The sequence below is a fragment of the Phascolarctos cinereus genome, unplaced genomic scaffold, assembly GCF_003287225.1.
Source record: "Phascolarctos cinereus isolate Bilbo 61053 unplaced genomic scaffold, phaCin_HiC Scaffold_7;HRSCAF=346, whole genome shotgun sequence".
Classification (NCBI taxonomy): Eukaryota; Metazoa; Chordata; class Mammalia; order Diprotodontia; family Phascolarctidae; genus Phascolarctos; species Phascolarctos cinereus.
Window position 1 is genome coordinate 31,367,535 of NW_027556180.1, and position 53,327 is coordinate 31,420,861.

The following is a 53,327-nucleotide window of genomic DNA, read 5'->3' on the forward strand; positions in this document are numbered from 1 at the left end:
AAACTTGGCTGTTCTCTGAAGAGAAAGTTCTAAGAACACACAAGAATGGAGAGGATAGCCCAGCCTGGGGGAAAGCTTTAACTTTAGGTCTGGTTGGAAGGTGAACAGAAAATTTCTCGGTAAAGTCAGTTCTCTAATATGACCTTTCTCCTTTCTTATCTTCCTCCTCATCTCTCCTCTCTCATTTTGCCTCCCTTCCTCCCTCCCTCCTTCACTTTCCATTTCATAGAAATTGAGGTTAAAACTAACTTTCCTTCCTTACGATCATATCAACTTGAATAACACAATGGGTAGTCTGACATAGAGAACAGGGCTCCTTGTGAGGAACATCTGAGTTCAAATCCTGCCCCAGACTCATTCAGCACATAGCCCAAGTTTTCTCATCTTCAAATAGGGCTAACACCTCCAATACCTAACCCTCATAGTTGTTGTGAAATTCAAAGGACATAACACACACGTAGAAAATGCTTTGATAATCTTAAGGCATTATATAAATGTATGTTATTAGTATGAGATAATGTACAGAAAATGCTTTGGAAACCATGAAGTACTATACAACTGTGAAACATTCTTGTTGCTATTGTCCCATTCAAGGCATTACAAATAGAAGTCTGGCCCCGGGAGAGATGTTTGCATATTACTTCCTCTCTTAGACTGTGTGCTACTTGAGGACAGGGATTTATTTGCCTTTCTTTGTATCCTCAATGCTTAGCACAGTGCCTGGCACACAGCAGGTGCGTAATAAATGTTTGCAGACTTGACCAGAAGTTAATCCATTTGGTAGCTGTGTCTGAAGAATGGATTACCAAGAGAGAGCATCACCTTGCCAAGGAGAACAAATTGCCGGCAGGGTGGGTCAGCTTAACGCTACAACAGCAATGCAACGTACATGGGGGAAAACAGCAAGTCAAAAAAGAGAAAGTAGAGTGAGGAAAAGGTTAAAGATCAGTGAATAAATGGGAGAAAAGAACAAAGTTGAAAGTTACAGGGAAGAGAAAAGCTGGACAGGGACATGGTTATTGGAAATTCTTGGAAGTGGGACTGAAAAACATTTCAATTTCAGCAAACAGCTTTTAAAAACATGTAAGGAAGGAGGTTGACCAGGGGACTTCCCTCTACCCTCCTTTCATCAGTTTGAACATATCTCTCCCTCCTTAGAGCATGGACCTGCAGACATGTGTCTTAAGCACCTTGTTAAGGGGACAATTGGTGCTGGACACCTGATTAGCTATCAGAGCCCAGGGCTGCTCCCAAAGTGACTGGCTGGCTGGAGGCTAGGGGATCAGAGCATTATCTTGCCCTTTGCCCAACCTATAAAAGAGAGTGACAGACTACTCAGATCCTTTCAGTTGGTTTTTGGCTTTTTCAGGATTTTTTTTTCCAGGGTGCAGTGTTGGGTAAGAGGAACATTTCTCCCTTCTTTTTCCCTTATGAGGAGTGGGAGACTCACCAACTTTGAGATTTGATTTTCCCAGACCAAGAGCCTGGCCATGGATGGATTTCTTCTGGAAGCACCTGGCTAAGTTTGATGCATGCTCCTGACCCTCAACCAAGGGTGTACTGGAGCCAACTCTACCAGGCTGTCTTGTTAACTTTTCACAGTGAGCATTTACGTCTTGGAAATCAGCAAATGCTGCTAATCATGGCTTGGTTTATTGTTTTTTTAGTTGTCTAGAGTTAAGAAAGTGTTGGAGACAATATTAACAATGCAGATTAAATTTTAAAGTATATTGTGCAGCATTTTTTGTATGTGTGTGTGTGTGTGTGTGTGTGTGTATGTAGTACTTTTTTCCCCCCAGGAGAGCTTGTTGTCAAACATTTACCAGCCCACCATTGACCCCAATCTCCTTTATAGAGGATTTCAGTAATTTCCATCTCCTAGGAAGCATAATTTTAGGATCTAGCCTTATGGTGAGAGAAGGGAGATTTCCTGGGCAGTGCCAGCCTCACGGCTTGCCTTCGGAGTTATGCCCAAGGAAGGAGAATGGCCTAGAAAGTCCAGTACAGAGTCAGGAGGGCAGCCTAGAGGGCAATGAAGGCTTAGTTGGCCAGGGTCTCCTTTGAAATGGAAGTTCAGGGAGGAACTAGACAACCAGAGGGAGAGGCAGAAGGGATAGAAGGGTCTTTCTTTCTTTTTAAAAATGAACGCATTATTTATTTATTTTAAGCATTCATTTAAAATATTTTTGAGTTCTGAATTGTCTCCCTTCTTCTGGCCCCTCCTCTATCCATTGAGAAGGCAAACAATAAATATCAATTATACATGTGAAATCATGCAAAACGTTTCTATATTAGCCATGCTGCAAAAAGAAAAGCAAGAAAAGTAAAGAAAGAGAAAAAAATTGTGCTTCAATCTGCACTCAGACTTCATCACTTCTCTCTCTGGAGGTGGATAGTATTTTGATAACCCTTTGATAATTGTCTTGGATCCTTGTATTGATCAGAGCAGCTAAGTCTTTCACAGTTGATCATTATACAATGTTGCTGTTTCTGTACACAATGTTCTGCTTTGGCTCACTTCACTTTGTATCAGTTCATGTACATCTTCTGAAATCATCCTGCTCATCATTTCTTATTGCACCTGTAGTATTCCATCACAATCATAATGAAACAACTCGTTTGGCCACTTCCCAATTGAGGGTATCTCCTCATTTTCCAATTCTTTGCCACCACAAAAAGGGCTGCTATAAGTATTTTTGTTCCTACAGGTCCTTTACCTTTTTCTTTAATCTCTTTGGGACACAGACCTAGTAGGGGTACTGCTGGGTCACAGTTTTATAGCCCTTTGGGCATAGTTCCAAATTGTTCTCTAGAATGGTTGGACCAATTCACAACTCCACCAACAGTGCCTGTATCCCAATTTTTCCACATCTTCTCCAGCATTTGTCATTTTCCTTTTCTTTCATGTTAGCCAATCTGATAGGTGTGAGGTGGTCTCAGAGTTGTTTTAATTTGCATTTCTCTAATCAGTAGTGATTTAGAACATTCTTTTCATATGACTACAGAGGTTTGATTTCTTCTTCTGAAAACTGCCTATTCATATCCTTTGACCATTTAACAATTGGGGAATGGCTCTTATTTTTATAAATTTGACTTGATTTCCTACATATTTGAGAAATGATGCTTTTATCAGAGAAATTTTGCTGTAATTTTTTTTTCAATTTCTAACTTTCCTGACAGAAGGTACTTTCAATGTGAGAAGTAGTGTAGGAGTAGAGTGACAGGAGTGCAGTCTGGAGGAGGAGGAGAAGGAGAAGGAGAAGGAGAAGAAGTAGAATGAGAAGAAGAAGAAGAAGAAGAAGAAAAGAAGAAGAAGAAGAAGAAGAAGAAGAAGAAGAAGAAGAAGAAGAAGAGAAGAAGAAGAAGAAGAAGGAGAAGAAGAAGAAGAAGAAGGAGAAGGAGGAGGAGGAGGAGGAGGAGGAGGAGGAGAAGAAGAAGAAGAAGAGAGATCCAGACAGTGTAGGAAAGGGCCAGTGCACCACTGCTGGCTCAGTAGACCCCAAAGAGAATTGCCTTCCATGGGGGAGCTTATGGAATATGAGTATTGTATGAGTTTTCAGTGTCTGCTTGCAAGCTCCTGTAAATATTTGAATGCTTTCGGTATTTTGTGTCTTCTTCATTTTTGGCCCAATTTTCCTAGTGTCAGTTTGACTGCTTCTTTTGGAGCCAGAGACCCTTTTCACCCACATTTGGGTAGACTTGGATATAGGCTAAGCTTATTTGGAGATTTTTCTAGGAAGAGTTCCACATGGGGTCAGAATGAGCCCTTTTGGGTCAATGCCCAGGATTGGACCTGATCCATGTGAACTCAAAGGCTTTGAGGAATCATGGGCCATGAGACACACACACACACACACACACACACACACACACACACACACACACACACACACACCAGACAAAAACTTAAAATGAAAACTTTTCTTACTTTTTCTTTTGTAAAAATAGAAATGAATTTACACAAAGAGCAAAAGCCTACAATGGAAAATGAGGGCAAGGATGGTTTTGTAAGGGCAATACCTTTAACATTTTACATATAGGCAAGGTGGGACTACTTTCGTAAAACAGATCCTGTAGTTTCCTGAAGCAGGGTATTAAGTTAAGTTGGAAGCAGTAATGAAGGGTTTGGGGTACTTATTCCTGAGAGGTAGGTAATAGTAGTAGAAGGAGTTAGCAAGACATAGGTTCAAGTCCCATCTCTGATACTTAGTAATGATCTGACCTTGGGCAAGTGTCTTAGCAAAATCTCAGAGTTTGAAGGGACCCCAGAGGCCCCTTGGAAAAATGAAAGTGAATTCACAAGTTAATTACCTCCAATGAGTTTGGCTTTCTTTGCCTTCCCCACAATTCTAATAAGAATGCATAAAGCTCATTTATTGGCAAGTTGTTTTATGACCTCTTTTTATTATAGCATTCTGGCATATCTATATTACAGAAGAGATTGAAACAGAGTTATAGGGAGAATAACAGAAGCCAGACTGCAAAGGGATGAATAGTGACCAGGAAGTGAAAAAGCAGAGGCCATGGGAGTAGAGAGCTCTTTCCTCAAGTTCAGCTTTGAGAAGAGCTATAGTTTGAGAGCATGTCAAGTGAAGAGTTTTAAAAAATATGTTTCATTAACGTTCTTTTCTTTTTAATCATAATTATTTCTTTTAATAAAACAACAGCTCTGAATTCAGCCCTCTTTCATACCAAAGAAAAAGAATTAGTAAAAAACAAACAAATGCCCTAGAATGAATGTATCTGGTAAAGTATACATCATCCTGACTCAGTAGAGCCTCACTTCTCTTCCACGAGGAGTGAGGCAATTTCATTTTCCATTCTCTAGAACCATCATACAGGTAGTAAAAACAATATCCCAACCCTCTTGCCATTATGCAAATTGGGCATTAGGATTTAGTTGGCTAGGTGGTTCACATGACTTCCTGGTCACCTAAGTAAAAGAGGCCAAGAGACTGGCAAGGGGATTGACCTGAATGCCTTCTTTTTTAGCACTATTTTTATTTACATTCTGGTAATCACTGTATAGATAAGTTTTTTGGGTTTTGCTTCTTTCATTCTGAATCTCATATATTTCAATGGAACTGTGATTTTTATCAAGGTGAGAGTTTCCTCTAAACCTGCAGATCTCAAGCCATCTCTGCATGCTCACCCTGTGTAACTCTCATCTATATTGTTCTAAAAGTTTCCATGGAAGGACCCCCCCCATGCTGGATGCCTTCTTTGATTCATATGCTGGCCATCTATCTGTCATCCCTTGCTCTTGCCTTCTGACAAACTCATCTTTTGCTGTCATACAATTCATTGTTATGTGTGGTAGCCTGCTTACACCCATCACATACCTCTCCACTGCCCTCTCTTGAATTCATCAGAGACAGGGGTATTCTAAGTCTCATTGCCAATAGGCAACACCTGTATGATGTTATTACTGAAAAGAAGAGCCTTTGATATTATAGCAAACTTAGAGGAGAGTGAAAATGCGTTGTAATTTTCTGAAAGCAATCCAGGCTAATTTCCCTTTCCTTTTCAATTCTGAGCCTAGGTCATTGTCTGTTCTCTCTCTATACACACACACACACACACACACACACACACACACACACACACACACACACACACACACACATCTTTAGTATACCCATTGTTAAAATGTGGTAGTTGCTTAAATAGGGTTCTGGTGTTCTTTGTCCCAACTTGCACTAGTAAGTCAAGTCCTAGAGTGGGGTTATACGTCCCCTCAGGTTCTTGAGGTAATATTGAAAGGTTTGGAGTATCTTTCTAATGCTACTGTCTCAAGCCCCCATTTTGGTGTCTTGTCTCCAATATCAATTGTCAGTTACAGTTGGTATCTGTCTTATATTATTTATTGGTCCAGTAATTAGTGCCCCATTATCTATTTAGCCAATTATTGCCTCAATGTCATTGATAACTAACTCACAGAAGATAAAAAACAATCATGGAATACCTACACATGCTCTGAAATGGCAACTGGAGCTTGCCATTCTACATTATCATGCATTTCCAGAAATAGACTCTGAAGCCTCTTCACACGGGTTAGCAGCACATGTTCCTCAGACTGTTGAAGGGGATGGGAAGGGAATAAGCATTTATATAGCTCCTACTACAATCCAGGCACTGAGCTAAGTGCTTTACAAATGTTATCTCTTTTGATCCTCACAACAACCCTGCAAGGTAGATGATGTTATCGTCCCCATTTTATAGTTGAGGAAACTGAGGCAAACAGGTTAAATAACATGCCAAGGGTCACACAGCTATTAAGTGTCAAAGGCCAGATTTGAACTCAGCTATTCCTGATTCCAGGTCCAGTGCTTTAGCCACCTCACCACCTCACCACTGGGCCTTCATAGGCCAGTGCCCCCATTATGTGGACAATAGACATCTTCCATCCATTTGAATCATTTCATAAAAACCTCCCCACATTTCTCTGATTTCCTCATATACATAATTTCTTAAAGTATAGTAACATTCCATTATATTCATCTACCAGGTTTTTATTTTGTTTTGAAGGCATTTGCCAATCAGTGGGTCCCTACTTTGTTTCTAGTTCTATGTTAAGGTTCTTAAAAGACTGGGGAAATATAGATTCATTTGTAGACAGATCTTATCCTTAGATCTTTGGGTCATGACATGTATTATATCTATGCCTTCACCTAAATAATTGATAAAAAGGTTGAATATCATAAACTCAAAGACTAAGGTACCCCAAGAGAGATCTACCCCAAGTGTTGGAAAGATGGAAGGATGTAAGGAAAGAAGAGATAATGTTTAGCTCACGAAAGGGAGACATGGAGGATTTCATGAGGAGGGTGGCATTTGAGGCAGACCTTGAAAGATGGCTAGGATTTGGGGAAAAGTAGGGGCTTGCTCTCTATTCACTATACCATAGTTATCTTAGAGTCAGAAAGACCTGGTTCTGATTCTGACACCTACTGACTGAGTGACCCTGGGCAAATCACTTAACCTCTCAGAGTCCTAGGCATCTCTGACAAATTGCAGAGTTTCCTCATTGGGCATTTTTTATATCAATTAAATCACAAATATAAAAAAAATAGAAAGGGAGGCCATTTTAAGTGGAATGCTGGTAGAGAAGGGGAGAACGGGACCAACACATTCGTAGAAGAAGGAAAGTGGGTGTTTTGTTGGGACAACAACAACAATATGTATATAGTAGTTTAAGGTTTGTAAAACATTTTACATTTGTAGTAAGTATGCTGCGGCTCATTTTCCAGAGCCAGGATGATCATATCTGTCCCTCAAGGTTTCAGCAGTACCCTGAGAGGTGTAGAGATATCTCTTTTCTGCTGCCATTGGCTTGATCTGCCACCTGTTTCATTCCCTGTTAGGTGTCATTGATCAGAGCTCTCATCCCACTTAGCCATTTAATATCAATTAGCTTTTATAAAAAGATTTTTACTTTGAAGACACAGCAAGAATCAAAATACAAACCTGTCCCATCAACACCTCCAGGGCATTATCTTTCCTATTCTCTGTTGGTTTCTGGGGAGGATGGGCTCCTAATGTAACCCAGTTTCCAGATAGCATCGGTACCATCAATGTTGTTCTGTCCTGTCCAACTCTTCATGACCCCATTTGGAGTTTTCTTGGCAAAGATACTGGAGTGGTGGCCATTTCCTTCTCCAGCTCATTTTACAGATGAGGAAACTGAGGCAAACAGGGTAAGTGTCTGAGGCCAGATTTTAGCTCAGGTCTTCCTGACTCCTGGCCCCTCACTTTATTCAGTGTGCCTCCTAGCTGCCCACTATCATATTCATGTCCAGATCAACCAATCAATAAGCATTTATTAAGCACCTACTATGTGCCAAGTACTGTGTTAAGTGCTGGGGATACAAAAAGAGGCAAAAGACAGTCCCTGCCTTCAAGTAGCTCACAATTTAACGGGAGAAAAAACATACAAACAAATCTATACAAAACAAGCAATATACATAAAATAAGAAATACTTAAAAGAAAGAAGGCACTGGAATTAAGAGGGTTTGGGAAAGGCTTCCTGCAGAAGATCGGATTTTAGTTGAGAATTAAAGGAAGCCAGGGAGGTGAGTAGTGGGGGTGCATGAGGGACAGCTTTCTAGGTATAGGGAATAACTAGAGAAAATGCCCAGAGCTGAAAGTAGGAGTGTCTTGTTTGTGGAACAGCCAGGTGGCAAGTGTCACACGGCCAAAGAGCACGCATCTGGGAGCACTGATGTTGTATGAGTCTTTGTCTCAGCCACCAGTGGGCTGGGTCTCAGTCACTCCCAAAGGTCATTCCTTGCTTACTGGGGAATTGACGCTGGGCTGGCCAGCCTCAAACGCTGGATCCTGGGACCTGAGTCATCAAGACACCAGGAAGCCTGGAGGCCCATCTGACCTTTTGAAACTCTCATCTTTTCATCTAAAAGAGAAAAGAACAAACATTGAGGCCACATGCCCTTTTTCCCAGGGTTGTATGTCAGCCTGGGTCAGGAGAAGGTCCAAGGCCTCTCTCATTGTAGCTATGTTTCTCACCAGACACCGCCAGAGGAGTGAAATGAAGATTGAGCAGCCAAAGGGGAATGTGACTGAATAACAAGAGGCCGAGTCTCTGGTTGCCAGTGCCTTTTTGAAGCTGGTCAATGAAAAAGGTGGGTTTTGTTGTTCAGTTGTGTCTGACTCTTTGTGACCCCATTTGGGGTTTTCTTGGCAGAGCTATTGAAGTGGGTTGCCATTTCCTTCTCTAGCTCATTTTACAGATAAGGAAACCGAAGCAAGCAGGGTGAAGTAAATTGCCCAGGGTCACGCAGCGAGAAAGTCCAAGGCTGAATTTGAACTTGGGGATAAGTCTTCCTGATTTCAAGGCCACTGCTCTCTCCACCGCCCCACCTCGATGCCCCAACCAGGTGATTGGCAGAAGTACCTTGGAGAGAGGAAAGCATACACCAGTATTCTGCAACTGGTTACAGTCTGTTTATTCTCCCCAAGGTGCAGAATCCCCTGCATCTCTCCCATGGGGGAGACATTATCAAAGGTTCTCTGCTCATGTTCTAGCTTTTGTTACACATATAATATCTCATTTGTTCTTGGTGAGATAGATGCTATTATTATCCGTGTTTTCCAGAGGAGAAGAACTCAGGCTGAGATGACTTACTTAGTGTCACCCAGCAGGTAAGTGGCTGATTTGAACTCAAGACTCCCTGACTCCAAGTCTAGGGTTCTGTCCACATACCACCTAGCTATCTCTTTCTTTTTTTTTTGATGGTGGGGAATCATTCAGGGCTTTTGAGGCTGGGGATTATGCTGACTCCTGGGGATTAACCTCTACAAAAAGGCAGATAAAATGATGGGCAATTCAAAAGGCCCTTAATGTTGGTTTTGGAAATCAGAACCACACATGTGAAGCCTCCCTATATCAACTCTGTGCTCCATTTTCCTGTTGGCAGCGTAGGACCCAAATGAGCAGCAGAGGTGAGGAGATCATGGATCATGCACTAAATAGATAATCCCTGGTAATTAAGTTACCCTCACATGTATTTGTCTGTGGACATGGACCGTTCTCTTTACCACCTGCTGTGATTATTTTCTCTTTTTCTTTCTATTGTTTGTGTTATGTGGGCCCTTGCACTATGACATCTGGGCTGGAAAAGACAATGACTGCTATTTTTCTTAAGGGTTTCTATGAAACCAATCTTGCAAATACTTCCCAAATATTAGGTAAGGTCTGCAAAAATGTGGCCACAGACGAACCTCCCCAGGATACGCTTGATCTAAGCAAATCTCACTTGCTTAGAAGTCCCAACCTGCAGTGTGGGGCCAGTGGCCTTGGGATCTGAAGGGCAAAATGCAATCTGCCAGGCACTTTCTGCACTTTGTTGGATGATGCAAAAATTCTATTTTCCCCCAGTAAGTTCAAACACTGCCCTCCACATTTAGACTCCCCTAGCTACTTGTTTACTCCCTACCCCCAGGGTGGGGGTGGGGTAGGGTGGTGGTGTGAATAAACAAGTTTTACCCTCCCATCACCAGGGGGTGAATGAATAAGACTTTTCCTGCAGCAGAGAATGTTGACTTCTACCAGAAACACAGATGTTTTTTGGGGAAACAAAATGAATACGGGAAATAAGCAGTGGTAGTTTGATACAGAGATTTTTCTGCCTAAGGCATTTGGGCTTGTAAAAATTATTTTTATGGCTGATAAATGGCCACTAAAGTTGCTGACTAACGGCAGTTTTGAAATAACCTTTCTTTTTCTTTAGTGGGTGTTGGAGGGGTCTTTATGGTTTTCCCAAATCACATCTTCCCACTAGGTTCATGGACCAGGTACAGACAATTGACCAAGGCTCCTGGATGTCCACCCTTCTCACTTCAACCCTTGGGTTAGGTCATCTATGTTTTCAGACTGGTTAAAAAAAAATCTGTCCCTGCAGGCTCACAGATGCTCCTGGTTCCCCCCCTGACTCCACACTGAGCATCATTATCTCTGCAGAGCTTCTGTCTCTATGGTAATAACAGATGGGAAGTGCTACAGAATTATTCATGCTAGGGAAAGGAGACAGTCCAGAAAGGGGGGGGGGGAAAGCAGCCTTCCCTGGGGGAAAGAGAGGGTCAGTAACTGGGGAGGACAATAGTTGGGGGAGATGGGGGTGAAACTTTGGAACAGAAGTGGGAGCTGAGCAAAGAGGAGGGGGAGGAGCTGGAATGGAGGAAAGAGAAGAATCTTTGTCCCTGTTGTGTCTCAGCCATCCGGGAGAACCACTGGCCCTATTTAAATGGAGAGATGTTAGGGAGTGTCTAGTAGAATACACCAAATGATAGAACTCGTAACAATAAAATAAGGGTCCAACAGGGACAGAAAATTCAGGGACCCCTGAACAACACAGATGAAAAGTCTGAACCAAATGAGTACTGGGTGCTTTAGTGCTGGGTGGGGACAGTTTCAATTCCTTATTTTCAGGCTGTGGTGGAGTAAAATGAATCTTGTCTTGGTCCATCAATACTACTCAACAACTTGAGAAGTAATTTTGGCTTTTTTAAAAGTAAGTATTCAATTTTCTTGAAACGTGATTACTCATCCTCCCTTGAACAAGAGAAACGTTTTTAAAATGGGTTTGTTGTTCAGTCTTATCTGACTCTTTGTGACCCATTTGGGGATTGCTTGGCAGAGGTGCTGGAACAGTTTGGTATTTCATTTCCCAGCTCATTTTACAAATGAGGAAACTGAGGCAGACAGGGGTTAAAGAGATTTGCCCAGGGTCACACAGCTAGTAAGTGTCTGAGATCAGATTTGAACTTCCTGGCATTACCCACCTAATTATTTAATAGCTAACATTTACACTCTGGTTCACAATTATTATCTTACTTGATCCCCACACAACAACCCTGGGAAGTAGGTGCTTTTATTATAACCCCTTTTACAGATGAGGAAACTGAAGCAAAGAGATTTGGTGACTTGCCTAGGATCACACTGCTAGTAAGTGTGAGGGGTTGGATTTGAACTCAGGCCTTCCCCACTCGGGATCCAGAGCTCTAATCACTGAGCCACCTAGCGAATATACTTTTCCTGACCTTTATTCTTTCCTCTTTCCCACCCACAGTTTTCTATTTCCAAAGAGACCTTTTAGCCACAATAAAGTAGTTTTATCAAACAAAGTTTATATAAGCCACCTCTCTGCCTCAGGCGCTGGGTTAGGTGCCAGGCTTTGATGAACAAAAACAAAAACAGAACCAGAAATGGTCTCCCCCTTCAGGGAGCTTACATACTACTGGGTGGAGTTGGAGAAGATGATAAACATGGAGTAGTGCAAAGAAACTGGATTTGGAGGCATTTGGAGGAATCCCGGTTAGAATCCTTACTTACTGTGAGCATGGACAAATCACTTTGCTTCTCTGGAACCCAATTTCTCAGCTCCAAAATGAAGACTAGTCATTCATTCAGCCAAGGAGCATTTATTAAATGATTACTGTGTGGTAGGCACTGTGCTAAATTCTGGGGTTAAATAAGAAGCACAAAGAAAAAGTTCCTGCCCTTAAGGAGTTTCCATTTTAATGGGTTTTGTTTGGCTTTTTTGGGGGGGGGGAGCCCTAGTGTTTAGCACAGTTCCTGGCAAACAGTAAGCGCTTAATTAATACTTGTTGATTGACTGAAAAGGAAGATAACACATAAAAAGAAGGTTCCGACTTACAGCTCCAAATCCTATGAAAAATGTGTATGGCTGGCTAAGTAGCTAAGGTAATTTGAGAAGGGAGAACTATAATCATAGCTGATATTTACATAGGAATTTACCAAGTGGCCTCACATGATCCTCACAACACCCCTCTGAGGGCGGTAGGACATGTTCATGGGATCATGGAGTTACTGCTGGTTTTGGTCATCTTTTTGTGGACTGGCAATATTTATCCAGTAACAGGAGGGCACTTAGGTACAGGGCAGTTGCATGACAAGGAGGCAAGCAAGAATTTCTTCAGAGCCCGCCATGGGCCAGACAGACCTTGGTCCAGGCGCGGGGGATACAAGGTCACACGAAGGCCCCGCTTCTTTGGACGCACTCACACCCCTTACACTCTATTTACATCAGAGCTGCTCAGACACCACCACCATGTTGCCAGCGCCTCTCCTAGTCTCTAACGATTCTCTTATTCCTCCAGCTCTTGGGTGCTCAGTCTCCACCGCTTCGCTCCCCTCCCCATGTGAAAGTCAACCAATAAAAAAAAGAACCCTGAAAAAAAAACCTCGCTATTGATGCTCTGGGTGTTTTAAATCGCACGAGGGGAGGGGCCCGGACCAGGGCCAGGGAGGGAGGGTGGCTGGGGCTTTGCTTGGGCTGCAACTTTTTTTTTTTCCAGACGACCGACTCCCCGGCTGCCCGCGGGCCGAGGTCAGTTCAGGCGAGGAGCCTCGGAGCGCGCCCTGTTCCGGGGCAGGAGTCCAGGGGCCTGGGGGTGGGGGGAGGGCCCGGGGCAGCCAGAGGCAAGGTCGGGGCGGGGCTCCCGTCTGCGGGTGCAGAGGTGGTTTTCTGGGGCGGGCTGGAGGCCCCGCGGTCTAGGAAGTACGGGGCGGGGGGGGGGGTGTTCCTGGAAAGAGGGGGAGGGGCGCCGGGAGCTGATGCTGTTCTAGGCTGGGGGAGGGGTGTCCCTGACCTCCCCACTCAGGGGACTCGGAGTAGCGGGGGGGGGAGGCTGGAGGAGGGTTTGGGGGGTGAGAGGGCAGATGCTGCCAGGGCGATGGGTTTGTCCCTGACCTCTCGAGTAGGGGGCTCGGAAGGACGAAAGGGGAGGGGGAGCAGATGCTGTTCTCGGCTGGAGGAAGGGTGTTCCTGACCATCCTGTGTAAGGGACCAGGAAGGGCTCGGAGAGGGGGTGGATGAGTGGGGGAGGATGTCCCGGCTGTCTCCTGGCTTACGGGGGCGCTTGGGGGGGGATGCCGCCCTCGACTTGGGGCGTCCCTGACCTCCCCGATGGAGGACTTGCAGGGGCACCTGGGGGGAGTTAGGAAAAGCTGCCCTTTCTCTGGAGCAAAGGCGCCCCCGACGTCTCCGGGCAGGGGGCTTACAGGGGCGTCTGGGGGGTTGTTAGGAAATGCTGCTCTGGGCCAGGGGTTACCCCCGGCCTCCTCGGACAGGGGGCTTACAGGGACGCCTGGCGGGGGTGGGGCGGGGGGCTCACAGGGGCGCCGGGAGGGGCTTCCCTGTCCCTGGGGCAGGGGCGCCCCGCGGTCTGGCTCTGGGCCCCCGCGGGGCGGGTCGCAGACAGCTGGCTCGGCCCCTCCCCCGCAGCCCCGCCGGGCGGGGAGGGGCGGGAGGGAACATCCTGTCTGCTCCGGGCGCACCGCAGACAGGCTCGCGCGCCAGCCGGCCAGACAGCGCGCGGGGCCGCGAGGCCCAGGGAGCCCTGCGGGCGGGGGAGGGAGGAGGGGAGCCGGGCGCGCGCGGCCCGGCGTCGGCGGCGCGCCGGGCGGGGAGCGCGGGGCGGGGCCAGAGCCACAATAGAACGCTGGGGCCGGGGGGCGCGCGCGGACGGCGGCGCGGCCCGCCCCTCCCCCCTCCCCCGCGGCCCCTCCCCCGGGCTGCCGGAGACGGCGGCGGTGGCGGCGGCGTCTGCGGGAAGCTGTGTCTCCGCAGTGACGTGGGCGGTCTGTGTGCCCGCTGACGTCAGAGGGCTGGCTGTGTGTAGCCATGGGGGGGGCGGGGGGTTCTGAGCGGCGGCGCCGGCGGAGACCGGGGGAGCCTCGGAGCGGCGGCGGCAGAGCCCGGGGGAGCAGCGCAGGTACGGCCCGGCCCGGCGCGGCGGGGCCCGCGGGCAGGGGAGCAGGCGGGGGGCCGGGGGCCGCGGCTGCACTTGACCTCGGCGCCCGCCGGGGATGCCCTCGCCTCGGCCGGGCAGCCGAGCCGCCCGGGTGGGGCGCGGGGGCCAGTCCGGACCAGGCTCTGCGGGCTTGGGCAGGGGGGGGCTTCCGCTCGTGTCGCCACCCCCCCCGCGTCCCCTCCGCCGTCCGCCCAGTTAGGGGGAGGGCGGCGAAGAGGGGCGCTGGGGACCACCGGGCTAGGGAGGGGGAGGGCTCCCACCCCCGTCTGCCCTGTCTTCCCTTCCCGGTCTTCCCTTTCGCCTGAGTCCACCTTCTCGAGTCTACCCCCTCCCCCCTGTCTGCCCCCTCCGGGTCCACCCCTCCCCCCGTGTCTGTCTCTTGATCTCCTCCCCCCCCCGCGTCTTCCCTCCCCCATCTCCGTCTGCCGCTCCCCTCCGGTGTCTTCCTCTCCCCACCCCCACCCCATCTTCCTCCCCCCTCCCCCCGTGCCCCCGCCCCGGCTTGAGTGGCGCCTAGTTCCCGAAGTGGGGGTAGCGACGGAAGGGGATAGAGATGTTGGGGTGGGGTGCGGAATGGCAAAAGGAGACTTCTGCCTCCGCTCACCTACGCTCCCTCCTCTGATGGTCTTTTTCCGTTCCCGGGTAGGGGGGATAGAGGGAGGGGGCTTGGGATGTCCCTCCCAAGGGACCCTCCCTGGAAGAGGCAGAAAGGGACTTTCACTAGTGTCTTCGCTCTGCCCGCACCCCATCTGCTGACCGATCCTTGACCAGCGAGCTCCGTTTAGTTTCAGGGGCCGCAGATAGGGAGAGAGGATGCGAGGGTGGGTGAGGAAAGGAAGGGGATTTCCACCCGTGTGTCCCCTTGTTTCCCCCCACCCCCACCAGCCTCCACCCTGTTAGAGGCTAGACTTGTTCCCCGGGGCGGACTGGCCGGGGGAGGGCTGGGGACGTCCCCGTCGGGTTGTGGAGGAGGAGGACTCCCACCTACCCACCCCAGCTCGATTCCTGGTGTCCTGCCTCCCCCACCCTTCCCTAGGGTTTTGAGATTGCGTGCTTGACTCCGCGTGGGTGTAAAGGACTTTGAGGGTTTGGGGAATCCCCCGTTCTCCAGGTGATTCCTCTTGCGCTTCGCTGTTTGAGTTGTCTCTCTGCGGTGGGGTTGAAGTCAGCGGGTTCCTAGTTCTCCTGCTGTCCTTCCTTTCGCTTGTTGAGATGGATGGAGTGAGTAGTTCGGGCAGCAGCGTCTCCTGTTCTCCACCCCCACTCCAATTTCTTTTCCTGAGAAGGAAGTTGAAGGAGGATTTCCCACCCCCTCTTTTCCTTTCCCCTTCCTCCATTTGCATTCTTTGTGAACAGTGTCTGCAACTGCTTTTTTTTTTTTGTCTCATATTAGCCTTGTTCAAGGTTAGAGGGTCAAAGGATTGGAGCATATAGTTAGTCCCTATTTGCAGCAGGCAAATTTTGTCACCTTGCGGATTTACCTACATTTAAAAAAAAATGAACCTTTGATTTCATGACGATACAAAAAATAATTCAGCTATACCAGGCAATTAATGCAAAAAAAAAATCAATGCGATTTGGATTAGACCATCAATATTTACCCACGAGAGGGTGAGTGCTGATTTGAACACTATTTTCCCCCTTTCCTGTAAGTACTTGGAGTTAATTCTTTCGAATGATATTAGGGAATGCAGTAAGTAAATTATTCTGGTTGTAATGGCAGTTGAAAGAGGCTCCCTAGTGATTAGCTTTGGGTGAGTTGATTCGAGTGAAGCCATTGTGTAGTTCTGTATATTGTGAGTTAGCCCCTGTACTGCCCACCAGATGTATCTCTGCCTCTGATTGCTCTGGACACCCTTTTCAAGCCACCTTCAAGTTTAAATTGAGGGTCTTCCAATGAAATTATTTAAATAAATAGCCACCAAATTAACTGATGTAAATAAATCATTAAAAAATATCACCCCTTGTAAATGAACTTGCTTCACCATTGAGAAGTTGCTTTCAAATGGAACCTTTGGTCCCATTGGAACACATTCAAATATAACTTTTCCTTGTCTCCACCCTCTCTTTTTTACAGATTAATTGAAAGGAGTTGCCCAAGGCGAAAATCCGGCAGATTTTTCTTTAGGTGCTGTTACTTCTGGTTGCAGAAATCCAGCTGGAGATATAGACAGTGGTCATCTCTACTGACATCACTGCAGGGCCAGTTATAGACAGCTTTTTATTTGTCTGCTAATGTAGACTGTCTTTTGGAGGAGTACATTTTTCCAGTATCCTCAGGTGAATTTTAAATTTATCTTCACTGTTAAAAACATTTTGACATGTGTGCTTCTCTTATATATGGCCACAAATACTGGCAAATATCTCTGATATTGTACTTTAGAAGAATGGAGTTGGGTCAGCGTATCTCAAAATGAGATAATTAATGACTTGAATTTTTTTTTAATAAATATACCTGAAGAATCCAGGAAGTAAGGTTTAATTAGACTTTAAAATGTGGTATGTACTTTATTCTTGGAATTTGAGACTAAAAGGTTAAATACTTTTATACTTCACAGTATGAAAGTGACAGCCACATTTTATTGAAGGAACTAAAGTGAAGGTGTAGGATCTCTTGAGTAAATCAAAGCTTTCTTTAAAAAGAGATGCTGTGACCGCGAGTGAAGCTACTTTAAACGTTGTCTTATTTTCTTGCAGAACAAACCAAACTAAGATGCGAATTTCCTACTTAATCATTTGAAGCTTAAACAGTTCAGCCATGGAAACTCTCCAAACTAGCTTCCCTTTGGTTCGGGGCTCCAGTAAAAAACGGAATGGGCTGAGAGATGAGGGCAGCCCTCCCATGAAAAAAATGATGACAGAAATGCATGTAAATGGGAAAGTGCTGATGGATACGTTACCAGCCGTAAAGAAGGAGAACATGGATGACTATGGTGAAGCTCCAATGGAGACAGATGGGGAAAAGGCCAAATCCAGCTGTAATTCAGTGTCTGAACCTTTACATTTAAATCCCAGTTTAAAGCACACACTGGCACAATTCCACTTAAGTAGTCAGAGCTCCCTGGGTGGGCCTGCAGCATTTTCAGCTCGTTATTCCCAAGAAAGCATGTCACCTACTGTATTCTTGCCTCTCCCGTCACCTCAAATTCTTCCTGGACCTTTGCTCATTCCTCCAGATAGTTCCACAGAACTTACTCAGACTGTCTTGGAGGGGGAATCGATTTCTTGTTTCCAGGTTGGAGGAGAAAAGAGACTGTGTTTGCCTCAAGTCTTGAATTCTGTGCTCCGGGATTTTTCACTCCAGCAAATAAATACTGTGTGTGATGACTTGTACATATATTGTTCGAGGTGCACCTCGGAACAGCTTCACATCCTGAAGGTCTTGGGAATCCTTCCGTTTAATGCCCCATCCTGTGGGCTAATCACACTCACTGATGCTCAAAGACTGTGCAATGCCTTGCTCCGTCCACGTACCTGCCCTCAAAATGGTAGCATGCTTCCTGCTAAAAATTCCTTGGCCCAGTTACAAGAAACTGGCAGGGCCTTTGAGGTGGAACATGAGTGCTTGGGCAAATGCCAGGGCTTATTTGCGCCCCAGTTTTATGTTCAGCCCGATGCACCATGTATACAGTGTCTGGAATGCTGTGGAATGTTTGCACCCCAGACGTTTGTGATGCATTCGCATAGATCCCCTGACAAGAGGACCTGCCACTGGGGCTTTGAATCAGCCAAATGGCCTTGCTATCTCCACGTAAACCAAAAATACTTAGGGACACCAGAAGAAAAGAAACTCAACAGTCTTTTAGAGGAAATGAAGGAGAAATTTAGTGTCCGGAGTGGAAAGAGAGCTCAGTCCAAAGTAAGTGCTTTCATTCTAGCATTTAAAAAGGCACCCGTTTGTTCTGATTGGAAGTGGGATACATATTTTTCTAGAAGTGCATTGATTATTTCAGAATCAAAGAGCCTTTTAAGATTGCATTTGGTAGATTTTAGAAATGTAACTTGATGCATCTTAAGAAGCCGTGAAGTGGTTATAAATGTAGCCAAATGAGAGAATATCATTACTTCATGTAGATAAATGGAAGCTAACTGTGCTGTTTCTGTGATTCATGATCATTTACTTTTAAGCATTAGCTCCTTTTGCAAATGGGATAAATGAGCCACAGAGACATCTCGTGGTTTGCCCCAGTTGGCATTTTTGAGTGACACACCAATGATTTTTGGCATCATTTCCCTACTGGACTATTCAGATGTTATGGTCTTTGAAATGTGATGTAGAAAAAAAATTTGTCTGAAGGACTTGTGATTCCAGTATCAGAATAATTGAATGTTTTATAGTAACTGATTTTTTTAAAAAGACTGTATTTACTATGGTATAGGGTAATCTAAATAGGAAAAATGAGCAAAAAAAATAGAAAGGGATAAATTTAGATAAAGCAGTAGGAAAGGGGGGAAAAACCCTTTGTGATAATGATGCTGATAAGGTTAGTTTTCCAGTCCAGCCCCTGCACATTTTAAACAAAGCTATATGTTTCCCTCCCTAAACTAGCTTTCTTAATTCATATATAACCCTCTTTTTTTGAATGTCTTAGTACTTCGTTCTGGTGGGCAAATTGATTGAAATTGATTGAAAGCAGTAAATCATGTTTCACCTGAAAATCTTTGGTCACAATAGTAGCTATTTAGCTCTTAATTCTTCAAAACATCCCTGAGTGTTCCTTTTTTCCAGAAGAAGAAGAAAATGAGACACAGATGAACTGACTGCTTGAAGGTCACAGGGCATGTAAATACTAGTATATAGTAAGGAACGTAACTAGGAATAGACTTTTGATTTCTTGCCCTGAGCATGAAAATATTGCCCTTTAAAGATATGAGAATTATGTTATCTGCTCAGTTCTGGTGATATAAAATGAAAGAGAAGATTTGCTTTTGCCAGGGTGTATTACTGTGGACTGTTTAAATCAGGTAGGTTTGGAAGTGTTGTTTCCTGCCTGGCTCCCAATAGCACAGTACCTGGCATATAGTAGGTGCTAAATAAATGCTTGTTTCCTGCTCCTCTGTAAAGTAAGTCACTCCTGAAGTTGTGGTTCATTGCCATATTCCCGTAGGGGTAGGCTCAGGTTTTTTTTTTCCTTTTTAGCAAAGTGACACTTCACATCTTCAGTTTTTCAGATTTACACACAATTTTGCTTACCTTCGTACGAGTTACCTCACTTATAGAAATTGTATATGTATGTGAAAAGAACCCCTCCTTTTTATATGAATGATGTCCCACCTGTAAACAAATGAGGGTAAAGATTGACCTTTCTGATGACATCCTGGTTCTGCCGTGGAATTTGTGGTGCTTATTGTGTTAAAGGTCTATAGGATAGGAAATGTTAGAACCCTGGGGGAAAGGAAGATATGTTTCCTTGCATATGCTTAGCCCAAACTAAAGGAATAAAATGATGTGGGAATGTCTTTTGGTTTTATTAAGGTTAAAACTCATCTGCAGTCTGTGATGTGGTTCTGTTATAAAGGCCATATACATAGTAAATTGGAATATTGTGCACCCCAGAGGGTTCTAGTTAGATTCGTTAATTACATTTAAGTAACTTGAAAATTTGCAAGATTCTTTAAATACCTGGCCTCATTTGAGCCTGACAGTAACGCTTGGTGGCTAGATACCCTCAGATGAAGAAGCTTGCAACTTGAGAGATCAGGGTGTTGTCCAGGGTCACCCAGTGGCTCAGTGTCAGAGTTAGAATCTGAGCTCAGTCTGGTCCCTGGACCCTAAGCTCAGCACTGTATCTACACTACCTCCCTGCTCTCTTGCTTATATTTGTATTTTTCAACAGTTTTCAGAAAGCAGAAGATATTGTAATAGGAAATCTTAGGAAAAAAAAACAAATTTGAAAAAGCAACTGTGTTAGACCCATTAGTAGCCTTTTAAATTCATCTAAGTATGTTTTTTTTTTAAGCTGTGTATAAGTATGTGTAAAGATTTCACCTGAAGCCAGGAAGACCCTGACACTTTGTAGTCTGGTTAATTTCTTCAATCCTCTGAATGTTCTGAGATACTTTGTAAGTTGTAGAGGAGGTGCTGACTATTTTGGTGGAAGGAATTGTCTCTCATGGGAATTCCTTATACCAGTGAAATCACAGGTCCAGTCCCCTAATCCTATTAGCATGAATGTAAGCCTAAAATATATAGACATCTTAGAATGGGCTAAAAAGGAAGTGCTTGGCTGGCCTAATGCATTTTCTGTTTCTAACAGTATATAGGTACACATTATAGTGAGTTGGCTGCTTCTGAATTCCCAAACTCAACTCAAACTAATCTGTTTAATACACACACACACACACACGTGTGCTTGGGCATGATATGACCAAAAACAAACACCTTTCTGCCTTCATGTTTTAACAATGTCTTTCATGTATTAATATCTATTATATAGATAGAATTATATTTATTTTGTAAGCCAAAACAATTGGTAATTTAATTTGTGTTTATATAGCTGAAGCTTTGTTCTCTAGATTTTATTTAAAAAAAAAAAGGTTTAAAATTAATAGACTGTTGCCCCTTGTTTCATGGAACTGAAGTAATCCTGATGAGGAAAAAGCAAAATGGCACCCTTGTTTCTGATACGCTTTCCTTTACTTGGAAAAATTGTTGATATTTCTAAATAATTTAAAGTAAAATAAGAAATACAAGGAGGTGCATGCAGTGAAGATGAATGTCTAGGGACAGAACTTCCAAGGTCCTGAATATTTTCGTGATTGTAGTGAGTAAAATCCTAGACTTTGGGGATATATTTTTTAAAAATTATTTTCCTGCTACCTTTAAATGACTAAGAGTGTACTTCTAAGTTTGTCAATGAAAAATTATTTGCTGTGAAATCTACTTGGATGGATTTTTTCCCCCTGTTGCTTCCTGTAAATTAAAGCTATTCTCCCCCTCCCTCTTTTAATGGTTTGGTTAGAACTGACCACTGGTTACTTAGAGCACATACAAATAGTAAGCATATATCTTGTTGCCCTTTTAAAATTATATGGTAAATCCTGTTGCTTTAGAGTATTAATTCTTTAATCAGTCAGAGGTTGAAATCAAGTTTGCCTCTGTCTTATCTGAGAGAAAGGTTATAAATAAGCATATTAAACATAGATTTTGTAATGTTGACATTAAGGGACATTTCCTAATTGTGATTTTTCATGAATTTGTTTTGGTTCCCCCCTTACACCCACAGGATTAGTGAGGTTTTTGGGGAAAAAAAAGCAAAGAGGCTAAAATGATGATTAATCTTCTTATTTTGTAACATTTTCTAAAATCTAACTTTTAAAAAAATGTCTACTACAATCTTTGCTTTGCATTTTCTTTATCAATAATCATTACTCCTTCAGGAGATAGTGCAAAATCTACACCTATTTCCCTTCTTGAAACTCTTGACCTTTTTGGTGTGTGAAATAACATCCTTGCCAGTGGAACACAGATTTTCCTCACAAGTTTGCTAGTTGGTAAAAATCGGTTGTCTGGGTAACTCCATACAGTGCTACACTAAAATGTATTTTAACTAGTATTCTTATTAAGTATCATTAGCTAATATTGGCCGTTATTTGCTATATCACTTGTAGTAAGTTTTTACTCTTCCAGAAAATTGTTACTATTTCATAGTAATACTATTTCATAATTCATAGTTTCATACTTGTTAACTATTTCATAGATAAATTGGGGTAATTGAGGATGAGGTATCCAGTAAGTTGATGGCGGTGAGATAGGGAACATGGGCCCACATGAGGGACACATGGGAAAACATTTTTAGAACCTTAAATTGAGCTTATGTGTTGGCATGAGATAATACAGGTGAAAATGAAAGCTCTGTTACTAAAATGTAACTTAGGACTTAGCCAACTGTCCCCATAATGATGAATGGAAACGCAGGGTTTTCAGAGAGTGGAAGGGGGCCTTAAAGGTTCAAATGTAGCATGTCTTCTTTTTGTATAGATAGTAACAGTTAAGTCCTTAAGTAGTTTGACTGAAAGTATGCCAGAAAGCTGTTGACTACAAGTGTGATAGAAGAATTAGAAACTGTTGCCATTTTCTGCTGGACTTCAGTGACTTGGAACTTGCTGGTTAAGAGGTTTGATTATTGGGCTGAAAATTTGGAGTAATCCAGACCTGCTTCGGGGTAAAGTAATGGTTTCAGTCTACCTGGCGAAGGAGAACCTTTTGGCTGAGCATCTTAACAGAGCTGAGGCCAGTTACGATTGTCCCTTTGCTATTGCACCAGTGGTCCGTGCTTCCACTCGTGGCATTTGGAAGAACGGCTGTGGGTCAGATGTTTAGAAGTGGTTTGGGAGTAGTGCCACCTTACGGCTTAAGAAATAAGGCTTTCATCACAAGTTGGCTTCCCCTCCTAAAAAAAAAAAGGATTTTTGAAAGCAGTAGAGGCAAAGTCAAACTATTTATCTGATATATAAATGTTTCACTGGGCGTGGAAATGAGAGGAGAGTAAAAAGAGGGGAAATGTAGAGTATTTGTCTTGGGTAAAAGGCAATCTTTCCTGGGTGGCATCTTAACCTTGTGTAACCAGAGAAAAGTACTTTGTTAGCTGTGTGTGCATTGATTGGTTATGTATCTGGAAAAACTAGGGAAGGTGTAAAGAATTTCAGTGATTTCAGTTCCATTAGAGTCTGTTTGTGGGTCAGGGACGTGAAGTCATTTCTGAGTAAAATGTTAATGAACTGTGATAAACTCCATTTAAGGATCAAAAATAGCTTAAATCTACATTTAATCTTTATTCAGAACATTATTCCATATAGATAAACTCTAGAATAATAATTTGGGCTCAGAATGTTAAAAAAGCAATAAAGACAAAATCATAATGGAAGCTAATAGTGGAGTATTCTTTTTCAGCTTTGACTTATCCACCAGTCAATAAATCTTCATTGTTTGCTTTCTGTAGCACTGGAGGGGATACAAAAGACATCTAACTCTACCTCTAATTTCAGAATTATACTTTGACATAATTTTTCCTTTTGGCATTAAATCACCAATGTGCAAATTTCATGCAAAATAATTTCTGAGGTAGAAGCTCGAACCTTCATGATCAGAAGAACATTTAACAACTTTATAGTGCAGATTTTAGTTTATAAAGTAAGTAGTTTTAGATACATTTTCATCTGACCATTAAAATTTACTGTGAGGCAGGTAAATTAGGTATTGGTAAATCCATATTTTATACACACACACACACACACACACACACACACACACACACACATTTTTTTTGGGGGGCTACGCAATGGGGTTAAGTGACTTGCCCAGGGTCTCACAACTAGTGTCAAGTGTCTGAGCCCAGATTTGAACTCGGGTCCTCCTGACTTCAGGGCTAATGCTCTATCCACTGCCCCACCTAGCTGCCCCTATATATATATTTTAAATGTTGAAGCTTGTTTTTTTAGATATAGCTGTCATTCTCCAAAGATTTTCTCTCCCTTAAATAACCCTATTTATAGATGAGGAAGTGTAGGCTCAGATCCGTGCTTTGCTAGTAGCTAGCAAGGAGGTGGCTAGCAAAGAGGTGACTTACATCCAGAGCTTTTGACTCCATGGCCAATCCTCTTGCCAGTACTTGCCCATGATTATTAGGGAGGAGAGGAATCATAAATATATTTTTATGCAGAGAAAAGTCCTAACAAACCAGAGGTGTCCTGGGGATGAGCACCAGCTGAGTTTGGGTCACTGGGGAGGCCCAAATGGGCTGGCTTTAAGAAGCCCTTCTTTGTGGCACAAGGTTCGAGCAGCCTGCTCACTACCTACTGGAAAAGTGCTGAAACCCACCTGGAGGGAGGTGGTGGTAGTAGTGTGTTCACCATAAAGGCGGAAATAACATCTGCAGGTTCTTAGTGACCTTGAGAGCGGTATACTCTCTTCATGACTTTTTCTTAATGATCCTTGGCATCTTACACTGGCTCTATCATCTCCCTCCTGCCTTTGTTTACCTTCTGATATTTTGTTTGCATCTCCTTATGAGTGATGAGGCTACCTAGACTTTCTGGTTTAATTGCTCTATGGGGAAAAAGAGTGTTTGATTTATAGTCAGAAGGCCAGGGCACAGATCTTGGCTCTCCTTTTCATTACTTGTTCCATTTGGGGGAGAGAGTGAGCTAATTCTTCAGTTTCAGGCTGAGGCTCCATCTAGCTCTGACATTTTGTGTTTCTGAGTAAGTCACTTGACTAGTCTGGGCTTCCATTTTTTTTTCATTTGTAAAATGAAGGGAATGGACTCATATTGTCCCTTCCAGCCTTAAAATCCTGTGATATCCCTGCCATGATTACTGAGATTAATGGAATCCAAATGAGAGAAGTATTTATGGCATCTCCAAAATGCTTTGATCTATCTAAAATAAAGGCTTTATCTATCTAAAAACTTCTGTCAAATGGAGAGTCTAAATGGTATGCTGTGCTTCTCAATCATGATTTTACAGAATTCTAAATGTACATCATTTGGTGACAAACTGTGTAATAATTATCCTAAGTCTGTAACATAGTGAAGTATGGTTATTTGGGGCACATATTATTTTTTTCTTCTTTCCTTGTCTGTCTTGTTTTGCTCTATGAGCTATAATATTTTTGTTTGGAAAAAATGTATTTTTTAGTTGGGATTGTGAATTTAATTTAATTATCATCTCCAGTGTGAAAACAGTGTTCAGCACTAGGGAGATAGCCCCTCTCAAACATTGAAGAGCTCCAATTCTCGTGGGGGATGGCATCTGTGCACGGATGAATACCCTACAAGGTTGGGAGGGATAGGGCAAAGGGTCGAACTGGACCAAGGGGTCTGGGAAAATCTGAGGAGCGAGAGACCCAAAGCTGGGCTGAGGCTTCATGGAGGAGGCACAAGTCAAAGCTTGTCACTGTCACTGAGAATCAGCAGTCTTTTTATGTCATATGTCACAGGTGCTTAATACGTGTTATATCAGTGATAAATTAGCTCTGTGATGAAAGGTTTCCAAGCAGCTGGTGCTTTTGAGGGAGTATTGGATAACAGCATAATGAAGAGAGAGCTGATCTTAAATCCAGGCAGGCCCGGGTTCAAGTCCCACCCCAGACACATTCTGGCTGTCTTCTCAGTGTGCTTTAGGTTACTGACGGTCTAAGACTCACCTTCGTTGGTGGAATTTCTTCATCCACATTCCAGAGGCTGGTCCTTATCTTGATTGAACATGACAGAATTCTAGCCTAAGAAAAGAATTTGACAATTTCCTGGTCTTATAAAAAGGAAAAAAACAAGGTTGTAGTGGGTTTTTTCTAAGAGTTTTGATATACAGGAACATTATCAACTGGCTGTTTTGCACGTTGTTTCTTGTTGATCATTTAAAGCAAGAGTTGCACATTTATTATAACACTTTGTGTCTGCGCCTTTCCAGCCTACACAAGGCTCATTCAGGTATGAGCACCAGGCGTTTAAAGCTAAATCAAAGCCTACCATCATTTTAATTTGCTTCAGGCCTCACAATAAGGTAACAGAAGCAACAGAAGGGCTTGGATCACATTTGTCACTTTTTTTTTTACATTAAAGATGTTAAAACTAATGATTATCATATGATTGTGTGCAAAGCTGAGCTTTTAAAAATTTAATTTTTATTTTCAAAAGATGCTGAAAAGGATATCAGAAGCTCAAGCCCTTCGTTTTATTTATTTAAAAAATATTGTGAATTTAACAAACGCCAAAAAAAAGCATTTCTGTATACAAAGTAGAACATAAAAAGAAGATAAATGAGGAAATATGAATCTGTTATGTACAGCTTGCTTTTTTCTATATAAAATAAATTCAGCATGTTACTTTCAAAGCTAGCCTACTTGTCTGTATCTCCTTTTAACCTTCTGTTCTCTTCTTTGCATTTAAAAAAAATGTTTCAATGACCCACTTTTTTTTTTAGTAATGTTATCATTAGCCTCCCCTCTATGCTTCCATCCCTCTAAGTAAAAAAAAAGAAAAGAAAAGAAAAGAAAAAACACAGTCCTTATAACAAATGAGCATAGTCAAGCAAGACAAACTCACACATAGGCCGTGGCCAACAAGATGTGTGTTTTCTTTTTCACTTTTAGACCATTGCTCCTCTCAGGAGGTGGAGAGCAGGAAAGCTGAGCTATTTTTAAAAATCCTGTCTATAGAATTCATGTAGTATGTTTTCTAGTTACTTTGTAACACTTCTCTTTATTTTAGTTGTTGAATTGCTCATCTATAACATGATGAGAGCTGGAGGAAGTCTAATACACTAAGGTGTTTAGTTTTTTTCTGTATGATTTTTTTAATTTTAGGTCTAGCTGTCTAGTAGTGTGCCTTTTGTATTTTACTATGAAATTATCTTGTATAGAGTACTTGAATTTCTTACTACTACACATAGGAAAAATTGTTAAACAGGTATGTTCACTCTGTGCCTAAAGTTGCAGTAATTAACTAAGTGGGTCAGCACGTCCTTGCATGCTTGGGATCGTTACCAGCCAATATCACATCCGGAGTAAATAGTGAGAATTTAATTTTCTTCATGGTACAGGCATTTAGGAATGCAGACTACTGATTTTACATGTGTGTGAGTGATGCTGATAGATAACTCACTAGGTAGATACATTTATTTGTGAATCTGTTATTCAATGAACATTTTGGATAAAGTAGTGAGTACCGTTCTCTATATATCTATCTCTCCACTCTTAGTGGTTGGTTGTGAGTCTTGTGGACATGGCAATTGAGGGTTTAATTATAGTCCTTCCTCAGCGTTATCTTGTATGATTTTGATATTAAATACATTTTCTGACATTTATCTACTGTAGCACTAATTTTCTAATTCCTGATATTAAAACTATTAAGGAAAGTCTTCAGTAAGTGTTTGATTCTGGATAGATCTTTGTAACATACTAACACTCTTGAAGTCCACTGTCTCATCATGGCATGGGAGTGGAGTACTAGGGCCTACCAATCTGGAAGGGCTTCCATAGGTTTGGTGCCAGACTGGCGGCTCTTTAAAGAGCCTCATCGTTGTCAGAATGTTGGCTACCAAGTCACAACACTTTTTGGCTGCAGTAACTCATGATGACTGTGCTGAGGCTGGCAGAGGTTGTGATCTGCACTTGTAATTAATTGATGGTGTAGCCCATGCTGATCCCAGCATGACTATGAGGAAGTGTTTCCCATGTTATTTAGTATGTTACTGGAACATATTTGAAAGAACATGATTTTAAACTGGTGAAGAATAAATCAGATTAATGTGTGATGACAGAATAATTAGACTATATAGCAGAAATTCTTTATCTTTCTTGTGTCACTGACCCCTTTTGACACTCTAGTGAACCCTAGAGCCCCTTCTAGGGTTCACTATGATTTTTTACACACAAAGGAAACCAATTATTTGAAATGAAGTTGTCAAAATGTGTATTTTTCAAAAACCATATTTACAGACTCCAGGTTAAGACCCAAGTATTTATTTATGCAGTAACCATTTTACACTTCTTTAATTTTTGAGCATAGTGGCTAATAATTTTGAAACATTTGAATTTTAGTACAAGTTGCAATATTTGTGCGTGAAACTGGAGATGGATGAAATGGTTCTTAATACTTTAAAATTTTAAGGTTCTAAACTTAGTAACTTATCAACAAAACATATTCAATTAGGCATGCTCCTTCCTGCAGAAAATAGAGTGAAGAACGTGCTATTTAAATTTTCTTCCCAAATATAATTTGCATTATTTTCCGTCTGAGAGACTAATATAGATTGTTACATGATCATTGTACACTGGGTTTTTGTTAGAAGATTCACTTCTTAAAGGAGTTTTGATCAAGACAGTGTGTTAAATCAAAGAGGTAGATGAGCATTTGGAAAGGAGCACATTTTGCTTAGGACTTTTAAAAAATTAATATTTAATTTCCCTCCCAGTTACATGAAAAAGCAATTTTAAAAATCCATTAAAAAAAATTTGAGGTCCAAATTTTCTCCTCCCTCCTCTCCCTTAGACAGTCTAGTAAGCAATTTGATATAGGTTATACTTGTGAAATTATGGAAAACATTTCATATTAGTCATGTTGTGAAAGAAAACATTAAAAACAAAGTGAAAAGTAGTATGCGTTGATCTGTATTCAGACTCCATCAGTTGATTCTGGAGATGGATAGCATTTTTCATCATGAGTCCTTTGGGATTGCCTTGGATTATTGTGTTGCTGAGAATAGCTAAGTTATTCACAGTTCTTCATCATACGATATTGCTGTTACTGTGTATAATGTTCTGCTGGTTCTGCTCCCTTCACTTTGCATCAGTTCATGTACTGCTGAGGACTTTTAACTAGATTTAAAGAGTCAACCATTTCTGATAAATCCTAATTAAATGAATCTTTCCTTCCATCGTAAGAAATTTTATATAGTTTCATAAATTAAAGAGAGATTTTAAAAGATTGGGTTGAGGTGTCTGAAATTTAGCTTGTGCACCAGAGGTAAACATTCTCCCTTTGGGAATGGCAATCACCAGGCTTTACCTTGATCTGTTTCTTTGTTAAGCAGCATGGTGCGTTTTGTGGCTAAATAGATGAAATATACAACTTACTGCCCTGTTGAAAGGCCTGGGGCCAGATCACTGTTGCTTGAGCTCATTTTTATTCCTGCTTTGTAGCTGCCTCACTGCTGTGCAGCAGAATCACTTTGTTCCTTTTTGAAGTCCTAATTTGTCAGTTGACACAAATACAGAAGGGATAAGAGAATCCACTCTGCATCTGCGAATGGTTCGTTGCTTAGTGTGTGTTTCCTCGATTGTTCCTAACATGCAGTTAGGATAATTTATTGTTTACTGTAGCCAAACTTAGTGAAATTAATCTCAATCATTTTATTATAGTCCTTTCATGTATTTTTTCCCCATCCTTTGTGCAACTCATTTGGTATAGCATTCTCCCAGTAATTCTAGGGATTCCTTTGTAGTTCATTGAAAGATGCAGCCTGGAGGGATGGGTAGTGGGGAGAAATATAATACTGGTGTTGGTGTAGGAATGTCTTGCTCAGTTCATCTGATATTAAGTGCTTCTGAGTATGAAGGATATACAGAGGCAAGAACAAAATAGTGCCTGCTCTCAGGGAACTATTGTGGTTGTTGGTCAGTCATGTCTGACTCTCTATAACCCCATTTGGGGCTTTCTTGGCAAAGTGGTTTGCCATTTCTTTCTCCAGCTCATTTTACAGATGAGGAAACTGAGGCAAACAGGGTTAAGTGACTTGCCCAGGGTCACACAGCCGGTAGGTGTCTGAGGCCACATTTAAACTCAAGTCTTCCTGACTCCAGGCCATGCGCTCTAACCACTGCACCACCTAGCTGCCCCTCTCAGGGAGCTTATATTCTACCAGTGGAATACAAGTTGTGTACAAGTCAGTATGGTAGATGAAAAGAAGGAAGGGGCAAAGCATTGGCACCTGGGGAGGTAGTCCAGAAAAGGCTTCATGAGGACATTGCCATGGAGCAAAGGAAGCCAAGTTTCCTCTGAGGCAGAAATAAGGGAAGGAGTATATTCCAGGCACGGGGAATGGCTTGTGAAAGCTCAGAGGTCAAGTTATGAAGCAGTCCATTTTGACCAGAAATTTGAGTCTGTAAAGGGGAATAGTGAAATAGGTCAGAAATAAGGGCTAGAAGAAAAATGAGGTGTGAGTGCCAAGCAAAGTCTGTCCTAGTTAGTCTAGAATAGACAGGGGTTGCCACCAGGGCCAGACCTGTGCCCTGGGAAGATTACTTTGGCAGGCGGGCAGGTGGATCAGAGAAGGGAGATTCTGGAGTCAGGGAAACCAATTACAGTATTCTAGGGGAGGGAGGGAGGGTGCTGGAAATACAACAGCCACGTGAGGAGAAAGAAGGGGATGGGTGGGAGAGGTTAATGGAGGGAGAATCAGCAGACTTGGCGGTTGATTGAATATTGGGGGCAGTGAGGGAGAAAGAAAACTTGGGATATGAACAGTGACTGGGAGGATCAGACCTTTTTGGAAATACAGTTTTACAATTTTAGACATTTTACATTTTAAATTTGAGACATCTGTGGACTATCCAGGTACAGATGTCAATAAGCAGTTGAGAACATGGGCCTTGAATTCAGGAAAGATTAAGGCTAGATATATAGATTTGATAGTTACCTTCCAAGAAGTGAGACTATTAGACCCATGAGGAGTGATGAGATCATCAAGAGAGAAGGGCAGAGGCACCAGGACAGTGTCTTGGTGGGGAGGGGAGTGTGTGGGAATCCAAGTTTAATGATAACTCAGCATCGAGGACTGAGGCGTTAAAAGCCAGGTGAGAGGAGAATCCAGAGAGTGAAGTGTCTGAAACAGAAGCTCATTTTAGTAGTGTTGTGGGGTCATAGATCAGGCTGTGAGGCTTCAGAAGTGAGTAGGTGGTGAAGCAGGGAACATAGATTTTTTAGAAGTTGACATTGAAAGAAGGGAGATCTAGGATGCCAGCTTGATGGCATAGCAGGGGCCAGTGAGGGTTTTTTTTTTAAAGGACGGGTTAGACTAGAGAATGTTTGTAGGTGGCAGGGAAAGAACCAGGAGGTAGGAAGAGAGAAGACTGGGTGGGTGGAAATGATCACCAGAGTTCCTTCCTGGAGGAGATGGGAGCCTAGGATTGAAAGTACTGGTCAAAGGGTTGGCCTTGGCAACAAGGACCACCTCTTCTTAGAAAAAACAGTGAAGGCCAGGGTGGTGATGAGGGAGAAGAGCAGTTTGGAAATAGGAGACAGAGGAGGGGAGTTCCCAGCAGATGGCTTTTCACTTCCCAGGAAAGTGGGAGTCCAGGATATCTGCTGATAGAACAGGGTGGAGGAGACTGGAGGGGAGAGAGAGAGATGAAGAGGTCAGATGCAGCTCCAAAGTTTTGCCATCTGCTGTTGAATGGGCAATAAGGTCCCTGTGTGGGCCACTGCAGGATGTTCCTGGAAAGTCACAGGAAGGGACTGGACCTGTTCTGGTCTAGAAGGATCAGGTGATCTTTTAACGTCCTTTCTAGTTCTATTGGTCTGTGATTTTATTAAGATGAAGAAACTCCTTTTGTGTTAGATACTCTGCCTTATGATTCTTTTCACTTTAGCTATGGATTGTTATGAAAATTAAATGGCAGGGTTTCATATTGTATCCTGTTAGTAGAAGTAGCTGGGAACGTACAAGGCAAAAGCTGTATGTCTAGTCTCTTGTAATTCAGTATGTCTTCCCCAGGGAAGGCTAAAGATTTGGCTAGGCTGTCCAGTCTCCTTGGTGCTATGTGGTTGGTAAATAGAATGTACGTTCATATTTTCCCTCTCTCTTCTCTTGTTCTGCCTTATACTAATTCTCTCCATTGCCCTCATCCCATCTGATTTGCCCTTTCTTTCCTATTCATTCCCATCTTCTTGCTATTTTTCTCTGCTGCCATCATCTGTGCCTGTTTTTTCCCCTTAAGAATATGGTAGTTACTGTAATACAGAAATATGTTTGTAAAGGGAATCTGCCCCTCCCCCCATTAAAAAAGCAGTGAGAACCCTTTTTCCTTTGCTTCTTTTCCCCTTCCTTAGCAGCTTTGGGTGCTGCTTTGGGATAAAAGCTTGCTGACTTGTCTGTCCTAGCTGTTGAAGGGAGGAATTGCTCTGCTGATGGATGGCCCCTTTTAGTGGGTGCTGTTATATCAGAAGGGCAAAATGGTCTTGCTTTTGGCCTCTGTCGAAATAGTATGGAACATTGGTTAGTTTATTAGAATTGAGCACTTGCAGTGTGGTAGGGAAGCACTCTGGCTGCTGGCAACTGCAGGGACAAAGTAGAATGGGAATTTTATAAGTTTAGGGGGGCTTTGTACTTGAAAATGCACTTTGGATAATTCATGAGTTCTGTAAGTTGAAAAAATTTTGTTGTTAACTAAGGAACAGTTATATTTGTATACTTGGTGAAACTACATTATTGCATATTTTTTTCATTTAGGAAGAACTGTTATATTAGAAGATGAATATTGAATGATACTGTGCGTCCTTCCCTCTTTTGCAGGCAGAATCACCCCCAGGACTGGAATTGCCTTCGTGGTATCCAGTTATAAAGCAGGAAGGTGACTCTGTTTCTCAGCCTCCTTCATTCATTCATCCCAGGTAAGCAGCCATCTTTTTTTTAAACTTTTTCTTTCTTTATTATTCAAAAGTTGACTTTAAAAATCCAAAATCGATATTTTTGAAAAAGGGCATTTTGGGTAGACATATATTTCGGTTTATATTTGTTAGCATAGCAAAATTAATACAATTCGGTTTGGTAGTAAATTTGCCTAAAGGTACAGGAAAGCTCGAGAATGGAAATGGGTATTTTGGTTTTCCATTCCGTTGAGTCCTATTGAGTGTGCCAGGTCCTAGAGGAAGAGTCCATTGGTGTGGGCTTTTTTTAACTGCATCATCTTTAGAAGTATGTGAATTGCCTTTCCTCTAATATTACCTTTTAAATGTTTACTCTAATACATAGAAGCTTTCTTAGTTGCTTCAGATCTACATAAGAATTATTCATCTTTTCACTGAGAACATCTAAGATTCGTAACTTCATTTTCTCTTGTTACTCAGTTTTTCTCTTGGATAATATGCATTCACCAAGTCTGGAAATGGAGAGAGCCCTTGCCTTGCTCTGGATGCCCTGAACTTAAATTCATTAGATCTTTTTAAAAGTGCCTACTGTGTGTAAGCCCCATGCTACCCTCGGGGGGTGGTGGTGGTGGTAATAAAGTTTAAATAAGACAATCTCTTCTAATGAAGCTTAGCCATCAATAGGGAGTTATGAAATCCACAAATAACTAATGTATAATAGTACTTGAATGTGTCAGGCAGGGGCCAGCAATGTACATGTGCGAATGGAGGAAGGAAAGGTCATTGTTGGTGGTGAGGATCATGGAGCATTATCTACCTAGAGGAAATAGCATCTGAGTTTGGCCCTTCGTGGTAAATTGGATGATGGGTACAGATGGAGCAGGTTGGGGGAATGGATGTTCTGGACAGGGAAACGATGTGTAGAAAGGGATGGAGGTAGGCGTGCACAGTGTATGACTTGTCCAGCTCAGCTCAAGCAGAGACTATTGAAAGCAAGTAGCATGAGAAATGACTTTCAAGAGAAGGTGGCACCAGATCACGGCGGGCAGGCCGTCAGTGCTATGGTCAGCAGACAAGAGGGAGCCTCTTGAAGGTTGTGAGCAAGGCCTGAAATGTCTGGCTCTCTGCATCAGTATAAAGCATGGTCTGGAAGAGCAGGAGAGTGGAGGAAAGACATCTTTGAACCTAGGAAGCTGGCTGAGTTGGGAGGCTGGGAACCAAGTGAAGGCAGAAGGAGAAGTGCTTGATTTGAGGCCTGTGAAAGAGTGGAGCTGTAAGCAGGCCTTTGGCCGTTGGATTAAGTTTGCTGGTCCTTAGTCATGTTGGGGGAGTACCAGGGCTGGTGAATCGGAGAGAGATGATTTTAAAAAAAAGGGGGGGAGGGTTAAAGGAAGAAGGCAACTGGAGGACCAGGAATCTAAGGGATGGTGTTAAAGGTAATTGGGGGGGGTTGCCTTTGCTGTGTTGAGTGGCTTTTGTAGGCAGCCTCTTTAATGTCACAGAAAGTTCCTTTGTTCTATAATTTAGCACTGTTAATTTGATAAGTCATTTGTAATTATAATTTGGTATTTTCATGTTCATTAACTTATCCCATAAGCCTGTTAATTAATTAGCCTCCCAAGCAGCTTTGGGTCAGTGTTCAGTCTCACTAACTACTGCTCTAGCAATGGCCCTGTGATCTCATCAGCAGGGGGCCTCCCTCCCTCTGGGAATGGAGCTCACAATCTTGCTGTGCATTTTTACCTGGTGTGACACCCAGGTCCTCTGGCTCCTCCAGAAGGGTACACCCAGCATCCCGAATGGGGGTGTGTTGTGTGTGTGTAGAGTACATAAGCTCTCTGCCAGTTATCCCTAGATTTTGCTATATGACCGGCCCAATAGTACATGCCCACCATGGGTTTGCCTGTTGCCTTTAATTGTGTATAAGCCTAGTGTGTTGTCATGCAAGTGCTCAAATATTTAGGGAAGATCATCTTGTGGGATTAGTTTAAAGGCACCCTTGTACTTTGGGCTTTGCCCCTTCTGTGGGTGTGCATGCTCTTGTGCACTTGCTAGTAGCTGGACTGAGGTCAGATTCCACTTAGCCTCCTGGTGTTGCCAGAAGCCCCAGGAAGTTAGGACCACGGGGAGGCTTACAAAGAGACCTGGCTTGTATCCACACAGCATGGTGCTGAACCAGACAGCAGCCACACAGGAGCAGAGCACGGATTCCCTGTGGCCTTGGAGCAGCTCTGGGGATAAAAATAGGCCTCGCAAGCAGCCAGAAGTGACTGCTGTGTCCTGGGACAGCCTCATCTACCACAGTGCTGCCCAAGTGTGTGTGAACCTTTCTGTGCTCAGCCCTGTTGTTTTAGGGGAGAGCTAAAGGAGTGATTTTTCCACCCTTTTCCTTGCAAAAAGGGTGCAGAAGGAGGTGTGTTTGGCTCCTTATGCAGTGACAAGGGCCCCTCGTGTGGATAATTTTATTCCCTTACCTTGATTTAGGGCAGGCTCTTGTCACTTTTTGGAGAGTTGGCTTCCGGACATTTTGAATAAAACAATGGAAAATTGTCAATTTCCATTTTACTTGTAGATTTAAAAATTAAACCTGATTTTTTTCCTCATTGTGTCTCCTCAGCTACTACCTGTACATGTGTGATAAAGTGGTTGCTCCAAATGTGTCGCTTACTTCAGCCGTGTCGCCATGTAAAGAGGTCACGAAAGCAGGGGCCAAAGTGGCGGAAGGGAACAGGTCTCTGCCAGGGCAGCCTGAGAAATCTTATGCCAGCAGCAAATCACGCAAAGTGCCTCTTATCCAGAACTTTCCCTCGAGGAGCAAGAGAAGGTGGATCTCAAATCCAGTCAAGACCTGGGCAGCCGTCTAGGTGAGTGTGCTCACAGCATCAGTCATCATCAAGGGCTTCTCAGGATGACTCAAGTGTTTTGTTTTAACCACGTGTTAATTGAAATTTCCAAAATATATGTAGTATTACATTATCTCCCTTCCTGAACACATTCCCGCCTTTTAAAAAAATCAGATTTTTGTATTCTGAATACTTAAATAATAATTAGAGACATGCACTTATGTAGCTCTTGCATTGAATTGCCTTTTATTTTGCAGATTACCCATAGTTTTTACTCTGCCTTCCATATTTTAAGTAAGATAGTTTTCAATTATTTAATTGCTTTTATTTTATTTTTATTTAATTATTGCAATTATTTAATTCCCCTTAAAGATCCATCCATGTCAACCAGTTCTACAAATAAAAGGAAATTGGAACCCAAGGCTTGTGGCACAGATGCAGAAACCAGCAAGATGGAAAGGGCCCAAGAGACCCCAACTCTGTGGCCATCGATTATCAAGGATATCAGTTGTGAGGACGATAAGGGGAAAATCATGGAGGAAGTGATGAGAACCTACGTCAAAAAACAAGAGAAATTGAATTCTATCTTACAGAAGAAGCAGCAGCTTCAGATGGTAAGACTTGTTCAAATGATTTTCCATTTAGCCAAAAAACCCTTTATTTTTTGTGTTTTATTTGCCTTGTTAACGTGAAAAGTCAAGTTATTGTGGCCTAGATTGTAAATCACACACAGACAGTCCATGTTTCATTTGAAGCTCTTTTCAGAATCATGAACATTTAGAAATTTGACAGTGAAAATGCCAACTTAGGCAGGAGTTTTAAAAAAACTGATATTCTATATCCTTGCCATAGTATCCTTACTAGTAATAATGGCCTAATGTTTCTGTTTTCTGAGTTGAAAATTTTAACTGGAAAGAAGTAAAGTAAAAATTTATTTCTGATTTTTTTTTGGTAGGAAGTGGAAATGCTGAGCAGTTCAAAAGCCATGAAGGAACTCACTGAAGAACAGCAGAATTTACAAAAAGAGCTGGAATCTCTACAGACTGAGCACGCTCAGAGGATGGAGGAATTCTACATTGAACAGAGGGACTTGGAGAAGAAACTGGAGCAAGTGATGAAGCAAAAGTGTACCTGTGATTCCACTTTAGAGAAAGACAAGGAGGCTGAGTATGCAGCCCAGGTGAGAACGGAGGTCTGTGAGATCAGCTGGGGAAAAGGCCCCATCTTCTGTGGGCCATGGGCATTCGACACAGCTTCCCAGAGCAGGCAGCCTTTGAGTGGAGACTTGAAGCTTGTGGTAGTAATATATCACAGGCGGCTATGGGGGCGAGGTAGGGAATGGAATATTTTTTGAGTGGAGGGGAAACCATGAGCTTAAGGTGTGGAGGAAAGAAAACATGGCCTGTTTTGGGGGAGGCTAAGTAGTTGAGTTGGGCTGGAGTGTAGAATAAACTGGAGGGTGAGAGGAGGGGAGAGAAAACTGGTAGTTTGGGGCTGAAAAATTAAAAAAAGATAATTCTGTAGAAGAATGGGTACCAGTATATGTTTAATGCTGGTTTTTTCTTTTTTGTCTCTGCTCTCCTAGAGAAGAATTTTATATTTAACTTAGTATGGCAGATATTGTAATAGTACAGTACATATAACCAGTATTTCAGTGCGAATATCATTTAGATTTATGAAGCTCGTGATTTTTGTTTCCTCTCTTAATCACTTGATTAAAGCACTGAAGATTTGAATCATAGAACTAAGATTACTATGTTTAAAATAATCTGTCCCCCTCCCCCCAAATCAGGATATAGGAATGTTATAATTAAAGCAACCCAACAGGTCTTTAACATATTTTTATCTAAAATGTAGTTTTCACGGAAATATAAATTATCATGGAATCCAATGGGAAAAGAATGAGAAGTTGGGGAGATCACACACACGTGTGCACGCACACACACGAGATTGTCAGCCGCAGAGAGATGTGGGTGCCTCGTTCTCTCCTTAGAAGTCTTTGCCCTGGAACCTGAGCCCTGCGTCCCTGCAGAGTGGCTGGGCCTCTTCTGACCGTATTTCATCTTTGTAACCACTGAATGTTTTCCTGGGTGATTTGGGCGATGGTAGCAGAAATGCCTCGTCTTCTGATGTGAAAAACCAGCCCTGGATGTGGCGCGGCCCCCCCTCCCCACTTTCTCCTTCCCTCTGCTTTCAGCTTGGCTTCTTTTGGTACCCCAGACTTGGATTCTGGTGCTGAGGTTGAACCTTGTTACTTGGCCCCTGGAACATGCCCCTTTCTAAATGGGCTGGGCTGGACTGAGCTGAGAAGCCACGGGTATCAGACACTTTTTCCTTGGTCTGAGCTGTGTAAATAATTGCTTCCTCTGGCCCTAGGCCCAGATTCTGAAGACCACATAGGACACAGTTGATAAATTGAAAGCTATATTGGCCTATAGCAAGGCCAACATGGTCTCACCTTCTATTCTGCCCCCTTTAGTTGGAATATAATATGTGTCACTTATTCTGTACTTGATGGGGAATATCTGTGAAGTCATTTGGATCAGTCGAGTACTGCTAGATTTTAACCGATGTTCTTTTGAGAAGTTAAACCATGTCCTCTTCTCCTGGTCCTGCTTGCAGAGTCCTAAATCAAGACATATTCTACCTAAGGTTACTCTGACAAATGTCATTTTTGAGGCACATCATAACTAAACTCTACCGGGACTTTTTTTGGCCAGTTGTTTTTAGCATGTAGCACTGTACTGGTGGAGGTAACTGCCCCTTGCTAACATGACCTGACTTGGCATGTTTTCAGTTAGCCAAATAATGACATTTATGGGGATTGTGTATTGGGCAGGACATTTCAATGTCAGATGATTTCAGTGACTCGTTAACTATTGGTTCATCGTTATGTGGAGTAACATATTTATAAAAATCTTGTATTCTATCTTTTTTGAACATGCAGTTGGCTGAGCTTCGCCAGAGACTGGATCATGCCGAGGCAGACAGACAAGAGCTTCAGGACGAACTCAGGCAGGAGCGAGAAGCCAGGCAAAAGCTAGAGATGATGATAAAGGAACTGAAGCATCAGATTGTGAAATCTTCCAAGGCTGTTAAAGAATAGAGACCAGCCAGGAGAACTCCCCTGCGCTCTCCCGACGGGGCTTTGTAGTTCAACAGACACTTGTCTGTGTAAAGATCGAGGCATTCTCTTGACTTGGAGTTCACAGAGAAAGTGAAGAGATGAGAGATATATAGATATATAGATATATATTCAAATTTTTAGATTTTCCAAATGAATGAAGATCTGTTTCTTTGTACTAGTGTTTTTTAAAAATCTTAAACAACTAGTAACAATGAAACCGTATGTTTTAAAATAGGTGTCTGTCTCTGTTTCTAATGCAAATGACTGTTGTGTACCTTTCTAAAGCAGCATTGTATGACGGAGAATACCCTGTGCTCCATTTTATTGTTGCCCATGTTTCACACTTGCTTTTGGAAACACTTTCTACAATATTTTTGGTGTCTTCAATATTAAATCAAGGTAGGCGTCCAAGCTCTATCTTTTCTGAGGGTTAAAATGAACGCCATTTTCTTGGTAAGTTGCTGTGGTGGATTCATGACTCCATAGACAACATTACTCCTCTGATTCTCTCCTGACTGTGGAATAAATTTCCACCAACAACGGCCGGAGGGGTTCATTATGTTCTGCTGCTATGGAAGAGGAACGGCTGACATGTTAGGGGTTTGTTTTTCTTTTCCCTCTTTAAATGTGCTTGTGGGAGGCTACTTTTTTTTTTCCAGGCAGCAACAGGCCATTGAACTGAAAGTAATAATTGGGACTTACTCTTTAGAATCCCTGAGCTTTTAATTAGTTGTCCGAAGAGTGACATGAAAATATTAATTCTTGGGGATAGGGGAGGGAGGGAACCAGTTGTGTTATCATTAATGTACATCAGCTGCTTTGGTATCTGTTCACTTCTCCCCTGTACAGTTTTTATATGTAGGTAGGGGTCAGACTGATGTTTATATCGTGGGTTTGTTTTTCTTTGGGTTGTAAAATAGGAAACACTTTGAAAGTCACTTAGAATTTTTGTATATTTAAACGTCAAGATAAATCTTACCAAAATCTCTGCAAATGGACCACGTTCATTTAGCTCTTTAACATTAAAACCAGGAATTTGCAGCCATTAGATACTACTAATACACCATAAATTAATGCATGGAAAAATCCAGATATCTACTGATTTTCAGATAATTTTCAGAAGCAAGACAGGAATTCCATGTGGGGAAGTAAACTCTTGCACTTTTTTTTTTGCACAGATAGGTCTGTCATTCTTTAATGCCAGATTTCACGTTAATTATCCATTTATTTAAAAGAGCTAAAATAGAAGCGTTCAAGTTTTCCATGATATACACTGAAGCCACCATTCGTTGGAAATATTTTTCCATGCTTTCTAAGCTTTTGATAGTTTCTCATAAGGTACTGTTTGATAACTATTAGTTGAAACCACTTACAAATATAAATATATGGTTGGACTCTTTTTTTGTATGGAGATTACCAAATCCTACTTTCAGGATGGATGCAAGTTAGGCACTTTGTAGCGATGCAAAACATTTAAGCCGCTTGTTCATTACTTTAAAGAATTGTGATTCACTATAAATGATATTTATGTGCCCTAAAATAATTTGTACCCCCCGAATGAACAAAGAATCAATTTAAACAAATCAGATGTGGTTTTTGTGCATTCATTTGAGTTTTACTAAGTTAACATTCGTAAATGTAGACAGAACTAGCCCTGTTTAGTTTAGAGAGAAAAGCACAGAGGTGTTTATGATCCTGTATTCTAGTTGTCGATTAATACTTGTAAATTACTGGATAGTCATGTGGTTATTCTTTACCTCTTCAGTGTATGGAGGAGACTTGCATTTTCTCAAAGTCACTCCAAACATTTTTTCTTAGTTATTATAAATGATAGGCTCAGTTAACTGTCAACATAAAATCCAGTAAAAAGTTACTTAATCTTTGTAAATTTCTTTTACTTCTAAAATTTTCAACCCCTTTAAAATTATCTTTTAATTTAACAGTGAGCAAAGAAATATTTATTTCAAGTCCTTCATATAATGAACAGTTCCCACACACTTCACAGGCTTAATTTTATGCAGATGATACAGTAATGTGTCATGTCTCAGCCTGAATTCATTACAAAAGTTTTTTTTATTAAATTGTAAATAGTATACATGTTTATATACTTTTACACTGAGCTCTTCCTCTGATTTCCAAGAGTTGATAAGACTAGTTTTATTATATACCCTATATAATTTGAATACATGCAGAAATTTTGAATAAACATTTATAGAAACGTATGACTTAAAAAACAAACAAACCAAAAACCAAGAAATACTACCAACATGAGCTTGATCTTAACACGAACATTTTTCTTGTCAGTTGTTGGTAGAAAGTTTGGGCAGAAGTTTGTGTGCCATTGTTTAGGCAGGCAGATATTTTCCCCAGCCTCTCTTAATATTATTGTTTTAGAAAAAAATTTTTCAGAGCTGCATCAAAAACATCTAATGAGAAAAAAGGCTACTTTAGGGAACATTTTTTTTTTTGGTGGGGAGGAAGCAATAGCATATGACTGACGTTAATTTCTCCACTGGGCAATAATTTGGTTAATTTGTTGAGGGGCTGTGTTTCTGTGAAAAATTGATCAAATTTATGAAAGCAAGGCAGCAAATTCCTATGTCCTTGGAGGCTCTCAAACATCTCAGATACTTAAGCGCAGCTGTTAACATTTGAAAAATTTTTTGATAAAAATGTTATTAATGAATCCATGCTTTAATTTTTGTAAAGCATTCTCCTTAGCTTAAGTTCCGAGGGAAATGATAATGTTTTTCCACTTCTTGAGCTAACGTATTTTATAACATATTTAATATATTGACAACCTAGATGTGTCAAATCATTTGTGTGTATTAAACGATCATAATGCAGTTACTGAAGAAGGCAATGCAGTGGAGGGATGGATAGCGCCATCTGCTGGCTAGCCACCCAGTTTAGAAGTCCTCATGAACAACAATTCATGTGTATGTACATCCTTGGCTTCAGCTTGGGAAGAGCAATGCTTATGATGGCCCCTGAAAATAATAGGAAATTGCTTAGAACGTTTCTATAGAATTGCAAATCTGATGCCGAAGTCGTTTTTTGATCAGCTTTCTCAAATTCCCTTCTCACAGAGCTTGTTTTGATTCTTCATGAAAGATGCTGAGGGTTTTCCCTTTTCCCCCACCCTTGAGCCATGTAATCAACATGATGGGACATTTGAGCATGTTTTCATTTTCCTAAACGGACTAGTATGCTTCTAGAGTACATCCCATTCTGTGCTCAGACTGACGAGATCTTCTCAACTGTTGTATTATAAATGTTGTGGGACTGAGTAAACTTCTAAAGGTTAAAAAAAAGTTTTCGTTGTATTTGTAGTAAGAGACACTCAAGCATCTCCATTATGAGAAGAAACATATATTTGAGTGTTTTATATTTGGTATATTTGTTTATTGCATCTAAATTAAAAAGAGAGTCAGCTTTTTTAGGGATTTGGGGTTTCGGGGAGGAGGATAAAAACTTCTCAAATTTGAAATAACGATACATTTTATAATGTTTCTTAAGTCATTTAGAACTGTTTAATATGCAGGATTACCGAGTTAGAAAATGCTCCAATTTACAACATGGGCAGATTTTTCCATTAAGTCCAAGAAGACAAAAATAACATACTGAAGGTTAGTTTAGTAGAAAAGAAGTAGTTCAAATATTTTTCTTCAATATAGATACCTCACTTGAAAATAAGGAAAGCACAGTGTACTTAAAATAGTTCTAGTCAACATAGAAGTTCTGTCTAAAAGAATTTGTTGCCATGGGGTTGCCTTTGAGGTTTTACAGTCTGTCAATAGTATACATGCATATATGTATATATATTTACATATATATTATACACACATACGTATTTGTTTTAATCCATGAAGTTAGAAGTATTTGTTTATCCACAAGTAATTTACACCAAGGTATTTCCAATAATCTCTGAAAACAAGTGAAATACCTTTTCTGAAACTGTAGCAAAGGAAAAAAGGAAAACTTCGGAATTATGATCAGTGCATTCAACAATTTATACTGACTTTTCCGATGACATACAGTTTGAAGGTGAAAGTTGCTGTGGTTGCATTACATGGAACAAGCTGTCCTCTACCTCACATGAAATTAAACAATATTTTATATGGTTTTAGTAAAACCGAGATGCATCTATCTGGTCACCTCGTTTACAAATTTTGAATTCTATTTATTGAAACATGACATACTGTGCTCTTAGCTTATACCTCAATTGTATTTTGTGCTTTTCCCCGTTTCCAATTTCATGTCTTGTAAATATCTTGTATAGACTGGATTCAGTTCCAAATAAAGAATTGTAATGATAAATTGAATCAAAAAGGTCACGTGTGTAAACATAACTTCCTTGTGCCTTTAAATTTACACTTAATCCATTTATACTTTAAAAAAATAAAAGCTGACTTATTTAGCATTTCAATATTATATAATTATGTTACAAAAACTTTTAAGTGGCTTCTCAGTATATTTTATCTTCTCTTTCTGTCATTAAAATTTTGACCACAGGAAGTAAGAGTTTCTCCATTTACAGAAAACCCCTGTCATCTATTCATTTTTTTGGTCAGCAAACATTAAGTGCTTACTGTATATGATGTGCTGGGCTAGGCACAGAGGAAGATGCACATAAATAAATAACTTGATCCCTAGTTTAAACTGGGGCAGAGTGGGCCACTAGGTGACAAAATTTGGAGATGGGAGAGGGAGGGTCCTGACATCACCTGCTCCTTGAATCTGTGGGAACAACTGAATTCAGCAAAACAAAAATAATAAGCTGAAATTGAAAACTAGAGCTTCTCCTTGATCTGGCATCTTTAGGATGGTCTGGATCTCCACAGCCCTCCCTTTGCAGCCAGGGTTGTGTCTCCTCATCCCCACTCACTCCTCTAAACTGAATTTGTCATAAGGAAGGCATCTTTCTTGCTATTTACCCTAGTGAGCCAATGCTATTCCTGGTCATTACTCTAAATAAGGCACGGTCCCTGCCCTAACAGAGTCTGTAATTATAGTGTTGGGAATAGGAAATGAGATGTGCATACAGACAAATAACGATACAAATTAAAATGGAAATACATGAAAATGCTATGTAAGGGTAGGTGAGGGACACTTGAGCATCTCCATTATTACAATAAGATGAGTACTGAATTTCACTCCACTGTTTTCATTGACCAGTTATTTGGCTCAGAGTTTCTTCCTTGCTGGCACTGGTTAATAGACCCTTTGGGCAGATTTGTAAACTTAGGCAACACCTGACCTTGGCTTAAAAAAATGCCTCCTGTTTTTATATCAGCCATTTCTGGGTCCAGTGATGCTGTCCTGCCCCACCCCCCTCTTTCAGCACGTAAACCTATTGTAATGAAGAAAAGTGGTTAATCAATATCCGTGGATGTGGGGATTGCATCTTGTAGCGTATGCAATATTGTGCATCCATAGTTCCTACCATACACCTTCCTACCAAAGTGAAGAGAGAGATATTTCCCCATATCTTCTACATTAAGATGGATCATTTCAGTTATTTAGTGTTCTGTTTTGTTTTGGGGTTCTTTTTGTCATTGTAAAGTAGATGGTATGGAGAAGGGCTTCTTAAATTTTTTCTACTCTTGACCCCTTCAGTTCTTCTTAAACTGTGGGTCAAAACAGTTTAAACCCACAGTTTAAGAAGCACTGGTATAAAGATTAGGGCATTGAACTTGGAAGTCAGAAATCCCTGAGTTCAAATCCTGCTTCAGACATACTAGCTATGTCTTCTTGGGCAAGTCACTTAAGTTCTCTAGGAAACAAAGACTATAAATTTCGGAGAAGGTGCCAACCTTCACTGGAGAAAGGAGTGTCCTTATCTAGGAGTTCTCTATGTTAATGAAATCACAGGTCCAGTCCCAGAGACAACTGGAAAGATTTTGTTCAGATTTCCAGTTTGGATCATCCGGTGAGCTGAAGGGAATCATGGAAGAATTTTCACCAGGAAAAGTTTGGTTTCTCTGCTGAGGATGAGAGGGTGACTCTCAGGCAAAGCTAGCCTCTTTATCCCTCTGGGGAGAAGCCCATGGATTCTTCCAGGAGCTTATTTGGGACCAGAATTTCTTTAAAGAGGAGGATTGGTTTTCCCCTTCTCTATTTTTCACTTTGTTAGTGTTTTATTCCCATTCCATTTTATTTGCTAAGACAGCCTCTTTTTAAGCTTTACAAAATAATTTCCTTGTTGATTTTGCATAACTTTATACAAGGATGATTGTGAATTCCCGGTCCGCCAGCTGTGGAAAGCTTAGGCCCTTCCCTAAAGACTTTGACTGTGTAATGGGCCCTTGGAGCATGGCTAGATCATCTAACTTAGAGGCATCCTGATTCTCTGTGTTCCCCTACCACTCGGGTGGGAATAGCCCCCTTCGATTGGCAGCATCTTTAAAACTATGAGACAGGAAGAATCTCACTCTCTTTCCTGTCCAGTCTTATCTGCTGTGTCCAGAGGGTGAAGATTACACATAGTTCACTGAGAAAGAGAGAGACCTCTCCCCTCTTCTCTCCTTTTATTTTCTGACTCTGAGAGATGACCGAGGTGTCTATTTCTTCTGTTTCGTTTTGTCTTCAGGTCCAGGTATGGGTGGCAGTCCTCACTGGATCTGGGAGTTTGAGCATGGTGCTAGGATCTGGAATTCCAGGCAGATGTTGCAGCCAGCTAACTTAGTAGGGAAGACCTGAGAAGCCAGGGGGGCCTGGAACTTGAGCACAAGGGATCTCTTGGACTTGGAATTTGAGACTCTGCTATATAGGAACTGAGTTAAACTATGGACCTAATTCCCTTCCCTTCCCTAGAAACTGAGGTGGTGTGGGGTGGGAGGCCTTTAAGGCCTATGTGTTGGAGAGTAAGTTGGTATGTTTGTGATTCTATCTTTTGAACTAAATATTTCTCTGTAAAAGCTAATCCGTTAGTTAAGTGGTTAAATGGAGCTGAGGTGTAGGAGATCCATGCCCTTCAATCAGGGGAACACCAAGCCAATGGTAGAATCTAGACATCCCCTAATCTTCTTAAGGGTAAACCTGGAAGGGGAGGTGATAATTTACATATCCCCTGGCCTTCAGGCAATGGGTGCCAGAGTAGTCAGAGTTTCATAAATACTGTGCTGAATGGATTGCTGGGACCCTATGTGACATTTCAGAGGCGATTAAGAAATGAAACTCTAGTACAAAGTATTGAGGGAGAGATATTTGGAAGGACAAGACTTCATCCTCCCAGGAAACTAGGATTGGGAATATGGACAATTGTGCCAAATGGGCACTGCAGGAAGCAGCCAGGATGTTTGCCATCCCCAAAGACATAACTGCTTGAAGACATTCTGATTATTAATATCAATCAAAGTATAAAATCAGGAGATGCCTGCTACTTTCATGAAGGAAGTTGAGTGCAGGGTTCAAACTGAAATGAGATTGCCTGTGAGGCCCTCCTAGGTGTTCCTGTTTGTGGACAACATTGTGTTGGCTACATCAAACCCAAGAACTGTTGCGGAGAACTCCTCAATCAGAGCCATAATCATTCAAAAGAGTTCAGACTCACTAATTATGTAGGAAAAACCATGTGGATCCCCGATTAAAGTATGTACCTGGATGGCCAACCCATAGAGGCCCTTCATTAGTACATTTATCTTGGATAGACACTGCAAATTGATAATGAGCTGAGTACGGAGCTGAAGAAGAAGAGGAAGATGGCACAGATTGCCTTCAGGAAATTGCATTGAGCTCTTAATAGCTCCAAGCTTCTCTTTGAAACAAAGGACCGGGTTTATTGTTAATATTCTTCTAATGATGTCAATCACTCAAAAAACATTTGTAAAGTGCTAACTACCTCCCAGCCTGTTGGGATACAAAGAAAGGTAATAACGGTTTCGGTCCTCAGAGACTTTACTTTCTAATGTGGGAGACAACTTGTGAATAACTGTGTATACACCAGATAGAAGATGGAAGACAACCTTCGAGAGGAAGGTTCTAGCTGTTGGCAGGGAGCAGAAACCAGGGAAAGCCTGGCATAAAAGGTGAGTTTCCTTCCTGTTGAAGGAAGCCAGAAGGTAGAAATGAGGGAGAGCACTTTAAGCTTAAGGGATAGCCAATGCAAAGGCTGAATGAATGGGAGTCATGGAATAATCCAGTCTCTCAAGAATTGAAATTGGGAGTGCCCCAAAAGTCAGCAGAGGGGGGCATGGTGGGTGTTAGTTAGCAGGATACAACTTCACTGACCAAAAATTGTACAAAAGCAACAGCATGAAAGCTGTCATCAGATTTTGGATTGGGAAAGAAGTTGGGTCAGTCAGGTAGAGAGATCATATTCTTCATTAGTAACTATTCAATGTCAAGAGAATCAGAGGAAGGATCTCAGTATGTTGGGTCAGCCTCCTTTCCCCCAAGGAGAATTTACAGGAAGCTATGTTTAGCACAATTCTTGGCACACAGTACGAATTCAATAAATTCTTGTTGACTGACTCACATAGTATGAGAGGGAATGGATGGGTTGAGATTTGCATACATGAAGGGAATATGTACTTTGATGAGACCACAGATCCTGGGAAGAATTGGAGAAAGGAACCCTTACAGAGATGACATAGGAATCGTTGCTATAAAGAGAGACTGATGAAATGGCTTTACATTTTTAAGGTCACTTAAGCTTAAATGTTTTTGTTTTGTGTTTTGGGTGAGGCAATTGGGGTAAGTGACTTGCCCAGAGTCACACAGCTAGTGAGTGTTATGTGTCTGAGGCTGGATTTGAACTCAGATCCTCCTGACTCCAGGCCTGGTGCTCTATCCACTGTGTCACCTAGCTGCCCCAAGCTTACATGTTAATAGGTTTTGGTGGAACAGTTAAGTAGTTAAACTTATTGAATCTAATTTTAAAATATACACACATGTAGACATATATATATACATATTACATATATGTGTGTGTATATATATATATATATATATTCAAATCTAGCCTCATATATTTACTAGCTGTGTGACTCTGGACAAGTCACTTAACCCTGTTTGCCTCAGTTTCCTCATCTGTAAAATAAGTTGGAGAAGGAAATGGCAAACCACTTCAAGAAAACCCCATAAAGGGGTCACAAAGAGTCAGACATGACTAAAATGACTGAAAAACAACAACAAATAAATATAGTTTTGTTGAGTTTTCCTTTCCTATCACGTTCATTTCTGGATATTTCTCCTTGCCATCAACCGTATTCCCAATGGACTCTTCCATGAAGCAGAGAAAAACAATTAAGAAAAAAGCGATGAGCAGGGTGACCAAGTCTGGTGATAGATTTCTCTCTTGTGGCCCCCTGCTTCTTTGCTTAGAGGATTCTACGAATCCAGTGCTAATTACAATGCCTAACATTCACAGAGGAACACAAAGCTGTGATTTAGCTTTGAGTCAAAGTAGACTAATTAGGAGAAACCAGGTACTACAGAAAGATGAATGACTGCAGGCATTTACAGAAACTGTTTATGGAATGATTTGGGACCAAGGTAATTCTGCAGAAATGCATTTTTTTTCTGGGAAAATCGAAGGAAGAGGGAAGGGGACGGGAATAAGCATTTATATGGTATCTACTCTGTGCCAGACACTGTGCTAAGTACTTTTTATAAGAATTATCTCATTTGATACTCACAGTAACCCTGGAAGGTGGGTGTTATTATCTCTATTTTACAGTTGAGGAAAGGGCAGCTAGGTGACACACGGATAGAGTGCCAGGCCTAAAGTCAGGGAGACTCATGTTCCTGATATTCAAATCTGGTCTTAGACACTTCCTAGCTGGTGACCCTGGGCAAGTCACTTAACCCTATCTGCCTCAGTTTCCTATCTGTAAAATGAGCTGGAGAAGGAAATGGCAAACCACTCTAGTGTCTTTGTCAAGAAAACCCCAAAAGCAGTCATGAAGAGTCAGACACAAGTGTATAATAAACAGTTGAGGAAACTGAAGCAAATAGAGGTTAAGTGACTTTCCCAGGGTCACACAGATAGACCATATCTGAGGGTAGAGTAGGTAACTATTTTCTATTTTGTATATTTTAAAAAATACTATTAAGTACTCTAATGAATCTGTAATCTCATCTAAATGAATATTCCCTCCAATGACACAGCTCAAAACCTAGCCATTTCTGCTCATATCTCCCATAATTTCACCATAAGCCTGAAATACTCTAAACAACAAGGTTATGTGCCAAGATTCCTCTTTGTTTTCCTTATAAATGAAGTATGAAACAGTTGAAAAATACATAAATGATGCAAGCACTACTCACATAATACAAACCAATCACTTTAATTTCATAAAAATGACTAAGCTGAAATGCTTGTACAGTAAAATCTCGTTTTCACATGTGCTCTTTCAAATCAATATTGTAGAAAACTCCATATTGATTCTTTGGGGCAATATTTTCCAATGGTGGGCATTTTCTGTAGGCTAACCTCATCATTTAAAAAATCCCCATAGTAATAGGTTGAATAGACACATAAAAGCAAAACCTAGCTTTGAGGATCATGATTTTTTATTCTTATGACTTGGAGCCAAATTAGAGAAACACCATGCTGTCACCATCATTAAGAGTCAATCGCAGCATGATGTGTGGAAAATCATTTAATGTAATATCTTAAAAATTTTTTTGTTACCCAATAACCAGATGAAGAATAATTTCTAGGTTAATTTACAGAATCATTAAATTGTACATAGCTTGGTCTTTGAGTAAATGGGTTTCATTAAGCCTGATTTTTATTTGTTTCGCTAGCATTCCCAGGAAAATGAGAGCCCTCCAGTGGCCAAGCTCATCTCTGTAAAGGCTGATTATTGTAGTAACCCAAATACTTTACTGCTAGTTGTAATTGCAAAGCCTTTTCTGCTTTTGGGTTTAAACTGAAAGCATCCTGGCTGTTGAAGTGGCTGCATCCTACAGCTGGATTTGAAGCAGGGCTATTCATTTCTTCTCCTTTTAAAACAGATGTTTGTCCCTTGTGTGGATGATGAAACTTTCTGAATTCCAGCTGTCTGATGGTGAAGCTTCCCTCTCCAGCACTTACGGCTGCTGTGCTTATTCTAAGTGATTCATAGTCTAGACCAGTGTTGTCAAACTCAAACAGAAATGGGGCTGGTAATGTATATGATGGGGTAGCAGTGGATAGAACACTGGGCCTGGAGTCAGGAAGACCTGAGTTTGAATCTGACCTCAGGCACTTACTATCTATGTGATCCTGGGCAAATCATTTCACCCTGTTTGCCTCAGTTTCCTTACATGTAAAAAGAGCTGGAGAAGGAAATGGCACTAGTATCTTTGCCAAGAAAACCCAAATGGGGTCATAAAGAGTTGAACACAATTGGACCAACCACAATAGCAATGTACATGGCACACTGATGTAGTTTTAACATGTAATGTTATCTATGTTCTGTTGTATTTTCATGTAGCCCCTGTCCCAAGGCCCAATGGAAATCAATACCCTGCACCTGTGTTAGGGGCAGGGCGGAGCTGGTGAGAGTGGGAGGGAGGAGAGATCTTCTGTTCTTGTCTTTGAATTGCTTCTGGCTTCCAGCTTCAAGAAGGAAGAATGGAAGATGCCAAGCCCACGTCAGGTTGCTGAAGAAAAAGACTCTGGGAAGACGTGGAAGGAGCTGACAGTCTCTATCATGTCCCTATCTCCAACTTGCTTCATTAAAGAACTTCCTTTTGGGGGAAATCTAGGACTCTCTCTCTAGATTGAGCTGTTTCTTTGCTCCCAATGGGAGAGCTCCTCCATTCCACATTGTCTAGTATGTATTCTATATATACCTTCTCTGATTTCTGTTTTGCTACCAATTTGGAGAAATAGGTTTCTTTGCTATTGGCTATGAGTGTTCATTATGGAACTGGCATTTGGTGGGAAAGGAGTCAAGCCTTGGATACAAAGTTTGAGGTCCCCTTCCCCAATAATTGAAAAAGTGATCAGAAGTAGGATTGAACCTGATTCTATCCTCTAGACTAACAGTATGTAAGGGAGCCGGTAGATAGAATTCTGGCCTGGTAGCTCCTCTTTCTGAGGGGAGCAGAGTAGCCTCTGACTCCAGCTTCCTGCTTCCACTCCTGAAAGGAAACCGAGTCTCCCTTGGAGAAGAGTGGGGGAATAAGAGGCTAGTCTATTCTGCCTCCTTTGGAGCCACACAATGATGCCCTCATGCCACATGGGAAGGGACAGCCCTGGGAACATTTTATTAAATATTTCCCAATTACATTTGAATAAGGTTCAGGCTGGTGGGCTGTGGGTTTTGTGTTGACACCTATGGTCTAGATAAGTAATTGCTCCAATGTTTTTTCTTGAGGGCGATTGTCTGATCCAGAACCTGGCCACCTGAGTGATTTTCATAAAGTTAGTTTTCCATTTAAAATGAAACCCCAAAGGACTGAAAATGACATGATTAGACATGAAGGCTTCTTTTCACTTCAACTAATCTTGTTAAAGGGGTAGTATAGGTACCTAATTTGGAGCACCAGGCCCAGTTGTAAAGGAACTGTAACAAGCAATAAGTAGTCTTACTCATTTTATACTGGTGAGACTCCTGCATTTAAAATGAAAGGGAATGATATCCATTTTAATGCAACAAAGAGGGGGAAAATTTGCTTCTCAGAGTTTGTTGAAGTAGAAGATTTAATGTTTCTAATTTAATTCAGATGATTTTAAAAAATCTATTAGGTGTGTGTATATATCCATATATGATATAATGTATACATAAAGATATATAACCATATTATGCTTAAGTATATCTATACATATACATTTGTATATACTTATATATATACTGCACTTAGAGTTAATCAGTTTTCATTACAGGTCTTCAAGCAAAGATTGGATGACCAATTGTTTAATGTTTCTAATTTAATTCAGATGATTCCTTTTTTTTTTAATCCATTAGGTAAGTGTATAAGTAAACACACACATATACTTATGTAGAATATAATGTATATATAAAGATATATAATGTGATCTAATATATTAATATTATAATTATACATCATTAATATACTATGATAATATAACATATATTAAGATATTTACTATACTGATATATTAAACATATTAAAAGAATTATATGATTAATACAATAACCATAATTATTTATTTTATTTAAAATATATACTTATATATGATATATTTATATATCTTTATATATGCATTATATTATATATGGATTTATACACACTTAATGGATAAAAAAGGAATCATGTGAATTAAATGAGAAACATTCATTCAATCTTTGCTTGAAGACCTCTAATGAAAACTGATGATATCTATATGCAAATTGAAGCATATTTTTTTCACTTTCTTGATTTTTCTTGCTTCCCACCTGCCCCTTCCCCCAACTAATATGGAGATATGTTTTTCATGACTCCCCAGGTGTAATGAGTATTGCGTTGCTTGCCTTCTTGTTGGTTAGAGGCTGGATGGAGGGAGGGAATTTAGAACTGGGTATAAAAAATGAGTGCTTAAAAGAAATGAGGCCCTCTAATGAGGAGGAAGCTAGTCTTTCCTGAGATAGCCCATCCCACATTTGGCTATTATTGGGATATTTTTCTTAATATTAAGAAGTCCTGACACCAGGCCTAAGTGTGCATTCTAGGCATGGGAGAAAGATGGTGCCAAGTATCAGAGACGACAAATAGAGGGCCAAATCTGAGGAACAGAGGGAAAGCCAGTTTGGATTTTAAAGTGTGTAAAGGAGAATAATGTTTAATAAGGATGAAAGGTAGGAGTCAGGTAGGAAAGGACTTTATATGTTCATCTCAAGTCCGAAATTCTGTGGTTCTGTGAATTGCAAATAGAGGCAATGTACCTCCCTTTCAGGGATGTTGTGAGGATCAAATAAGATAATAATTGTAAAGTGTTTAGTACAGTGCTGGGCACCTTTTAAGCACTATAGAAATGTGAACTATTATTATTCTAGCCACTAACTTGGCAAAAATACTCAAATGGCTCTGTGATCTCAGTGATTCCAGAGTTTCATGATCCAACCCATCTGTGCCTGCCCATCCTATTTAATTCTCAATTGTGAACTCCCTCAAGTTCTCCACAGGGCATTTACTCAAGGCATACAACAATGCAAGGGTAGCAGCGGAGCCCTCTGGCTGTCTGTCATCCCTCACTCTCATCATATGACCAACCCATCTTTTCTTTTTGCCATACAATTCTTTAAGTTAGATTCTGTTCTTTGTAGTTCTTTGTTGGTTATATGGTCCAACCCGTTCACACCTCCCATGTGCCTGCCCATTGCCATGTGCTATTCTATTGTATGATGTTCATTTTGAGTTCTTCAGAGAGCATGGTTCCAGGGCTCATGTGTTATTGTTCAGTCATTTCTGACTCTTCCAGATCCTAGATTTCATTGTTCTGTAGCAATACAAGTGACATGTTTGCATTGAAAAGATGGGGTTTTGTTCTTATGAGAAGCTTGGAGTTAGTAAAAGTGCTTTGCAATGTTCTGAAAGCAATGCTGGTCATTCTCCTCTTTTCCAGTCCTGACCCAGTTTCTTGATCATCTGTCCCAAATACACAAGCTGTATAAAGTGTCTATTTAGATGTATGTAGAAATCTGGACAATAGACAGGGCTTGGGCGAATATAACAAACCTCCCCCGACCAAAGTTTTTTGTTGGTGGCACCTCCAAGATGCAGATGTGTATAACCTTTGTAGAAGGCAGAGGTAATCTGGCAGTACACCATAGATCACAAACCTGAGCATGTATTCTGACCTATGACTCTCTAATCCCATTGTTGGGACTTGAAATACTGTGTTATGAAAAGGAAAAAAGAAACTAGCCATGTGAAACATTAAGTTTATTTTTTTTTAAATAAGAAAAGTCTTGTAATGATGCATGTGGTCAATAGTCCATGAATGACTGAATACAATTTTGGCATATTAATGGAAAATCATGGTCCTATTAAAATGATCAAGATGAAGCCTACAGGGACATATGGAATTACATGAAGTG

At 41.4% G+C, this 53,327-nt stretch overlaps 1 protein-coding gene across 1 annotated transcript; it reads left to right on the plus strand.

Annotated features, from left to right (window-relative positions):
- Positions 1 to 14,147: 14,147 nt before the first annotated feature.
- On the plus strand, positions 14,148 to 39,932 carry SKIL (SKI like proto-oncogene). Its single transcript, XM_020980328.2, is given in 9 exon segments — positions 14,148 to 14,254; positions 16,371 to 16,573; positions 16,991 to 18,152; positions 32,306 to 32,403; positions 34,997 to 35,163; positions 35,166 to 35,243; positions 35,595 to 35,836; positions 36,178 to 36,402; positions 38,170 to 39,932. Coding segments are annotated over 7 exon segments (2,070 nt in total). The 5' UTR covers positions 14,148 to 14,254; positions 16,371 to 16,573; positions 16,991 to 17,051; the 3' UTR covers positions 38,329 to 39,932.
- Positions 39,933 to 53,327: the final 13,395 nt, after the last annotated feature.